Genomic DNA, 72,089 nt, shown 5'->3' with positions numbered 1-72,089 from the left:
ATAATTGTATCATATCTATAAAATACCATGTGCAAAACCATGGGTGGGTATGCACCATTGTGAGTGTATCCAACTAACCATGAGTGGGTATTCCCAAAAAAAAATTAAGGCTTTGCTCAGAACCGTGTGTAGAGGGGCGGTAGCCTTGCTATAACACCCTTGCTGCACCCAGCACAACGTAACAATGCATGGGGTTAGTCGTGCAAGGAATATAACACATATCGAACATAAGTATTCCTTTCCTCTTACTAACTCTTCTATAGAGTAATTTTCCCATAAAAATAGTAAAACATACTTCTCTCTATAAAAAATCACTTTCTTGCCTAGGTTGGAACTTATTAGTGAAATTGTTTACTTTCCTTTCTATTTGTTAATAGTGGATTTTTCATCTAGGATGACCCTGCACTGGTTAGTTGATTGCGTGAATATTTCATCTCACCACTCCACATACGTCTAGTTGAACTAAATCAAGTTCTACTTCATCATTGAAATCAACATTGGTAGAAAATCTAATTTTGCATTAATTTTATACCTTTAACTCTAAATCCTTATTTACCCATCCCAATGGATATGGGCTTGGATGATCACGAAGTTGCAATCCCAATTTCATGACCAACTCTATTGCAGTGAGATTTTCTTGCGATTCGAGTTAAACAGATCATCAATTTTTGTCTTCTCAACCTATATCTTTATGTGGAGGAGTTTGGTCATTTCTTTCTCTTTCTATCGTTGTAGGTTTACTCATAATCGCTTCCTTTTGCATGACCATCAATGTTGCATTGGTTATCGAGATATTTGCACCAGTGTGTTGCCTCCATATTTTGATTTCCCCCACTTTCCACTCCTTCCCCTCCTTATAAGCATCCTATTATTCCTTATGCTTTGATCCACTTTATTTCCCTTGCTTCAGGCATATGTTCTCTAGGTATTATGCATGTACACAATCCTTGTCCAATGACCTGGGCTAGAAAAACATTACTTGCTTCAATAGTTAGATTTGTAAACCTGCTAGATACTTTAGTAGTACATTTGGGTTATTTGGGGAGATATCCAACATTATGGCCATTTTTGTAAACTCTATGGTGTACTCCTATATAGTCTTCCCCTGCTCCCCCCTTAAGTAGTTCCACTAGATTCATTATTCCTCTACATATCTGATACGGTAAAATTGCAACCTTACAAGTCTTTTCAAGTCTTCCAACTTAGTCATTAGAGGATCTCCCTCCAACCACAAGGTCTCCATGTGAATTTCCCAATAGGTTAAGGCATGGCTCTCTAATTCCAGACGCACAAATAAAATCTTGTGTTCGTCGTCTACACGATGTTCAACACTGAAATAAACTTCTAATTGCGTCACCCAGTGATTTAGCTTCAAAACATCAATCTCACCTTGGTACAACTTGATATCAACCTTCGCTTCCATTTTAAATGATATACAATTTGTCTGGGTATGTATATCATTTTAAATTAAAGATTTAGGCTTGCACCACTTCAACTTGTAGACCCACTTACACCCCAAAGTCTTTCTCTGTTTAGGAAGTTCTACTAGGCTCCAAGTTTTGTTTTTCTTGAAGGCGTCCACTTCTTTCATGGTCATCTTTCATTTGTTGTATATAGTGTTTTCATTGATGACAACCAATGTCATTGATGTGAAAGGGGAATTATAAAGGAGAAACAATGTCATTCATGAATCAAAGGAAGCAATATGATAGCTCGTTCTCCTGCATGTATTTTTTTTTTTAGTTGTTTTTTTTTTTTTTTCGGTAAAAGACAATCTAGACTATTATATTATATTTACATGTAAACTTTACAATCAGTGAGACAGGCTTTCCAGGGCCAGCAGTTGCACCTTGGATAGCTTAGCTTTGAAACAAAAAGCTCCCACGCAGGGGCAGCACCTACAGAACTTCCAAAATCACCTACAAGACTAACAGAGTCCCTCCAAAATCTAATCGCTGCTGGAGGCCCAAAAGACATGAGTAACATTGTGCTAGGGGGCCACATTGCGCTAAACAGACACATGACTGCCCACGCAGGGGCTTTCAACTGACACTGACTGTGTGCCATGGACTGGCAAGAACCAAACAGTGTTGAAAATTGACAATAAACCAGACAAACATAAACAAGACAGACATAAGTATAAACTGCCAGCCAACAGACATAGTGATATACGGAACCGAAATACCCGCATAAGCTTTAATCCTGGATTCGGGCTGAGAGAGGAGGGCGTGTGTTGAGTCGTGCTTCAGAGGCTTGGTCCTCGCAAAGACTTTTGTCTTCCACAATGTAGCACCACCCCTGCCCCTCAGGGATTCCTTCCCACACCGCCTTCCATTTATCCTTAGCAATGCCCTGAGGTTCCGGCCCCATTGGATTTGAGGGGGCTTGCATAATCTCCTTCCCCGAGGTGCCTGCCTCAATCGTGTGCAGCACAGCATGGCTATCCTCACCAGAGCCTCCTGGAGGCTTCTCCAACGTGCCCAGAGGATTTTCAGCTTCATTTCCTTCAGGGATTTTGGTGAAAAGCACTGAAATGTGGGCGTTGACTCCTGCATTGTCTGCTGAGCTGCCCAGAGTGAACACCACGGAGCCGAATGCCGGAAGCACTGGCTCTCCCTCGCTATACCGACCTCCAAGAATTGCCCGGCTGGGAGTTGTGTGGCCCTTGCCCTCCTATGACAGTAGCAGCAACAACAATGGTGGTGTTCATCTGCTGCAGGGGGTCTAGAGGAAGATCCTCTCCATGGTCCCCGTCTGCTGGGCTGCCGCTCCCGTATTTTAGCCATGGCTTCCTCGCTACCACCCTCGAATACCTGAGAGAATAGGTGAAAATAGGCACAGTGCAGATTTCGCCCCAATCCACACACTGGTAAGACAAATTCTAAGCGACTTCCTCCTACGAGAGAGTTAACACTTCTCGCTTCCAGTTGTTCCTGAAATCTCTCGAATTGCCCCCCCTTCCTACAGCAGCAGCTTGTATTGCAGCAGCAAAAGGTCTCAACTGTGCTTTGAGGTGGTGAGACATCCACCGACCCGAAATTTCTCTGCTCTCGCACCCTCCGAACCTTGACATGCCAATGAACCTGCGTCGTCGCACCGGTCCATTGATATTGTGCTCCATTCCTTCGTTGCAGGCGCGCATTAACTGCCTTCTGCGCCACCATCGAAATCCCCTGTCTAACATTGAATGCCCATCGCCTCGATGCTGATCCATTAAACAATGACGACGTTCTACCAAGGAGTCATGAGGTTAACACGGGGCGGCACATGCTGGGCATGTGGCTCGCCCCCCTTGACGTACCATCACCCGCATCCGGGGATTTTTTTTAGTTGTTGTTGTTGTTTTTTTTTAAATTATTTGTTCTCCTTTCTTGGTTTCATTGGTTTATTCTTTGGTGGTTTGTAAACTTTATGATACCCAAATGAATTTATAGATAATATGGTTAGATAACCCTCTTTGAGACCTTTCCAATGATATATCACACTTGGAAAAAATCCTCTTGGATGAGAAGGTATGATTGTTTTAAGTTGGTAGCTGAAATCAGGATCATAAACACCAAATTTACTTGTAAAAAAAAAATTAAGATTAGTAGTATTTACATAAAAATAAAGTAAAAAACAATATTTTTATTAAGGAAATTTAAATATTTATAAATTGAAAATTAAATGGTTAAATTGTAAGTGCATAAGTAATACTATAATATTCATTCATTGGTTAACTTGGAACAGGGAATCCTCTCATAGAGGTTTTAGTGGTATAGCTTGTTATATAAAAAATAATATTTCTTCTCACATTTAGCTTTAGAAGATCGCACCCTGCACCCTCACAATCACCACATGGATCAAAATTTTTGGCTCTAACACCAATAGGATTTTTTTCGCAGTTTTTTATTTTATTTTGGCCTTATCAACTCTACCTCCTATAAGAAATACAACCTGGATAAGAATTTCCCCTTCAATACTTAAGAACATGATATCCATAGACTAAGGAATGAAGGTAATATCCTTTTGCTTGGGGACTTCAATGCTAGAACTGTTATTAACTAGACTACTCTCCTAATTAAGAACTCTAACCCTAACCCCCTTTGGCTCGATGAGGATTGTGATTTAGCTAATAAATTGAAAAGAAAATTTGAAGATACAATCGAGAACCTATTTAGTATTGAGCTTATCAAGCTTTGTAGTTCCCAAGACCTGATAATTTGTAATGGAATTAGTAAGTGGCCAACGTCTGGCCATATGACTTATATTCATTGGCTGGATAGTAGTGATGTGGATTATGCAATATCTGACATCTATGTTTTCAACAATATTGTAAATTTTGATCTCCTAAATGACCCTGAGCTTGATTCTGACCATAGACCTTTATCCTTAACCTTAAATCTTCACATACGCACCAACCACACGCAAAATCATTGTGAGAGTCAAAGCCACATTCATTTTCACAAAATTCAAATGGATCTCTTTCTATAGTTTTTAAAGAGGGATTTAGGTTTATTAATGTATAATGATAACATTAATCACATCTGCTAAAATTTTACTACAACCCTTTCCACTACCATTAAAAAATTCTCTATTGAGGTGTCGTATAAAAAGAATAATAGAACTTTCAACTTTTGGTGTCATAAAAATTATATGAAAGTGATTAGAGATACTCTTAATGAAACTATAAAGCTTGAAAATATAAGTGTGTACAAAGCTCTTATCAAAAAGAAGAAAATGTTCTATATTAATAAGAGGCAAGGGTGTATTCTTCACCTTTCTAATGCTGATCCTGGATAGTTTTGGAGGAATATACTTTTTCATAAAACAAAATAAAATAATTCGCCCCCCTTAAAGAACTGAATAAGAGGCAAGGGTGCATTCTTCACCTTTCTAACGTTGAGCCTAGAAAGTTTTGGTGGAATATATTTTTTTTATAAAACAAAATAGAATAAAATAATTCGACCCCCTTAAAGAACTGAGATATTTATCTTAAGAATCTTTATGACTACTCAAATACCGTGGGAAACATCTTAAACACTCCTATAGAGGAGGATATCTTTTCTTTGGAAGACGTGGAGTTTGAGATTAAGAAACTCACTAATGGGAAAGGTAGGGATATTGAAGGCTACCAAGATGCACATTTCAAAAAGGGAAGGTCTATCATCATCCCTCATATTCACAAACTTCTCAATTTGTTAGTAAACACGACTTACCTAAGCTTTTGACACAAAGCCTTATTATGCCTATTTTTAAAGGTGGGGATAAAAACTCTACCTTTAACTATAGGAATATTGTGATTAACAACATTTTAGCTAAGTTGTATGGACTCATTTTAGAAAAGAAGATTAGCCTATGGCTTGAGAACCATGGTAAAAGATTTGAAGGGCAAGTTGGATTTAGGAGACATAATTCAACTATTGACCATTTTATCATTCTTAGGATCACTTCCTAGGAATGTTGCAATATTAAAATTGATTTCCTTGTTCTTTTGGTGACTTTAGAAAAGCTTTTGATGTAATTCCTTAGGATAAGCTATGGCAAAGACTTGACGAGATAATGATTCCTCTTGAGTTGAGGGTTGTTGTATTTCAGTTATATGAGAGTGTTGTCATCAAGCTTAAGACCACTAATGGATGGTCTAAAGAAATTAAATGCGATCTTGGTGTTAAGAAAGGGTGTCCCTTTTCCCCTACCCTTTTTGGCTTTTACATCGAAAAGTTAGAAGTGTATTTGAAAGTTGCAAGATGTGATGGCCCCATGCTCACTAGTATGGTCATCACTCTTCTCTTTTATGTTGACAATATTGTTCTTCTAGCCATAAGCCATGTGATCTCGACATGCAGCTTAAAATTCTCCATGATTTTTACTATAATATAGGTATGATTGTTAATACCAAAATGACTAAAGTCATGATAATTAAATCCAAAAAAATCAACCATGATAATTTGATCAATGATAACAATTACTTGGAGAAGCTTTCTTCTTACAAATATTTAGGTATTGGCATTCATATTTAGTTTCTAAAAGTAATTTATAACCTAGAACCTTAAGATTAAAGGGAATGCTCCCTATCTTATCCTCGTGATTGAAGCTAACATCTTTCCCATTGACAACATGGCTATGTTTAGGTACTTGATGTATAAAAAGAAGCTTTACAATATGGAAGCCAAGAGGTTCCCAAAAATTGCTTCTAACTCTAGCCAAAACCCCTACTTCTGGCTGAAGCGGGGATGACATTATGATGCTCAATCTTGGCTAGACCATTGGGGGATAAAAAATGAAATCATCTTGGAGAAGGATAATATTAAAATACTATTACTTCCAAATTTAAGGATAAGTTGTGGGATGATAAGAAGCTAGAGGGGAAAATGATGATAACATATTATAAGGAGGTGATCAACCCCACTCTTGCTAACCATAATTATCTCTTTCTTGACTAGTACTAAGAAGAAAATGAACATTGCGAATCGAAGAACTCGTACACATGCACTTCGAAGTGAAATCATATATTGGTTTATTCCCAAAACAGTGAAACACCTTGGGATGAAAGAATTTGTCACCTTTGCAATATTAAGAGGGTAAAAACAGTTTTTGTTGGATTGCCTCGCTCTTAATCGCATTAATTCAAATTTCCAAAACATTTACGAAACTACCAACCTTTTTGACTTGTTAAGTTAGCAAAACTATAATAATCTAGGAACATTTCTTTCTTTTTTAAGATAGAAATAAAATATCAAAGAGTTTCAATTAATCTTTTATTTGCTTAAAGTTCATAAACCACACTAGTATTAATAGAAATTAATCATCATCATAATTAAAATATAAATTAATAAATAAAATGAAAACAATATTATTATTAAAAAATATTTTGATTCAAATATTATTAATAAAAAAATATTTATTTATATTATAATTTATTTTTTAAAATTAAAATAATAAAATTTTATGAAAATGTAATTTTTCTTAAATATTTTCGTATCATCCACTACGTCATGACAATATATTTTGCCCTATGTTTTTCCATCCACCATTAAAACGATCCTGCTCTTGAACGGTGGCAAGAGAGAACGTGGCTAGCTGCATAATGAAAAGTGGATTTTGTTAACTTTATGAATCTTGTTGGCTTTATGAGCCGCAGCTCCTGTTGTATAAATATTTGTACAAACGTCCGTACTATCTGCTACTCCCATCGTAGTACAACAGTTACCTGCTATAGACTCCCCACGAGTCACGACTACCTACCCTTTCGATTCGCGTGCGGCTCTTCACCCCCTGCCGCCAACAACCAACCACACGTCTATTCACACCACCATGCGTGATCTTCAAAGGATTTCTTCACCTCACTCGAGATATTTTGAAATGATAAATTTTGCAGTGATATTTTCAGCTTGGGATGTAGTTGGAAGCATCAAAGAGGATTTACAAATGCACCGCTTAATTCTTCATAAGTATAATAAGCGTGTTGCTACTTATTTTACAGGAGTTGATTAGTTTATAACGATATCCCAAGGGAGGAATAAAAAAATCAAACTCGTGATTAGCAACCTTCACAACTATATCATAAAAGTTTAAATATATAGGTAGGTTGATAAGAATTTCACTTAAATTGCAATGTCATTATTGAGCGGATTCGATAGTGCGGTATGGCCTAAGGGATAGGGATTTTTTTTATTTTTATTTTTTAAATTACATGTGAAGAAATTTGTTGACTTTAGAAGCTTATTCTACAACACAACATAATGTATAATGATGCCTGTTTTATAATACAAGATTATATTTTGTGTAATGATGTCTGTATTTATCAAAATTGAAATTTTTAAAAAAATTTAAAAAAATTAGATATATAAAACATTTAAATAATATTGAGTCATAAAAAAAATTTACGCATAAAAAATTAAATCCCTCCCAATTTATGTTTAATCTTATTTCAAATAAATCTAAACTCATTTAAATTTTAGTAAGTTACGAATCTCTAAAAGTGGTGTCTCCGAAATCTATCGAACACTCTGGAGTATGAGTATGAGTTACGGGGCATTCTTTCCAACGTACAGGTGTCAGATGTAAGGTCCGGCTGAGATGTCAGCAGATCCGGGCTCATCACTTCTAAGGTTTTATAGAAATATTTTTGGAAAAATCGCATCAGAAAAATTTTGTCTACGATTTCGAACCAACGAGTGTGTAAGACGTTGGTCCGAACAACGTCAGTAGCCTCTGACATAATTTTCTTGTAAACATTCTGAGTTTGGCAGGAGTTAACTTTTTCTAAATGCCTCGCTTCCTGTTTCTGTGCAGAACTACTCGGGGTTTCTGTGTAGCTCCTCAAATTCTGAGGTATAGAAGTACCGTTTTTTTTCTGCACTCATATGTCATTTAATAGCTTCAGTTTCTTAAAAACCCTAGCTAATAGTTCGGTAATTCCCTCGGTTGCAAGTAAGGTTGCTATTTCTTGGTCACGACCGTGTTGGTTAACGGTTTTTCGATTGCTATTATTCCAGGTGCCTCGATTAATGTATATATTTTTTTCGCCTCTGTTTTCTTTCAGAATCTTCGCTGGCAACCCTGTTTGAATAATAGGTTCTTTTTTGAGATAGAATGTAGGGTTTCTGAGCATTGTATATCAGTTATAAAAGTTTCAAGGGATCTTTGCTCATAACCTACCGACCCTGTTTTTATTTTTTATTATTTTAATCTGAATTCTGTAAATTTAAGACATCTGCTCCAAAAATTATAATGACGTTACAGTTTCCTTGATTGCCCGCTCGAGATGACTTAGTTCGGCCTTCAATGTGCTTATCACTCTTATGTGACATGGGAAACCTGTCTTATTTTCAAGGGCTAGTTCGGCCCCCCTCTTCCGGGCTGAACGTACTCATATCTCCATTCTGAGTATTTTTTTTAATTTGATTTTCTTTTAATATAATAAATATATTAAAGTTTACAGAGTCAAATGTCTATTTAATATACCGTTGTGTGCTCTGGGCCAATTACTTTTTAAGTACAGTTCTTTTTGGTCTGTAGTGTGACATGGTTATGCATTTAATTTTTAAATACAGTTCTTCTTGGTCTGTAGTGTGACATGTTTATGCATGATAACATCTGGCAGTTCATTCCCATGCTAGTTCGATGCTTGCTTTGACTTTTCTTACAGAGTTAAAAGAGCATTTTCTTTCAGGTTGACCATAGGCTACCTGTCTGCTTACTTTTGTGATAGTGTTGCATCTCTCATTGTATCTGTACCTGTGTTCCGCTTATAAATCGGAACAATCACGCCCATCACAAACTAACTGTCTGCCTTTGTTTTTTAAAATCCGTTACACAGGGAAGTAACGCCTAGAAAGGCTGAAAATTAATCTCAGAAATCTGGGGTGAAGAATGATACCACACAAAAAATGACAATCCTTCTTTGGAAGAAGAAGACGAGATAACCATAATGCAGGCACTTCTGGAATATCGAAAAAAAGATATCTTCTTTCTGCATTATAGTTATCTCATCTTTTTTCTTTCAAACGGATCTCTACGACCGACAATACCCAACGAATTTCAGGAATTGCAAGAACACAATACAAAAAACCTGTGATAAGTCTAGATTGACAGGGTTTGCTTCATCTCTACAACGTATGTCAAAAGAATTATGGGTATAGATTTACTGACCATGCTGCATACCCACAAGCAAGGACAACAAAAAAATAGAGCAGAGTTGTTCAATCTCTGCTAGTTTATAGTATTTGGATACTTATATCTATTGAAAGTTTAGAGATCCTTGAAACATCATTGAAATGCATTTTTAATGAACACGAATTGTCATTTGCAATGTCAAGGTTTTTTGGTAGCCTTAAAATTGAAATACATTTTTAATGAACACGAATTATCATCTTCAATGTCGGGTTTTTTTGGTAGCCTTGTCACGAATGTCAGTTGTTTTTGTGGTTCACATTAACAGAGTAGTGTGTTATGGCATGTATTCATATATTTGGTCAATTATCAATTATGTTGACTCGATATATATTCAAAATATTGTATTTTGGAATATATATATAAAATGATCTGATGAATCTGAAGAGAATGGATTTTTGTTTATGAATATTTTTTTGAGGTGCATTTGGTATTCAATTAGAAAAAATGGGAGATTGTTTATTGAAATTGAAATATAATATTAATTTATATTGTTTTTATATAAAATTAACATTGATAAATTTAATTTAAAAGTTCTTATATATTATATTAATGATGGACAATTTTGTTTGTTTTTTCAATCTTAGTGATTATAATTACAAGTATTAGAGAATGGATGGTAAAATTGGGAGATTGTTTATAAAAAGTTTGGTATGGTTTTATATTATTTTATTTTTATCTAATATTAATAATTTCTATTTATCTAATATTAATAATTTCTATTGGTTTACATTAACCTTATTTCCATAATGTAATGATTATTTTAATCATTTTTTATTAATGATAAATAGATTTTATTTATTATATATTTAATAATAATGTTTTTAATTAGTAAATATATATAATTAAGTGAACAATTATTTATATTGATACACTATTTTTATTAATAAATGGTTTTTATAATGGTTTTTGATTTTCCAAAATTAATAAAATAACATGTTTATTTAAAAAACATGTAATTTTGAATGAAAGTTGAATGAAAGTTGATTTGGGATTTAGAATATGTTTATTTAAAAAACATGTAATTTTGAATGAAAGTTGATTTGGGTTTAGATGTAATAGAAATATCTAAAGAATTAGATGGCAGTTCATAAATTATTTATGAGAAATTAAGTTTATAATTTACTTTCATGAGTGGGGAGATTAATCATCTCTATTGAAATATGGTTTCAGGTTATAAAAATGAGAAATTAAGTTAATAATTTACTTCTCAAATTTATGAGAAATTAAGTTTATAATTTACTTTCATGAGTGGGGGAGATAGATGTCAGTTCATAAATTATTTATGAGAAATTAAGTTTATAATTTACTTTCATGAGTGGGGAGATTAATCATCTCTATTGAAATATGGTTTCAGGTTATAAAAATGAGAAATTAAGTTTATAATTTACTTTCATGAGTGGGGGAGATTAATCATCTCTATTGAAATATGGTTTCAGGTTATAAAAATGAGAAATTAAGTTAATAATTTACTTCTCAAATTTATGAGAAATTAAGTTTATAATTTACTTTCATGAGTGGGGGAGATTAATCATCTCTATTGAAATATGGTTTCAGGTTATAAAAATGAGAAATTAAGTTAATAATTTACTTCTCGGAGTGTGGGAGGTTAATCATCTCTATTGAAATATGATTTCAGATTATAAAAAAATGAGAAATTAAGTTCATAATTTACTTCTCGGAGTGTGGGAGATTAATCATCTACTGAAATATGGTTTCAGTGCATAAAAATATTTAATTGAAAAGTAACAATTTTATTTGTTTTTATTTCTTGACATGATTGGTGTGCTTTTTCGTAACATTGTTGTGATTATGCTTGGATTCAATAGTGATTTCTTTGCACATTATTATGTCTTCGCATAAAAATATTTAATTGAAAAATTGAAAAGTAACAATTTTATTTGTTTTTATTTCTTGACATGATTGGTGTGCTTTTACTTAACATTGTTGTGATTATGCTTGGATTTAATAGTGATTTCCTTGCACATGATTATGTCTTCGCATAAAAATATTTAATTGAAAAATTGAAAAGTAACAATTTTATTTGTTTTTATTTCTTGACATGATTGGTGTGCTTTTCTTAACATTGTTGTGATTATGCTTGGATTTAATAGTGATTTCCTTGCACATGATTATGTCTTCACTTGATTCTTTGCACATGATTATGTCTTCACTTGATTCTTTTTGTTGTTAGTCCCCTTGCTTATTATTCACTTGATTCTTTTTATTCTTTTTGTTGTTAGTCCACTTGCTTATTATTCACTTGATTCTTTTTATTCTTAGTCCCCTTGCTTAAGAAGAGGTGTTAGCCCCCTTGTTTATTTTTTCTTCACTTTTTTTTGTTGTTAATTATGTTGTCACTTTTTTTTTTGTTGTTAGCCCCCTTGCTTATTATGTATGTACTTTCTTTTTTTTTTTTTGTTAGCCCCTTTGCTTATTATGTATGTACTTTCTTTTTGTTGTTAGCCCTTTTGCTTATGAAGAGGTGTATTGTGCTCTTTTCCTTATTATGTATATACTTTCTTCTCTTCATTAGCCCTCTTGCTTATGAAGAGGTGTATTGTGCTCTTTTCCTTGTAATACAACTTTGTTAGTCTTCTATTGATATTCCTATTGGTGTCCTATTTGGATGTACAACAATACACTAAATGTTTTCTACCAACATGACCTCCATTTTGATCTTTTACAACTCAACTATATCTGTTGAATTTCTCTATTTCTATTTTTCCATTGGTTGTCATCTAATTTCACCACAAGAATTGATCTCGAAGATGTACCACTGTAACAAGGTATACCACAAGCCTGAGAAAAACCACTTAGCTATAAAGGCGTTCTATTGAAGCCAAAATGTCCCTTGTACCAATGTTAGGTTTTAACCCTATATGGAAATTAGTTACAAACTAATTAAAAAAATAGAAAATATACAATGTCAAGAACAAAAAATATTTTTTCCTAAAACCAAAAACTTGGAAAGCCAAATTGACTTTTATTATCTTCCTTTCAATGTTACAATACATTATATACATTTTGAAGCATTCATAAACCCCTAATCTTGAGAAAACCAAATTGACCTTTATTATCTTCCTTTCAATGTTACAATACATTATATACATTTTGAAGCATTCATAAACCCTTGATCTTGTAACCATGGATTAGAACATCACTATATCATATTTATAAAATATCATGTGCAAAACCATCATCCATAAATCCTTGTGCAAACCCACGGTTGGGTATGCATCACCATGAGTGTATCCAAACAACCACAAGTGTGTATTCCCAAAAAGGCTTTGACTAGAACCCTGTGTAGAGGGGCGGTAGCCTTGCTATAACACCCTTGTTGCACCCAGCACAACGTAACAACTTGTGGGGCTAGTCATGCAACGAATATAACGCATGTCGGACATAAGTATTCCTTTCCTCTTACTAACTCTTCTATAGACTAATTTTCCTATAAAAATAGTAAAACATACTTCCTTCTACGTGTGGGGTTAGTCGTGCAAGGAATATAACACATATCGAACATAAGTTTTCCTTTTGTCTTACTAGCTCTTCTATAGACTAATTTTCCCATAAAATAGTAAAACATACTTCCTTCTATGTATGGGGCTAGTCATGCTAGGAATACAAAACATACAGAACATAAGTATTCGTTTCTTCTTACCAACTCTTCTATAGTCTAATTTTCCCATAAAAATAGTAAAACATACTCTGTTATATAAAAAATCACTTTTTTCTTATCATTGAAATTGTTTATTTTCCTTTCTATTTGTTAATAATGGATATTTCATCCTTGATGACCTTGTACTGGTTAGCTCTTTGCGTGAATATTTCATCTCGCATTCGCATATACAAGTAGGAACTTTTAAACACCACTCGACATACGTCTAGGGGAACTACATCAAGTTCTACTGCGTCACTGAAATCAACATTGGTAGCAAATCTAATTTTGCATTAATTTTATAACTTTAACTATAAATATTTATATACCCATCCCAATGTATATGGGCTTGGATGATTACGAAGTTGAAATCACAATTTCATGACCAACTCTATTGCAGTGAGATTTTCTTGCGGTCTTGAGTTAAATATAGCATCAATCTTTGTCTTCTCAACCTACATCTTTATGTGAAGGAGTTTGGTCTTTCTCTCTTTAGGAAGTTCTACTAGGTCCCAAGTTTTGTTTTTCTTGAAGGTGTCCACCTCTTTTTTCATTGTCATCTTTCACTACTTGTATATAATGTTTTCGTTGATGACAACTAGTGTTATTGATGTGAAAAGGGAATTATAAAGGAGAAACAATGTCATTCATGAATCAAAGGAAGTAATATGATAGCTCGTTCCCCATCACGTTGGTAAAATTTATGATACCCAAATGAATTTATAGATAATATGGTTGGATAAACCTCTTTGAGAACTTTCCAACGATGTATCACAGTTGGAAAAAATCCTTTGGATGAGAAGGTATGATTGTTTTAAGTTAGTAGCTGAAATTAGAACCAAAAACACCTAATTTACTTGTAAAAAAAAACCATTAAGATTAGTAGTATTTACATTAAAAAGTAAATTCATATTTTTATTAAGAAAATTTAGATGATTATAAATTCAAAATTAAATGGTTAAACTATAAGTGCATAAGTAATACTATAATATTCATTCTTTGTTCAACTTGGAATAGGAAATCCTCTCATAGAGGTTTCAGCGGTATAGCTTGTTATTTAAAAAATAATATTTCTTCCCACATTTAGCTTCATAAGATATAGCTTGTTATGTAAACAATAATATTTCTTCTCACATTTAACTTCATAAGATATAGCTTGTTATGTAAAAAATAATATTTCTTCTCACATTTAGCTTCATAAGATCGCACCCTGCCCCCCACAATCGGTACGTGGATCAAAATTTCTGGCTCTAAAACCAATAGGATTTTTTTCATTTATTTTATTTTATTTTGTTTTGCCCCTATCAACTCTACCTCCTATAATAAAAGCAGTCTGGATAAGAATTTCCCCTTCAATACTTGAGAACATGATATCAATAGACTAAAGAATGAAGGTAATTTCTTTTTTCTTGGGTATTTCAATGCTAGAACCGCTACTAACCAGGGTACTCTCCTAATTAAGAACTCTAACCCTAACCTCCTTCGACTCGATGAGGATTGTGACTTAGCTAATAAATTGAAAAGAAATTCTGAAGATACAATTGAAAACCTTTCTAGTATCGAGCTTAGCAAGCCTTTTAGTGCCCAAGACTTTATAATTTGTAATGGAATTAGTAAGTGGACAACTTTTGCCCACATGACTTGTATCCATGGGCTGGGCAGTAGTGATGTGGATTATGCAATATTTGACATCTATGTTCTCAACGATATAATTTTTTATCTCCGAAATGACCCCGAGCTTGATTCTGACCATAAACCTTTATCCTTAACCTTAAATCTTGACATACACACCAACCACATGCAAAATAATTGTGAGAGTCAAAGCCACATTCATTTTCACAAAAGTCAAATGAATCTCTTTTTATAGGATTTAAATAGGGATTTAGGTTTATTAATGTATAATCATAAGATTAATCATATTTGCTAAAATTTTACTACAACCCTTTACACTACCATTAAGAAATTCTCTACTAAAGTGTCGTATAAAAAGAATAATATAACTTTCAAATTTTGGTGTTGTAAAAATTATATGAAAGCGATTGTGCAAAGCTCTTTTCGAAAGGAATAAAATGTTTTATATTAATAAGAGGCAAGAGTGTCTTCTTCACCTTTCTAGAGCCGATCCTAGAAAGTTTTGGAAGAATATATTTTTTCATAAAACAAAATAAAATAATTTGACCCCCTCAAAGAACTGAGATATTTATCTCAAGAATCTTTATGACTACTCGAACACCATGGGAAACATCTTAAACACTCTTATAGAGGAGGATAGATGTTCTTTGGAAGAGGTGGAGTTCGAGATTAAGAAACTCATTAATGGGAAAGCTAGGGATATTGAAGGCTACCAACATCCACATTTCAAAAAGGGGAGGTCTATCCTCATCCCTCGCATTCACAAACTTCTCAATTTGATGGTAAAACACGACTTACCTAAGCCTTTGACACAAAGCCTTACTGTGCTTATTTTTAAAGGTGGGGATAAAAGCTCTCACACTAAGTATAGGAATATTATGACTAACAACATTTTAGCCGAGTTATATGGGCTCATTTTGGAAAAGAAGATTAGCCTATGGCTTGAAAACCATGGTAAAAGATCTGAAAGGCAAGTTGGGTTTAGGAGTCATCACTCAACTATTGACCATCTTGTCATTCTTAGGATCATTTCCTAGGAATGTCACAATAGTAAAATTTATTTCTTTTGTTTCTTTGGTGACTTTAGAAAAGTTGTTGATGCAATCCTTGGGATAAGATAGGACAAAGACTTGACGAGATGATGATTACTCTTGAGTTGTTGTATTTCAACTATACAAGGGCATTGTTTTGAATCTTAAGACTGCTAAGGGATGGTCTGAAGAAATTAAATGCGATCTCGGAGTTAAGAAAAGGTGTCCCCTTTCCCTTACCCTTTTGGCTTTTACATCAAAAAGTTAGAAGTGTATTTGGAAGTTGCAAGATGTGGTCCCATGCTTGCTAGTATGGTGATCACTCTTCTTCTTTATGTTGACAATATTGTTCTTCTAACCATAGGCCATGTGATCTCGACATGCAGCTTAAAATCCTACATGATTTTTGCTATAATATGGGTATGACTGTTAATATAAAAAAGACTAAAGTCATGATAATTAAATCCAAAAAGAGTAACCATGATAATTTGATCTATGATAAGCTTCTCACAAATATTTAGGTATTGACATTCATCATCAACTCAACTGGAATTTTATTATTGAAAAAATGATTATTCGAGGTTGGAAAGTTTATTATGAGCTAGAAACAACTGTAAGTTGACTAATCATTGGGGTTGGAGTAAAAAAATGTTCCTCTTGTCATCTTTATTATTTTATTTGGTTGTAAGGTTTGGGGTTGCAGTATATATAGAGAATTGTGGAGGAAGATCAAACTGATCTAAAAGCAATTTATAATCTACATCCTCAAGATTAAAAGGAATACCCCCTATCATATCATCTTGATAGAAGCTAGCATCTCTCCCATTGATAAAATGATTATGTTTAGGTACTTCATGTATAAGAAGAAGCTTTACACCATGGAAGCCAAGAGGTTCCCAAAAATTGATTCTAATTGTAGTGAAAACTCTTACCTCTGGTTCAAGCAGCGACGACATAAGGATGCCCAATCTTGGCTAGACCATTGGGGGATATAAAATGAGATCATCTTGGAGGAAAAGGATAATATTAAAATACTATTACTTCCAAATTTAAGGATAAGTTGTGGGATGATAAGGAATTTGTTGGCTTGTTGGGGCCTGACCTGGGTTCAAAGGTGATTTCGTCAAACAAATCTTGGTACTACTAGCCCTTTCAGCAACAGCGCATGAAGCGCATACTGAGGTTTCACCCGAAGTAGTATGGGAGGGTGTTAGAATCAAGTTTCCGCACCTTTGGGATGTCTGATGGGTTTAAGTGGTCCGCGGTTTGAATTTACGTGCACGTCGCTACAAGCACTTACCCGTACCTTGCAGCCTGTAATGTTGTCTTCGTGCAACCCTACTTGGAGGTCGAACAATGCTATTACTCAAGTCCTTACTAGTAATTCTATCTTAGTTACTTAGTTTATTTGTAAGCTTTTAGTTATACTTAACAAGATTCACAATTCATACAAGTGCGCGCAGTAAATAAATAGTATGATTGTAATTCATATTCAACACATAATAACCCAAGATAGATACATGTAATTCAAATAAAACTTATTTTTATTATTCTATTTCTTTGGTTATAGACTCTATTCGGCCTTGCACACTCAGTGGCAAGGGTCTGTGCACTCTGCTGCAGACTTTATTAGGCCTTTGTGCACTCAGTTGCAGAGTCTCTTCCTACTACTACGACCCAAGACACACTTAGGCACTGCTCTGTGCTTTTATTTCATACTTCGCTCTTACTTCCTTTCTCCCTTTTACACGTGGAGCTATGCTCTATTTATACAATCCCATGGTCTGTAGAGCATGGGTAGGGCGACATTACATTCAAAACTTAAGGCGGACAACCCTATGAATCTAACATGCATTTCACGCCAGCAATTTGCGGAGCTTTACAACAATGTTAACTCAAAACTTGGGCTTTGAGCTTGAAAACATGTTGTGGAGCGATTCCATGCCCAACAGGCCCCCAACACAAACATTGTGACTTGCCTTCGAGTCACTCTGTTGGCGCGGAGTCCCTCCAATTGGTCTTGAATGGTACTGATGTCTGTAGCGCACTGAGTTGTTGCTCGCTGAACCTGCTGCATGCGTTCGTCTGAGACCTTTGTGTTTAGCATGTTGTCCTGTATCTGTGCATGCATCCCTTGAATGTGTGCAAGCTTCCCTTTAATATTCGTCGTGATTATGAAGGCCTCGTCAACCCATGGCTAAACGCGCGCTTTGAGAACTACTTCCGTATGGCGCATTGCATCCACTTGTTCCTTTAATGCCTTGGCTTGCTGCATCCTTGCAAGCTGCTAAGTGAGGACTACCATTTGCGTAGTCCCTTTGACGTTGTCATATTGCTGCTGGAGTTCACGCACCTTTGTCTCTAGGCGTTGGATGTTGGGGTCCTCCTGCAAAGTTGTGAGGACCTCAAGTGTTTGTTCCAACATGTTGGTACAGTCGCGCATTGCATCTCCCATTTCTTCCAACCTTGCTATGATAGAGCTAGTGCACTGTTCTCGGACTTCCGGGGGAGTGGAATTTTGCGTCTTTAGCCATAGCTCGACGATCTGAAGATTCAGCGCCAGAGAAACCTTTGTTGTCTCTTCTCTGGCCTCGCGAACTCCAGTTACCAAACTGTGGATCCACACTTCTACCAGTAGATCGACTGCGTTGGCCAGCTCCGAGACTCATCGGCAAGCGTCATCTATTTTATGCACCAATTGAGTGACACAGAGCTTAGCATCATCTTTTTTTTTTGTGTTTTCTCCTTCTCCAGTTCTGCCAGGTCTAGGATGCGTTATTCGAGAGGCCATGTCTTCAAGACAGTAAAAATCGCGTCGTCAATGGCTACAAACAGTTGTTTCGTCCACTGTTTTGTCGAATCCTTTCGCGCCCTGATATAGATGTTGCACATATTAACTTTGAAGTCTACAAAACTCTGCAGGCTATTGTGTACTGTAGGTGATAGACGCGGCTTGTGATTGATCCACATCCAGATGCTCGCCTCCATGAGGACCCAAAAAATTTTGGTGTTGTGAATTCGTTTTGCGTCTTTGGTGGCCCATAGCGAAGCATATTTCGCAGCCTCTGGTAACTCTCTGTCAATGTTGGGGAATAGACTGTCTTCCGATAGTTCTCTTGATACTAGCAATATGGATAATAGCAACCATGCATAGTGGAAGGTTTTACCCTACTCTTGGGCTTCGCGACAATTTGTCAAAAACTCATCGTGGAGGAATTCAGACTAGTTGAACTAGACCCCTTCAGTGAATTCCTCAGCCAACGCGACCATCGGCGCTGGTACCTCATCGTGGCGACACTTTTTCATAAGTTTGCTGGCCAGGAGTTGGGTCTCTACGTGCATCCCTTTGTCTTTGATGCTGGAGATGGTGTAGCCCCTCTTCTTCTTCTCCAACGTATATTTTGCCTTCATGGCTTCTGCAAGAGCCAAATCGCTACCTTTTCCGGCTAGAGTCGCGAGGTCTTTTTTTGTACAGGGGAGCTAAGAAATACGATGAATGAGGTATGCTATGATGGGAATAGGCTCCTCCAGCCATAGATATTCATCATGCACCAGACAGAGCAGCTCCCTGATGACGAAAATGGTGATGGGTGCGTGGTGGAAATGTGGTATCCATAGTAAGTGCAGCAACCCGGCCTTTTCCACACAGCGCAACCATTTTATTCCTCTAACGTTATCACTTACCCCTTGGTGTTCTATTTCATTAAGTTCTCGGTCTTTAGGTGTGGGAACTTCTCGCTGTCAGCGAGGTTCCAGTCTTCAAATTTCATGGTTGGTACGCAACCTAGGTGCGTGCTCTCAAATACAATGTCGTTGGGGAGGAGAGGGGTCTGGAGTGAGCTTTTCGTTTCGTCCAGGTTCTACGGCGCTTTGGTTATCTCTTTCCACGGAGGGACATATGTTGGCAATTTTGTTGTAGAGTGCAACAATTAGATATCCTCCTCCACTTCTTCTTATTTCGCTGTGGCGATTAGGGCTTGAAAGTCCTCTTCTTTCTCATCTGTTTCTATTGTGACTACTTTCCCCTTCTCTTCCATGGATAGTTTGCTATGCCGTGGATTCCTCGAGGACATGAGTACTGGACCCATTACCTGTTTATCCTTCTTGGGCCTCTGTGTTTGCGATGATTTGGGTTTTTTTGTTACTACCTCGGCGCCTTCTGGAACATCCTCCATCATTTGGGTCTGTGTGGCCTCGCTGGCAGTTACCTCTTCAATTCCCAACCCATCTTTAGTGGTCGTTATCATCTTTAGATTGTATTTTATCTCTTGCGAACTTGGGGGTTGAATGATCACTTGGCTCTCAATTCTCTGTGCTTTTCTCAAGCGCTCAATTCTCAAATAACTAAGTGTTGTTAACTGGTCAGCCCTTTGAGTTTTATAACACCTTTTGAATTCAAATTTGACCATGCCCCCCAATTTTGGGCCATTAATGCTTTCTTGGCGGCAGATTTCCCCAAATTTTGTCCATATCTCACGTCTTAAATGCTCATTGCTTGCTCCATTTGGCCTTAAATCAAACATCCCATCATGAATAGTGACACCAACAGTCACTTCCCAGTGAACCCGTGTGGCAGCGCAACCCTCCATGCGCGGTCATGAACTCTGTGACGTTTTGATTCTGTGGGCATTTCCACTATCGCACAGCTCTCAAGCAGAATATTTTATAGTCTTGTGCTCCTTTTCTCCTGCTTAGAATGCTAAGACTGTTCTTGCTACGGTTAGTCAGGTGGTCGCACCACCCGTTCGGGGCACCATCCCGTCCTTTATCATAGTTTGCAGAGAATTCACTTCTTTCATTGTGTTGATCGGCATCACGCACTCTGCTATTTGTAATGCGCAGCGCTGGTCACTATGTTTAATGATATGCAGTCTAAGCCAAGGCAACAAACTAACCAATTCATGACGATAATTTTCCAATTTGTCAGTATGATTGTACACACCTTGCCTTACCATTCTTGGTTTTTCAATAGGAAATGCTTCCTTTATTTCGTCTTCCAGTTTTTTGACCTCTGCGTCCATTAAAGCGCTTTTCTCCCTTAGTCGTACCCAGTCTTTTTCAAGTTTGCGAAGTCTAAAGTTTCCCCATCAGATTTCTTTTTTAAGTGCTATATGTTTTTTCTCGTAGTTGTGTGATTTTTTCGTTCTGGTCTGTGCGGACTGTCATATCTACAGGTGTTGTTATGCATAGTCTTGGCTTCGCATGATCCATAGGGACTTCAGCGCCCGCTTCATACTTCAGCGTTGGAAGTGTTTGCACGGTCAGAGTTTTGCACATGGTCCTATAAGCCCATCCAACTGCTAGTACGCGCAGGTTCCAGTTGGTGCATCTCACATGGTGGACCCTGTTTAATACTTTGCACACCTTGTCAAAGGCTTCCTCGTGTATGATTTTTGGCTTGTTAGGTCTTTATCATATTTCATTGTTTGTGCATTTGTTTTCTTGCTTTTGCTTGTTCCCGTTTCCTATCGTGAGACAGGTGTGTGTTCGTACATGTTGCGTACCATACGCCTATACCCGTCTGGAAAGGTGAGAGTGCAGGCTGTTTCGTTCATCATTCCTGGCTTCCCCCTGCATTTGAGGCTTCCCAAATCATAAGCGCATCCTCTTTATGCATTCGTGCCAGTCCTCGAAACTCTGCTGGTGCGTACCCCACCACCTTGCGGGCGTAGCGCGTAATGCCCATTTCAGAGCATTGAATTGTTGCTGTTATGGCACTTCGCTTTCAAATTCATTCAAGAATTCATTTACCGTTGTCAACCCCTCCTACGTTGGCAAATCCCTTGCCTCTGTTGTCCCGTAGCGCAGTAATCTTATCATTATGTTGCAGTTGAGCGTGGTTACTTTGTGTTACTGGTTTTGCCATTGTTTTGTTTCCTCATCCGAATTTGATGTGTAGGAGATTTCGCGCTCCTACGAAATCTTGCAATCTGCTATAGGATTCACCCAATTTTGTTCCTGAGTGGTTATCTTGTAGATACAGTCTAGCTCGTCATCGCTTTCGTCGTTGCACACCGGCGCTGTGTAGTACGATCTTTCTGCAGGGTCTAAAGGTCCTACTACGTGCAATGACTTTTTCTCAAAAATCATTTTGCGCTTTTTTATATTTATCACTCTGTTCATATCAGTGGCTCAATTTATTCCCAATAGCGCAGGATAGGGATTGCTATCATCGACAATCTCTATCACTTCGAAATTTGCAAGTGCGTCCGCACCTTCAATGTCTACTATTATTCCATACAATCTTCCCAGCGGTAGGATCTTCTGCTAGTTTGCCACTTGTAATTGAATAGGTGACCATTGCAATTCGGGCCTACCCATGCACTCCCATGTTTGCTTTGGCAATGCATTTGCATCCGATCCTAGATCCAGAATTACTTGATCCATTTCATATTCCTTGATTTGTGTAATCAATCTCATTTCCCTTCTTGTTCGCGATGTGTGCTTTCCGAGCTTCTGAATTACGAGCGGTTCTCCCGACCTAGCGCACCTAGAATAAGCTTCTGCAGTCCCTTCACAACCTTGTTGTTGTGCAACAACTTCATACATCTCTCAAGAAAAGTAGTGATCATTGGAGGATCTATTTCCGGCTCTAGTTGATCCTTACTACTCAAAGTGGGGGCCTCCATGAAGCTCTTCTTAGCTTCCATGAATGTTTCGTTCGCGCGACCCAAATCAAATTCAGGTTCCTTTGTAGGAGCTTTGCGAACACCCACACTTTATTTAGGTGGTTTTCTTTTGTCATTTTCTATCGTGATACCGCTTCGAAGCACGATGTTTACATTCGAGTCCTCTTCGCATGGTTCAGACCTCATCATTTGTAAATTCTGAGACGGGGGAGGTTGGAATATCCCTTTATCGCGTAGCTTCGCTATCAGTGTAGGGCAGTCATCCGTCTCATGATCAAACTGAGTACAATATAAATATGATACTCTCGTTGGATTTTTACAATTGTGGACATAATGCCCTCGCCCTTTGCAATTGTAACAAATCGGTGGTCCGCGACCCATTCTTGGTCCCATTTCACCTCGACCCTCCTCTGCGCCCCTGAAATCCAGCGCGCGCCATCCCTACATTTGGATTGAGGGCTCGCGTTTCGGTTTGCACTTTGTAGGTAGGAGTTTGATCAATCATCAGTTCATAACTTCTACAGGTATGCTCGTCATGGCCTACTGACGTGCAGAAATTACATAACAATTGCTAGGACGTCTGCATATACTTCTGTAATAGGAGATAGTTATTTGTAGTGTGCTTTCCTTCTATCTGAAAAATCGCGCACCATATTGCAGGTGCCGCGTTCGGTCCTTCTTGTGCCTACGCTCTTAATGGCATCGGTCCTCTTACCGCTAAGTATTTCACTTAGACTGGACAATGGTCTTTGTCATGCCCTTGGCCTTTGCATTTTATGCACCATACCTTCTCGCATGCCTCTAGTCGAGTTATCCTGTCTTATTTCAAACTCCGCATTTCTAAACACAAATTTTGCAGTTGCGTGTGGATTTGTTGGACTCCCAAGCTAGGATCTTGTATTGGGGTCTCGTGTAGTCTCATTGCAATCTTCAAAGCTTCGGTCTAGGTGGATAGCTTTTGTTGCAATAGCGCCATCCTTAAATGCGGTGTTAGTGACGCTGCAAACAATGCGGTGTTGTCCATCTGTCAAGGTCATGTTGGTTTCGCGAATCATACTCTTCAGTCTCTGATCCAGATCCCATGGGGTCTCACGTAGAAGCATTGCGACTTCCTTAAACCTGATAATCGATTGTGTCTCCGACTTTGGCCTGCTAAATTTCCTGTTGAGCACAGCCTGCATATTTGCGATCCCTGCATGTGAATGGTCATTAGAATGCTTAATGTACCATGTTAGTGCATGATTCTGTAACATGCTTACTAGTGTTTCATTCTTTATAGTCATTCGCGACTCCCTGTGTTTTTCATACGGCTTTTACCACGAATCAAAATTGGTCTAAATCTCCGTTCCCTACCCGTTTGAATACTGACAATTTTATCATGCTTGCCATATTGAACTGTGGTGGTGGTGGAGGTGGTGTGGGTGGAGATGGGGGTGATGATGGTGAAATAGGTGGCAGTGTAGGTGGGGGTCTTATGCGCGGAATTCACTGCCTTTTCAAACTAATCGCGATCATTGGAGAGACTTTCGTGAGTTCTTTTTCACTTTTCTGCTGAGGTGAAATCAAGGGGCTAGTCTCTCTGTGCTGCCTTCGTTTCTATAGATCCTTCCACTTCGCGTAGTCCAAAACATCAATTTATTCACATAACCTGCTTTTCACGTAATAAAATTTTAATCAAAGTGTTTAATGATTTAACGTCCCTACCTCGCGGTCCTTTGAGGAAGCATCGTTCTGCCTTGTTGTAACTGATTGTCATGTCTACCACGAACTCTGTGACAAATCCTCTTATAATTTGATTGAGCCAGTGGTCCACAGTGCGTGCGAGTTTATCTTCCGACGCTTCTAATCTGTGCACTAATTCTAGAGTCCACACAATTGGTTTGTTGAGCCTACACCTTCTTTGACCGTCTGCTAACTTCGCAATCCACTCATACAATTCAGAGGGGAAAGATGCAAAGAAAATTTCGTGGATTTCCGTATATAAGTAGTGCTCTAACCACTGTTCTTTTGATAATCGTGGATCCCTGTTTTCCTGCGCCACGGACTCGTGAATCTCTCTGTCCAACCACTTTTCAATTTCTTTTTTCGTCAGATTCTAGTGACACGACATTAGACATCACTTACGCAGATCCTGGTCTCGACAACAGAACCATTTGTTGACTTGTTGGGCCTAACCCAGGTTCATAGTTGATTTAGCCAAAAAATTCGGGTATTATTGGTCCTTTCGACAACAGTCTGTGGAGTGCAGATTGAGGTCTCACATGAAGTAGTGTGGGAGAGTGGTAGAACCAGGTTTTCGCACCCTAGGGATGTCTGATGGGTTCAAATGGTTCGCAGTTCGACTTTGCGCGCACGTTGCTACGTACACTTACCCGTACCTCGCAGCTTGTAATGTTGTATTCGCGCAGTCCTACTCGCGGGCTGAACAATGCCATTACTTACTTACCTTATTTGTATGCTTTTAGTTATACTTAACAAGATTCACAATTCATACAAGTGCGTGCAGTAAATAAACAGTATGATTGTAATTCATATTCAACAGATAATAACTCAAGATAGATACACGTAATTCAAATAAAATTTCTCTTTATTATTCTCTTCCTTTGGATATAGACTATTCCGCCCTACACACCTAGTTGTAGGGGTCTAAGCACTCAGCTGCAGACTCTACTAGGCCTTTGCGCACTCAGCTGCAGACTCTACTAGGCCTTTGTGCACTCAGCTGCAGAGCTTCATCAAAGTGTTTAATGATTTAATGTCTCTACCTCGCGGTCCTTTGAGGAAGCATCGTTCTGCCTTGTTGTAACTTATTGTCATGTCTACCGCAAACTCTGTGACAAATCCTTTTATAATTTGATTGAGCCAGTGGTCCACAGTGTGTGCAAGTTTATCTTCCGATGCTTATAATCTGTGCACTAATTCTAGAGTCCACACAATTGGTTTGTCGAGCCTACACCTTCCTTGACTGTCTGCTAACTTCGCAATCCACTCATACAATTCAGAGGGGAAAGACGCAAAAAAATTTCGTGGATTTCCGTATATAAGTAGTGCTCTAACCACTGTTCTTTTGATACTCGCAGATTCCTGTTTTCCTGCGCCACGAACTCGTGAATCTCTCTGTCCAACCACTTTTCAATTTCTTTTTTCGTCAGATTCTAGTGACACAACATTAGACATCACTTACGCAGATCTTGGTCTCGACAACGGAACCATTTGTTGACTTGTTGGGCCTGACCCAGGTTCATAGGTGATTTAGCCAAAAAATTCGGCTATTATTGGTCCTTTCGGCAACAGTCTGTGGAGTGCAGATTGAGGTTTCACATGAAGTAGTGTGGGAGAATGCTAGAACCAAGTTTCCACACCCTAGGGTGGTCTGATGGGTTCAAGTGGTTCGCAGTTCGACTTTACGCGCACGTTGCTACGTACACTTACTTGTACCTCGCAGCTTGTAATGTTGTATTCGCGCAGTCCTACTCGCGGGCTGAACAATGCCATTAATTACTTACCTTATTTGTATGCTTTTAGTTATACTTAACAAGATTCACAATTCATACAAGTGCGCACAATAAATAAACAGTGTGATTGTAATTCATATTCAACAGATAATAACTCAAGACAGATACACGTAATTCAAATAAAACTTCTCTTTAGTATTCTCTTCCTTTGGATATAGACTATTCCGCCCTACGCACCTAGTTGCAGGGGTCTAAGAACTCAGTGGCAGAGTCTACTAGGCCTTTGCGCACTCAGCTGCAGAGCTTCTTACTGCCACTACGACTCAAGATACTTGCGCATTGCTCTGTGCTTCTATTTCATACTTCGCTCTTACTTCCTTTATCCTTTTTACACTTGGAGCTATGATCTATTTATACAATCTCATGGTCTGCGGACTATGGGTAGGTCGACATTACATTCAAAACTTAGGTCGACATTATATTCAAAACTTAAGGCGGATAGCCTTATCACTCTAACATACATTTTGCGTCCGTAATTCGCGGAACTTTACAACAATATTAACTCAAAACTTGGTCTTTGAACCCAAAAACATGCTGTGGGGGGATTTCATGGGTAGGTTGATATTACATTCAAAACTTAAGGCGGACAATTCTATCATTCTAACATACATTTCCCCTCACATTTTGCGGAACTTTACAACAATATTAACTCAAAATTTGGGCTTTGAATTCCAAAACATGCTGTGGGGGGATTCTATGCCCAATAGAGTTAGAGGGAAAAATGATGATAACATATTATAAGGAGATGATCAACCCCAATCTTACTAACCATAATTATCTCTTTCTTGACTTGTACTAAGAAGAAAATGAACATTGCAAAGAAAAAAACTTATTCACATGCACTTTGAAGTGAAATTAGACATTGGTCTATTCCCAAAATAGTGAAACACCTTGGGATGAAAGAATTTGTCACCTTTGCAATATTAAAAGGGTTGAAGATGAAAAACAATTTCTCTTGGATTGCCTCACTCTTATTCACATTATTTCAAATTTCCAAAACATCTACCAAACTACCGACTTTCTTGACTTGTTAAGTTAGCAAAACCATACTGATTTAGGAACATTTCTTTCTCTTCTTTTTAGCATAGAAATAAAATATTAAAGAGTGTCAATTAATCTTTACTTGCTTAAATTCCATAAACCACATTAGTATTAATAGAAATTAATCATCATCATAATTAAAAAAATAAATTAAAATCAATATTATTATTACACAATATTTTGTTTAAAATATTATTAATAAAACATATTTTTTTATATTATAATTTGTTTTTTAAAATTATAATAATAAAATTTTATGAAAATGTAATTTCACTTAAATATTTTCATATCATCCACTGCATCTTGACAATATATGTATATTTTGACCATGTTTTTCAGTTCATCGTTAAAACTATCCTGCTATTCAACGGTCGGAATTTTGTTAACTTTATGAATGTTGTTGGCTTTACGAGCCGCAACGCCTTTTGTATATATATTTGTACAAACGTCTACTCCCATCCTACTACAACAATTATTACTGACTACCTACCCTTTCCATTGGCATGCATCTCTTCCCTGCCTCCCACCGAACAACCAACCACACGTCTATTCACACGTTAATGCGTTTTAATATTATATTATTTTGATGACTCTTGGAGTTTTAAAAGGATTTCCTCACCTCACTCGAGGTATTTTGAAATGATAAATCTTGCAGTGATATTTTCAGCTTGGGATGTAGATCGAAGCAACAAAGAGGATTTACAAATGCACCTCTTAATTATTTACAAGTATAATAAGCGTGTTGCTACTTATTTTACGGGAGTCATATGTACATGAATTAGAATGAAACTATTTAGAGTATTTTTCTTTGTAAATTTAGTGGATGCTAAATCAAGATAAATCGCTGGCTCTGATAATTCCTTATATCAAGGGAATAAAAAAAATCAAACTCATGGTTAGCTACGGTGTAACTATATTATAAAATTTTAAATATATAGGTTGGTTAATAAGATATACAGTTACGAATCTCTAAAGTTTTGTGTCAGCGAAATCTATAGAACACTCTCGAAGTATGAGTTTTCGGGCACTCTTTCAACGTAGAGGTGTCAGATGTAAGGACCAGCTGAGATGTCAGCAGATCCAGGTTCATCACTCCCTAGGGTTTTCAATCAACGGTTCACATGTAAGGAGTTCCTTTTACCCTCGTTCTTGCTGCGTTGTGCCGAGTCCATTTGCGTCGCTGCTCCTCCTGGAAAGAAGCTCTGCAACCTCGCCCCTCGTCTCTGATTCAATTGCCATTACGACTGCAATCTTTACGCTCCAGGAAAAGCCAGCGCATGGAGGCATGAGGCCCATCTGGAGAAGTTAGGGATTAACAATTGCAACTCACCTTTGATTGCCTTTAAATTCCCTTTATTTTTTTCGGTACGGGTGATTACAAACGGTAAGTTCCATTGTGGGTTTGCTCTACACGGTATTATTTCCTCATCATTTCTATATTGGTGGTCCAAATAACTTCGAAGGCTCACGTAATATAATAGCCTCTGACAGAATTTTTTGTAAAAATTCCGAGTTTGGCAGGAGTTAACCTTTTCTAAATGCGTCGCTTCCTATTTCTGTTCAGAACTCCAAGGGGTGTCTGTGTAGCGCCTCGAATTTTCAGGAATGGAAGTACCGTTTTTTTTTTCTGCTCTCGTATCTCATTTAATAGATACAGTTTCTTAAAAAGCCTAGGTAATAGTTTGGTAATTCCTTAGATTGCAGGTAAGATTGCTATTCCGTCGTCACGACCGTGTTGGTTAACAGTTTTTCGACTGCTATTATTCCAGGTGCTTCGATTATTAATTTTTTTCTTTCCGCCTATGTTGTCTTTCAGAGTCTTCGCTTGAAACCCTGCTTGAATAATAAGTTCGTTCCTAGATAGAATCTAGGGTTTCAGATCATTGGATATCCGCTATAAATATTTCAAGGGATCTTTGCTCACAACTTACCTACCCTAAGTCCTGAGGATTTGGTTCAATGTTTCTGTGGGGACCCACAGGTCTTGTTCAAACTGTTCAGTTATAATTTCTTCAGTTGAAAAAACCCCACCGAACCTGATTAATTTTTTTAATCTCTGAATTTTGTAAATTTAAGACTTGTGCTCCAAAAATGGTAATGGCGTTACAGTTTCCTTGATTGCCCGCTCGATATGTTTATGTATAACTTACTCGAAATATGGTATGAATCGACAGATATTTCCAGTGTTTTCTAGTTTCGATCTTCGGCCTTCATTGTCCTTATCACTGTTAAGTGACATGGGGAACCTGGCCTACACTGTTATGTGACATGGGAAACCTCTCTTATTGGCAAAGGTTAGTTCGGCCCTCTTCCGGCCTGAACGTACTTTACATCTTCATTCTGGGTATTTCATTTTTTATTTTTATTTATTATTTGATTTTATCTTTTATTTATTGTCTTTCCTTTTTGTTAATTTATATGTTAAATTTACAGAGTGAAATGTGTATTTAATATACAGTTCTTGGTCTGTAGTGTGACATGGTTGTGCATAGTAAGATCTGGCCGTTCCTTCTTCTAAAAATATATTAGTTCGATGCTTGCTTTGACTGTTCTTACAGAGTTAAAAGAGTATTTAATATAATACTATAAAGAGTATTTAATATAATAGTGTGTCTGTAGTCTATTTAATATACGGTTCTTGGTCTGTAGTGTGACATGGTTATGCATAGTAAGGTCTGGCCGTTCCGTCTTCTAAAGATATATGCTTTGACTGTTCTTACAGAGTTAAAGAGCATTTTCTTTTGAACTATCGGTTAACGGTTTTTTGTTTTGTTTTGTTTTAAAATTATTCTATGTAAATTATTCTGTTATTAATTTTGAAGGTTCAGGATGGCTTGTCCCAGGGCATGATTTGAAAAGGGACACTAGCAATTAGGCCCTCTACACAGGGAACCCTACCCTTAAAGGTCAGTGTAGCGACCAAACTGTCCATAGGCTACCTGCCTGCTTACTTTACCTTTACCTTTGTGATATTGTTGCATCTCTCACTGTATCTGTTCCTACCTTTGTGATATTGTTACATCTCTCACGAAAGTAATGTCTAGAAAGGTTGTGCTTCCGACACTCCCAACACAAACCAGACAGATAAGAAATCTCAGAAATCCGGGGCGAAGAACGATACCGCACAAAAGAAAGACAATCCTTGTTTGGAATAGGAAGATGAAATAACCATAATGCAGGCTCTTCTGGACTGTATAAAAGAATGCTATCTTCTTGTCTGAATTATTGTGATTTCATCTTTTTTATTCCAAACGGGATGTCTACGACCGACAATACACAACCAATTGCAGGATGCAAGAACACAATACAAAGAAGCTGAGAGAGTTCTAGATTGACACGGTTTGCTACATCTCTACAACTAATTTCAAAAAGATTATGGGTAATAGATTTACAGAGCATGCTGCAAACCCATAAGCAAAGAATAAAAAAATAGAGCAGAGATGCTCAGTCTCGTCATTTTCATTTCTGTTTAATTTGTTTTGTTTTGTCTTTATTTTATGTTTACCGACTTGTTAAATGTTTGAATTATATTTATCAATCAATGAGTAACATTTTGAAAAGACATTGATTCCATCTTTTGTACAGCGTGTTCTGGGGGCATTTGCAAAGGTTGTGACAAGGCAATCTCTCCTCCAGGATCATTTTTAAGCCTTTGCTGCTTGTTTGTTGGGAGAGGGTGTTCTTGGTGCATATTAAGAATGGAGCTGCAAAGGTTGTTACAGCGCAATCTCTCCTCCAGGATCATTTAAGCCTTTGCTGTTTGTTTGTTGGGAGAGGGTATTCTTGGTGCATATTAACAATGAAGCTGCAACACGAAGCTAATTTATTTTCATAAATCAAAGAGTATGGACTGATGATTTTGTTCATTATAGTTGTATTAAAATTTGGCTAATACATTGTTAGTACTTATATTTTAGCTTATAGTTGTATTACAATTGGCTAATACATTGTTAGCACATATATTTTGGCTTGATTGTTGTGGAAGGTGCCCCACCATAATGTAAGGTCACTCTTTCTTTAGGAATATAAGCACATCGATGAATCAATGTTGTGCCGTATTTTCAAAATGGGGGTTACTCTTTCTAATCAGAATAGTGGATCTGTGTGCATTTACACTATTATGATTATGAAGAAAATAGAATCAAATTTTGCGCTTAAAGAAAGAAATAAAATTAGCACATATGCTTCTATTGGGAAAGCATTTATGCCTTGGAGCTGTAGATTACTTATGTCAAATTACACATTTGTAATTTACCTCGCAATATGCTCGGCAAGCGTTGTATATCTCTCCAGTTTGCAACATTGTAGATTACATATGTCGAATATGATTTGAGAAATGCATGGAGCTTCGTTAGTGTAAATAAAACCCGAGCTTAGACAGGTTTCAGTACATTATACGTGATTACTTGGCCTGAATCAAACCTGAGCTTAGACCCATTTCAATACTTCATACGTGGTTAGACAGGTTTCAATAATTCAAACATGGGCTTATGAGCGAATTTGACATATGCAATTATAAATCTTGGTTATTCCAGGAGATGGATACATGAGTTATTCCATAAGGAAAATCTTACTTGCTAATTGTCTGTGTCACAATAAACTTAGTGAATCATATCTAACATTGGAGAATTCGATATTTGAACACAATTTAATGGAATCTGTCATTACTGAACATGCGCTACAACAAAGCCAAAGTGCATATCCATAAGAACGACTGCAAATAAATAAAACTTCACATGTTTAAAATTTCTTTCTATTTCGTGTGGCCTTTGGATTCATTTTCTCAATTCTAGCAAATTTGTCATCATTGGACATGCACCTACAACAAAGCCAAAGTGCATATCTATAATAACTACTGCAAATAAATAACACTTCCGAGTGTTTAAAATTTCTTCCCGTTTCGTGTGGCCTTTGATTTCAAAATATTTCGGCACCCGTCTGAATATAAAACTCAAGCTTATTCAAATTTTCAACTTTTGAATCACTGATTTTCCGTCATTACAATCACCGACCAACTTTTATCTTTTGTGCTTTCGCTATTTCATCTTCAATATTTGATGGAGTGTCAGCTTTTATTGAAGATGTTACACATGGATTGTAATAGAGAGGAAATTACATCATTTACAATGCAAATATTTAAGTCATAGACTGAATGCAATTATGAATTAATCCTTCAAAACTTAATTAGCAACTTCTACAAGTATAATATTACGTTACCAACTTTTATTACAATCATATTTGAATAACAGATAGCAGAAAACATAAAATAGATTGTGCGTCAACAATTCCTAACATATTTTAGAAAGTTAGTCACTTTAGTTAGATAATCACTTTACTCTTCATACATAGAACTACCAAACCACGAGACAAAATGATATTCAATTTCTTTGGGACTGGAGATATATATAATATTCGGTACAAGAAGCAAGGCCTGTGGGGATATATATAATATTCGGTACAGGAAGCAAGGCCTGTTGGGATATATATAATATTCGGTACAAGAAGCAAGGCCTGTTGGGGTCCGTTGTAGGTAACCTAACAATAGAAACTGCAACGTCACTATCTCCCCAGTTTACCTACAAGTTTGACTTGTTATGCTTTATACAATCCTTAAACGAAGCCCATTCGGTTGCATGATACGACTACAGGTTAAGGGGGAAAAGCACACACTCTTTTCTACCACAAAAATGGTTAGAAGTCGGAAATGACTGAAGGCTTGTAGCCCTGCCCAGTGTCAGTCTTCTATCTACCAATTATCTAACCCATTATTGTTGCATATTTTTATTGTTACATCTATTTATCATAGAACAATGAACATTGCACCTAAACTTGTAAATGACCTTAAGGCCTATAGCCCTGCCTAGTGTCTATCTTCTAGATACCGATTATTGTAACCCATTATTGTTGCATATTTTTATTGTTACATCTATTTATCATAGAACAATGAACATTGCACCTAAACTTGTAAATGACCTTAAGGCCTATAGTCCTGCCTAGTGTCTATCTTCTAGATACCGATTATTGTTGTTGCATTTTTTCATTGTTACATCTATTTATCATAAAACAATGAAAATTGTACTTAAACTTGTAACAATAAGCGATTTATGATAAAAATTAAAGCTATCCCTCTAGCCATTGACAACTTGATAATAATTTTTTTGAGACTCCAACCCCTCAAATTTTAATTTATTGGCACATTTGTAAGACTATCAACTCCACAAAAACACACTTTGGAGAAAAAACAATAGAACTATGGCAGGAATTATAAAAAAGAATTAAAAAGAGTGAAGCCTTTGTATACCTTTTCTGTGGCAGTGACGCGACTCTCGTAAGTTTTTTTTTGCAAGATTACAACCTCCGTTTAGCGTTTCTTTTCTTTGGCATCTTGTGATCAACTTTTCAATTATTTCTTTGTATACGCTGTCGAGTCAGCTATTGCATGTTACAAGCTATTGTCTCTTCTGTTGCAGTGTGGTGCTAGGAAAAATACCTGTTGCAATGTGCTATAGGAAAAATAGTTGCAGCGAGCGAGGGGGTGAAGTGAGGGTGTTTTATCAATATTTTACTCACTTCACATTTCCAATTTCGTATTTTGATTTGTGCACGCAATTATTGTAAAGTAAATAAGTATATGTAAGCGACTGTTTCCAATTTCGTATTTTGATTTGTGCACGCTACTATTGTAAAGTAAATAAGCATATGTAAGCGAATATCCAAATAACTAATATGATCAATTTTAATCAATGCATCTTTATTTGATCAATTTTAATCAATGCATCTTTATTTTATTATTTACATCTTTATTTTATTATTTATCAATTAAATACTAACCATGAACAATTAAATAATTAAATAGTAACAATGAACAGTAAGAAGTAGGAATATCGTTAGTCACACAAGAATCCTACGAACACAAATGAACAAGAAGATTTTTAGGTGGAAACAAAATGTGGGTGAAAACCACTGTTAATGTCATTTCTGTTCTCTTCTTTTATTAAAAGATTTTTTTTACAATCTTGTACTAGTATAGACAGTGTGCAAACACCCACTTGTAGAAGGTATAACCTTTTCACGTTTTCCAACACCTATCAAGGTAGCTCCAACCTAATTACTTTGTTTACCAACTACTATCGAAAAGGTCGACCACTTTTAATAATATTTCATTCTGGATTCACTTTTATTTATAAGGCCAAACCAAATAATTTTGACACAATCAAATCACCCAATCACTGAATAAGGCCAAACCAAGTAATTTTGACACAATTAAATCACCCAATCACTGAACTCGCTGAATCATCAAATCAATCACTAAAACTTAATCAATCAATGCAAACTAGATCAAACCAATCCATATTAGATCAAATCAGTGCAAAACCATTCATAAGTATACCTTACCATGTTACTGTTTTGAATTATACTCGCTTATATACACGCTTTATCTTAAGAATACCTATGTACAAATTTCAAATTACTAATCCCTGAATCTGGGTTACTTCAACACTGAATCTTATACTCAATCCATCATAGATTACCGTATAGTAGTATCATCAACCATCAAGAATTCATTCCATAACCAAATCAATCTAACTAGTGTTGTGAAACAAAGATTATTATGATTGAGACATCATAGACAGACAAAAACAAACATAACAAAACTGATCAAATGTCATCAACAGGCTATACTGCAAAATCTTAGCATGTGTATGCGAATTTTACAAAGCACATCCACTTATGTACATGCTTACTATTCTTAACATGCGTGAAGATTTTGAATTTTCGCAAAATATATACGTCACTACTTAGAAGCATATACACATGTACGCGAATTCTCAAAGGAAAATCAACATGCAGACCTAAAATCACTGAGTCGTATCTTCTCTGCAACCACAATATTTGTCAAACCCAAATCTCGACTTACACACAATTACAGTCACACATCATTATACCATCATCATAGATCTATCAAATTAGAAATAAATTAACCAATATGTATTTATTTTAGATCTATCATATCTGATCCATCTCCAAGTTCCCTGGTGCACATTTGTTTAAGACCAAAATCATTCATAAACAATTTAGAACTTGCACATCTTAGCACTTTGATCTCCATTTCTTTAGACAATACCTTGGTTAGATCTCCATCCCTTTATATAGTATTTTCTTTAGCCAATACCTTGGTTATGTTGTAAGCGTTTTTTGACTAACATTATAATGTTATTTTCCGACTCGAAAATTCATGAACAGAAAAATATCTTTTTAGCAAATTTAACTATTTATCTACGGCATCTGCGTCTATTTGACCCTCGAATATGGGGATTTCAAAATTAACTTGTACCTTAAAAGGTGCGACGTTTCGAGAGTCATCGCTAGAAGTCGATGCATCACCTTTTGGTAGCCACTGAAGGCTCTGTGCAAAGCTATCCATCTTCGCGTTCTTTTGTCGCTTGAGGCTTCTTTGAGCAAGATTTTGATAGGGCCTTCTTCCCCTTCGTCTTTTTTCTCATTTACCATGGGAGGCCGTCGGGATTTGTGACGCTGGTCTTGCAAAAGTTCTACTAGTTCAAGCCCTAACTCCTTATATCCTGACCTCATTGGGGATATGCAAAGAAAAACAGAGAAAAAACAGACTGTTCTGATACCACTGATCCGGATTTAAATAGAAACATAACAAATTACAGAGATAACCATAAACACAGATATGCAGCGGAAATAATACTTCATTTCATTAAATGTAAAACACTGAAATATGCTTGCAAACAGTGACGGAAAAAAATAAGCTAGGGCAATGGTAGCTTATCTCTGAGAAGAAATGTGGCGACTACATGTCTCTAAACTGTGTTACAATGAGGCTCAAAGCCCTATTTATTGTTGAGAAACAATGTAAAAACCTTCACATCTCGAAATCTAATCCTAGAAGATGAAACACCAAATTGTGGGAATCGTTTGGGTAAATTGGTACATCAATTTCCTGGGGTCGTAACTTTGGCATACGATCTCCATTTGACGCGTATAATAGCTTGTTAGAAAGATATCCTAAAAAAACGTCGTTTAGGGCCTCAAAACGGCGCCGGAAGTTTAGAACCCAAAAAACAGCTAAAAATAGTAAACTGTGCTACATTTTAGGAAACTAAAAAAAACTAAAAGAGACAGTTGTGCGGGTCCAAATGAAATAGGTGGGTGGCCACAAACATCCACTTGGATCAATCATTGAGAAAATGATTATTGTGGGTTGGAAAGTGTATTATGATCTAAAAAACAATTATAAGTTGATTGATCATTGGGTTTGGAATAAAAAATGTTCCTCTTTGAGATTCTTGTCACCCCTATTATTTTATATGGTTGAGGTTTGAGGTTGCAGTATATATAAAGAATTGTAGAGGAAGACTAAAAGTAATTTATAACCTAGAACTTTAAAATTAAAGGGAATAACCCCTATCTTATCCTTGTGTTTGAAGCTAACATCTCTCCCATTGACAACATGGCTATGTTTAGGTACTTGATGTATAAAATTAAGCTTTACAATATGGGAGTCAAGAGGTTCTCAAAAATTGCTTTTAACTTTAGCTAAAAATCCTTACTTCTCGCTCAAGTGGGAACGACATAAGGATGCCCAATTTTGGTTAGACCATTGGGGGATAAAAACGAGATCATCTTGGAGGAGAAAGATAATATTAAAATACTATTGCTTTCAAATTTAAAGATAAGTTGTGGGATGATAAGGAGCTAGAGGGGAAAATGATGATAACATATTATAAGGAGGTGATCAACCACAATCTTGCTAACTGTAATTATCCTTTTCTTGCCCAGTACTAAGAAGAAAATGAACATTGCGAATATAAGAACTCATGCACATGCACTCCCAAAACAGTGAAACCCCTTGGGATGAAAGAATTTGTCACCTTTACAATATTAAGAGGGTAGAAACACTTTTTGTTGGATTGCTTTCAAATTTCGAAAACATTTACCAAACTACCAACCTTCTTGACTTGTTAAGTTAGGAAAACTATAATAATCCGGGGACATTTTTTTGACATAGAAATAAAATATCAAAAAGTTTCAATTAATCTCTACTTACTTAAAGTCCATAAACCACACTAGTATCAATAAAAATTAATCATCATCAGAATTAAAATAAAATAAAATAAATATTACTAAAAAATATTTTGATTGAAATATTATTAATAAAAAAATATTTATTTATATTATAATTTATTTTTTAAAATTATAATAATAAAATTTTATGAAAATGTAATTTAACTTAAATATTTTCATATCATCCACTACGTCATGACAATATATGTATATTTTGCCCTAGGTTTTTCCATTCATCATTAAAACCATCTTGCTCTTCTGGCTAGCTGCATAATGAAAAGTGAATTTTGTTAACTTTATGAATCTTGTTGGCTTTATGTGCCGGAGGTCATTTTGTATAAATATTTGTATAAACGTCCGTACTACCTGCTACTTACCTGCTACTTCCATTCTAGTACAACAATTACTTGCGACTAGGGGTTAAATTTGACGCCCGCGTGTTTGTATTTAGCTTTTTTATCTGTAAAATATGTTTTAATTTCAAATCTCCACGTCATGTGTAACTTGCCATTAATTTTTAAAAACGTCATATTGACGGGCATGTTTAAAAATTAAAAGTTTTACATTTTTTTATTATTATAAATTATATATATATATATATATATATATATATATATTTAACATTACAAGTTACGTTATATTATTTTTATACCGTATAATCTTCGGCAACTTGCAAGTTTAGCATTTACGGACAAAGGACAGTGACCGCGGCACAGGGCTGGGCATAAGAAGTTTCAAAGAGGACCCACTTCGGCCTCACTGTAAATGCTAGGCATTTTCTTTGCAGTTGCCTTGGCATTTGCAGTCATGCTATGGACATTCGTACAACTATATTTAAGGAGAGCAAGGCTTTATTTACCCCTTTCAGAATATAATTCGAGGCAGAGAGACCCACAAAGCAATTCATCAAAATGATAGGCGCGCTGGCTTCAATAGGCGTAAACATTGCCAGTGATCTGATAGGAAGGTTGTTGATGCAAATAAAAGACACAAGCATTGCAGCGCACAAGGTGTTGTTTGCAAAGAGGAGTTTCAGACAGTTTTCAAGCCATTTAAACAAAATAGAGCCCATTCTATTAGAGCTGTGGCAGAGAAACATTCATGGGTCTTCAAACTCTCTAAGAGTTCTACTGGAAAACCTGCAAACACAGCTGAACAATGCCTCCAAGCTCATAAACACATATACTTCAGGGAGCTGGATGTATTTTGTTTCTGAAGTGCAGGGTTCTACGAGATGAAATGAAGGAAATCACTCAAGGAATAGAACGGTCTTTGAATGCTCTCAGGATTGTTACTCTGGACGTTTCACTGGAGATCAAGGAGAAAACAGTTGCTTTGTGTGAGACCATGAGGAACGCGGAGTTCCAAGGGGAGGTTGGAAGCGAGTCCCTTGCAAGTGAGATTGAGAGAGAAATGAAAGAGATGCACAGTGACAACCAACAAGTGTTGCAGTTAATTGTACAGGTGGCCAACGCCATGGGTGTGCCCACAGATCAGTGCTTTCTACAGTCTGAGATTGAAGTTGTAAGAAATAAGAAGGAAGACCTCGAGAATGAGAAACAGAGGGCCGAGGCTTACATGCTTGATCAAATACAGGAATTTCTAGGTAGGTCTGGTATTGTTTCTGCTCCATTCTCTTCTCTTGATTATCAGTTTGTTGCGCCTTCGCATTTCTGTTGCCCATTGGAGGACACAATAATGGAGGATCCAGTGAATTTGGAGCCGGGGATTACTTATAAAAGATATGCCATCGAAAAGTGGTTTGAGAGTGGCAACACTACATGCCCTATCAAGAAATGCGAGCTCACGACTAAGAATTTGACTCTTAACCGCAGTCTGAGGGAGCTCATACAGGAGTGGAAGGAGAACAATGCCAAATTCAGATTAGAAAATGTAGCAGAGACATTGGTCTCGCCTAGAGGAGGCGGTGACGAAAAGATAGAGGCAACCCTCGTAGAGCTCTGTAATTTATACCAGGAAAGGAGCTCCTTCAGTTAGATAATTGAAGAGAAAAATTTGATCCCCAGAGTATTAGCATTAACATCGTTTCAATTGGAGTCAATTCAACTCAAAGCAATGGAATGCTTATGTTATCTTGCAAGACAGGACAACAACAAGGTAAGAACTTTTCTTGTCCGTGCTAAAATTTCAGAACATTGTTAAGGCTGGTCCTGGGATTTAGCAGTGGGTTACGGTTTTCTATTGAAGTAAATCAGGTATACATAGGAGCAAGGCCCAATAAAAAACAGGAAACCCGGGCCATCAAGCTTGTCTTGGTTACTTATTCCCCATTGCCCATGATTTTTTATTTTGTGTCATCTCTAAATTGCTTATTTTATTTATAAAATCATTGGAATCAAAGCTTTTTCAACATATCGAAGACCATGCCATTTGGCCTTTCAACATTTTCTTTTCTTTGGGAAAAGAAATACCAAATTCTGTACCCCCATTTTCAAAAGATTCAATTTATAAAACATTAATGTCCAATGTGGCTTTTCCCACCACGACCAAATCTTCAACGGAATTGAAAATTTCATTTTCTTTGCTTTGGGAAAAGAAATACCAAATTCTCTCCCCCCATTTTCAAAAGATTCGATTTATAAAACAGTGATTTTCAATGTGGCTTTTCCCACCATGACCAAATCTTCAATGGAATTGAAAATTTCCGGCTTCTCTGGAGCACCTTTGAATTCAAAGGGTGGATTCAGACCAGTGCGACTCGTAATTAAGGAAAACAGAGGTCGATTTGGTCATCCTGAGATTTTGAAACTGATAGCCCCTGAGTCGCCCCCCACGAGGGACGCGTCCCATTCTTTATTCATATATTTCAGTTGGCATCCACCAGGCTTTTTTACTGAAGTAAAAATAATAATAATTCTATGACATTCTCTTGGGCTGCCCAGTGCCCGCCAAGTTACGAGACCTTACATGAACACAAATTATTGTATGGTGAAAAGTTTATTCCAGTGAGAGTTTGTAATGTGAAAAGTTTATTCCATTGAGAACCAACTGCCCCTTAATCAACAATGCACACCATTATATTTATTTATTTTTATAAATAAATGCACATCATTATATTGATTTATTTTTATAAATGTGACCAAACGTTTTATTAATATTCAAGATATGTTTTTGGTTTGAAAATTATTTCACAACTATTGTTCTTTTAATGGGATTAACATGGTAGTGACTCAAATGGAAAACATGGTATGTGTGAATGAATTATTTTTGTCAAATTTGTTGCAACAATATTAACATTCATTATTTTCATGTGAAAGTAATTAGAAATATATATTTTTTCACTTCATAATATTATTTTTTGTTGTTTCTATATATATTTCCCGTCTATTTTATCACTATTTTCATTTTAAACAAAAAAAACTCAGAACATTTGAACAATCTGGAAAATTTGCAGAAAAATTTGATTTGTGGGTCTCAAAACAAAGTGTAGCAATGAGACTTGAGCCGAATGGTACAACAAAGAATGGAAAATTTGAACAATTATGAGTACAATTTGAAATTAGATAAAACTTGTACAAATAAATTTTAAAAGTCATATGATAGGCAGTGTAAAAATAAAAACGTCATAAAAAATATTCCTTAATTTAACCCATGCCTGCGACAGACTCCCCACGAGTCACGACTACCTACCCTTTCCATTCGCATGTGTGTCTTTACCGCCCGCCGCCAACAACCAACCACACGTCTATTCACACCTTCATGCGTTTTAATATTATAATTTGATGACTCTTGGAGTCTTCAAAGGTTTTCTTCACGTCACTCGAGATATTTTGAAATGATAAATCTTGCAGTGATATTTTCAGGTGGGGATGTAGTTTGAAGCAACGAAGAGGATTTACAAATGCACCGCGTAATTATTGATAAGTATAATAAGCGTGTTGCTACTTATTTTACAGGAGTTAATTATTTTATAACGATATCCGAAGGGAATAAGAAAATCAAACTCGTGATTCGCAACCTTCACAACTATATTATAAAACTTTAAATATATAGGTAGGTTGATAAGAGTTTTACTTAAATTGCAATGTCATTATTGAGCGGATTCGATAGTGCGGTACATCATAAGATAAGGATGTGTTGTTTGTTGTATTTTTTGTTAAGCTTCATTAAGTTTTTCCTAACTGCTGCTTACAATTATGGAAGTGAATTGCAGTCATTTTTTTAATTTCTGGAAACCAACTACTGTGATTTCCTTAACTTACGGAAATCAACTGCGGTTAATTAATTTCTTGTTGGGATCTTCTGAAGTGGTTCATTACTTTATCTAGACATGATCTGTGGAACACCTGACACATAGCCAACAGAAGCTTGATGGAAGTTTGGCTATATATATTTTTGTTTGGTTCCAAACTTGCGTCTCAATCCCCTTCAATTTTACACTATCAAATTGAGAGAGCAGGGCTTGGAAGTGCCTTCAAATTTTCTGTAGTGATTTTTCTTGTCTCCATTACGTTTCACAGCTTGATGAACGAGAACGCTCTCTGCTTGGGCATTTATCTCTTCTCATAACAGTTCTGCGATTGTCCACACAGATGAGAGTTTTTTCTTGGTGAATTTTTTTGAGTGTTGGAGCACTGGAAAATTCATATCTGCACATCGTATGTTAAGAGTTGAGAAGTAGGAATCCAATCGGGGCCTAGCTGAGCAGATCCTTTATCTGTTGGGCGCAAGTACTTATTTATTGTTGTGGCCGAAAATCAAATAATACAGCCATAACTTGCTTTAGAGGTGTAGTAATAGTCTGGCTATTCAAAAGGTATTTGATGCTTATCAGGCTCAAAATTCTTTGCAAAATTCTGGGATTTGTGTCTAATTGTTTTTCATAGTGGACAACGTGAGAACGCGTTTCTTTTTTTGATTCGAGGTCGAATTGGGTTCCCTCGCTCCTAATATGAGACTTTGTCATTGCTTTTGGTCCAACCTTTAATTGTATATTTGTTTAAAAAAAAAGTTGTGAGCACAATTTGAAGGGCCAAGGGTTTCAATGTGTGCTGAACAATAATTTTTGTACAGTGTCTATACTTTTCAATAATTGGTCCTATTCAAAAGAAGTTCTGCAGATCTAAGGTTTTAATAAGCAAAGGTTGAAGGTGTGCCAGTGCTAAAAGGGGAGGGAGAAACAGAGACAAATTGTGAGCAAGCATCAATGGTTGGAGGTATTTTTCTTGGGCATTTAAGTTTTTGATTCTATGTTTCTTCCGCCTTATAAAATTGTTGTTTATGCTAACTTTTTTTTTTTTTATATGTGAATAAATATGTGAAGAAATTTGTTGATTCTAGAAGTTTATGTTACAACATAGTATAATATATAATAATGTTTGTTTTATAGCACAAAATCATATTTTGTGTAATAATGTTGTCATCATCAAAATTGAAATTTAAAAAAAAAAAAAACTAAAAAAATTAAATAAAATTAAATATATAAAACATTTAAATAATATTGAAACATAAAAAATTTACACATGAAAATTTAAATCCCTCTCAACTTATGTTTAATCCTTTTTCAAATAAATCTAAACTCATATTAAATCTATATTTAATATAGATTTATACTCGTATTAAATGTATATTTAAGATAGATTTATATTAGTAAGTTACGAATCTTTAAAAGTGGTGTCAACGAAATCTATCGAACACTCTGGACGTATGAGTTTTCGGGCATTCTTTTCAACGTACAGGTGTCAGATGTAAGGACCGGCTGAGATGTCAGCAGATCCGAGCTCATCACTTCCTAGGGTTTTCAATCAACGGTTCACATGTAAGACGTTGGTCCGAACAACGTCGAAGGCGCAGCTAATATAATCTCTGACATAATTTTCTTGTAAACACTCTGAGTTTGGCAGGAGTTAACCTTTTCTAAATGCCTCGCTTCCTATTTCTGTGCAGAACTGCTCGGGTTTTATGTACAAGAAAAGACAATACGAGATAACCATAATGCAGGCACTTGTGGAATATCTAAAAAATTATATCTTCTTTCTGCATTATAGTTATCTCATCCTTTTTTCTTTCAAACGGATCTCTACGACCCCAACGAATTTCAGGAATTGCAAGAACACAATACAAAAAGCCTGTGAAAGGTCTAGATTGACAGGTTTGCTTCATCTCTACAACGTATCTCAAAAGAATTATGGGTATAGATTTACAGACCATGCTGCATACCCACAAGCAAGGACAATAAAAAAAATAGAGCAGAGTTGCTCAATCTCTGCTAGTTCATAGTATTTAGATACTTATAGCTGTTGAAAATTTAAAGATCCTTGAAACATCATTGAAATACATTTGTAATGAACACGAATTGTCATTTGCAATGTCAAGGTTTTTTGGTAGCCTTAAAATTGAAATACATTTTTAATGAACACTAATTATCATCTGCAATGTCGGGGTTTTTTTAGCCTTATCACGAATGTCCGTTGTTTTTTTGGTTCACATTAACACGAGTAGTTTGTTATAATATTAATTTATATTGTTTTTATTTAAAATTAATAATTTTTAAATTGATAAATTTAATTTAAAAGTTTTTATATATTATATTAATGATGGACAATTTTGTTTGTTTTTTCAATCTTAGTGATTATATGATTACAAGTATTAGAGAATGGATGGTAAAATTGTAAAATTACGGAATTGTTTATAAAAAATTTAAATATGGTTTTATATTATTTTATTTTTATCTAATATTAATAATCTCTATTAGTTTAGATAAACATTATTTTCATAATGTAATGTTTTTAATCATTTTTTTATTAATGATAAATAGATTTTATTTATTATATATTTAATAATAATGTTTTTAATTAATAGATATATATAATTAAGTGAATAGTTATTTATATTGATACACTATTTTTATTAATAATGTAATGTTTTTAATCATTTCTATTTATTAATGACAAATAGATTTTATTTATTATATATTTAATAATACTGTTTTTAATTAATAGATATATATAATTAAGTGAATAGTTATTTATATTGATACACTATTTTTATTAATAAATGGTTTTTATTATGGTTTTTTATTTTCCAAAATTAATAAAAGAATGTTTATTTAGAATACATGTAATTTTAAATGAAAGTTGATTTGGGATGTAGATGTAATAGAAATATCTAAAGAATTAGATGTCAATTCATAAATTATTTATGAGAAATTAAGTTTATAATTTACTTTTAGGAGTGGGGGAGATTAATCATCTATTGAAATATGGTTTCAGATTATAAAAAATGAGAAATTAAGTTCATAATTTACTTCTATGAATGTGGGGGATTAATCATCTATTGAAATATGGTTTTTAGTAACAATTTTATTTGTTTTTACTTCTTCACATGCTTGGTGTGCTTTTTCTTAACATTGTTGTGATTATGCTTGGTTTTAATAGTGATTTCCTTGCACATGATTACATCTTGACTTGATTCTTTTTGTTGTTAGTCCCCTTGCTTATTATGTCTTCACTTGATTCTTTTTGTTTTTAGTCCCCTTGCTTATTATTCACTTGATTCTTTTTATTCTTAGCTCCTTTGCTTAAGAAGAGGTGTTAGCCTCCTTGTTTATTATGTCTTCACTTTTTTTTTTTTGTTAGCCCCCTTGCTTATTATGTATATATTTTCTTTTTGTTGTTAGCCCTCTTGCTTATGAAGAGGTGTATTGTGCTCTTTTCCTTCTAATACAACTTTGTCTAGTCTTCTATTGATATTCCTATTGGTGTCCTATTTGGATATACAACAATACACTAATCGTTTTCCACCAACATAACCTCCATTTTGATCTTTTACAACTCAACTATATCTGTTGAATTTCTCTATTTCTATTTTTCCACTGGTTGTCATCTAATTTCACCACAAGAATCGATCTCGAAGATATACTACTGTAATAAGGTATACCACAAGCCTGAGAAAAACCAGTTAGCTATAAAGGCGTTCCATTGAAGCCAAAACTTCCCTTGTACCAATGTTAGGTTTTAACCCTATATGGAAATTAGTTACGAACTAATTGAAAAAATAGAAAATATACAATGGCAAGAACAAAAAATATTTTCCTAAAACCCAAAATTGGGAAAACCAAATTGACTTTTATTATCTTCCTTTCAATGTTACAATACATTATATACATTTTGAAGCATTCATAAACCCCCAATCTTGTAACTGTGGATTAGGACATCATTGTATCATATCTATAAAATACCATGTGCAAAACCATCATCCATAAATCCTTGTGCAAACCCATGGTTGGGTATGCACCACCATCAGTGTATCCAAATAACCACGAGTGTGTATTCCCAAAAAGGCTTTGACTAGAACCCTATGTAAAGGGGCGGTAGACCTGCTATAACACCCCTGTTGCACCCAGCACAACGTAACAATGTGTGGGGCTAGTTGTGCAACGAATATAACACATATCGAACATAAGTATTCCTTTCCTCTTACTAACTCTTCTATAGACTATTTTTCCCATAAAAATAGTAAAACATACTTCCTTCTACGTTTGGGGTTAGTCGTGCAAGGAATATAACACATACTGAACATAAGTATTCCTTTCCTCTTACTAACTCTTCTATAGACTAATTTTCCCATAAAAATAGTAAAACATACTTCCTTCTACGTGTGGGGCTAGTCGTGCAAGGAATATAACACATACAGAACATAAGTATTCCTTTCTTCTTACCAACTCTTCTATAGTCTAATTTTCCCATAAAAATAGTAAAACATACTCCGTTCTATAAAAAATCACTTTTTGCTTATGAGTGAAATTGTTTACTTTCCTTTCTCTTTGTCAATAATGGATTTTTCATCCTTGATGACCCTGTACTGGTTAGCTCTTTGCATGAATATTTCATCTCGCATATACATGTAGGGACTTTTAAACACCATTCCACATACATCTAGGGGAACTACATCGAGTTCTACTTCATCACTGAAATCAACATTGGTAGCAAATCTAATTTTGCATTAATTTTATACCTTTAATTGTAAATATTTATATACCCATCCCAATGTACATGGGCTTGGATGATTACGAAGTTGTAATCACAATTTCATGACCAACTCTATTGCAGTGACATTTTCTTGCAATGTTGAGTTAAATATAACATCAATCTTTGTCTTCTCAATCTATCTCTTTATGTGGAGGAGTTTGGTCTCTCTCTTTAGGAAGTTCTACTAGGTCCCAAGTTTTGTTTTTCTTGAAGGCGTCCGCCTCTTTTTTCATTGTCATCTTTCATTTGTTGTATATAATGTTTTCATTGATGACAACCAGTGTCATTGATGTGAAAGGGGAATTATAAAGGAGAAACAATGTCATTCATGAATCAAAGGAAGTAATATGATAGCTCGTTCCCCATCATGTCCTTGTCAAATGAAGTCAAAGTGGTCTTAATTTTTTATTTATTATTATTATTATTTAATGATTAAATTTGTTTGGCTTGTTGGTAAACTTTATGATACCCAAATGAATTTATAGATAATATGGTTGGATAAACCTCTTTGAGACCTTTCCAACGATATATCACAGTTGGAAAAAATCCTTTTGGATGAGAAGGTATGATTGTTTTAAGTTGGTAGCTGAAATTAGAACCAAAAACACCAAATTTACTTGTAAAAAAAACCATTAAGATTAGTAGTATTTACATTAAAAAGTAAAATTCATATTTTTATTAAGAAAATTTAGATAATTATAAATTTAAAATTAAATGGTTAAACTATAAGTGCATAAGTAATACTATAATATTCATTCTTTGTTCAACTTGGAACAGGAAATCCTCTCATAGAGGTTTCAACGGTATAGCTTGTTATATAAAAAATAATATTTCTTCTCACATTTAGCTTCATAAGATCACACCCCGCCCCCCCACAATCGGTACGTAGATCAAAATTTCTGGCTCTAACACCAATAGGATTTTTTTTCATTTATTTTATTTTATTTTATTTTGCCCCTATCAACTCTACCTCCTATAAGAAAAGCAATTTGGATAAGAATATCCCCTTCAATACTTAAGAACATGATATCAATAGACTAAAGAATGAAGGTAATATCTTTTTGCTAGGGAACTTCAATGCTAGAACCGCTACTAACCAGGGTACTCTCCTAATTAAGAACTCTTTCCCTAACCTCTTTCGGCGCGATGAGGATTGTGACTTAGCTAATAAATTGAAAAGAAATTCTAAAGATACAACTGAAAACCTTTCTAGTATCGAGCTTATCAAGCTTTGTAGTTCCCAAGACCTGATAATTTGTAATGGAAATAGTAACTGGACAACTTCTGCCCATATGACTTGTAACCATGGGTTGGGGAGTAGTGATGTGGATTATGCAATATTTGACATCCATGTTCTAAACGATATTGTAAATTTTGATCTCCTAAATGACCCCGAGCTTGATTCTGACCATAGACCTTTATCCTTAACCTTAAATCTTGACATACACACCAACCACATGCAAAATAATTGTGAGAGTCAAAGCCACATTCATTTTCACAAAAGTCAAATGAATCTCTTTTTATAGGATTTAAATAGGGATTTAGGTTTATTAATGTATAATGATAAGATTAATCATATTTGCTAAAATTTTACTACAACCCTTTCCACTACCATCAAAAAATTATCTACTAAAGTGTTGTATAAAAAGAATAATAGAACTTTCAACTTTTGGCGTTGTAAAAATTATATGAAAGCGATTGTACAAAGCTCTTTTCAAAAGGAATAAAATGTTTTATATTAATAAGATGCAAGAGTGTCTTCTTCACCTTTCTAAAGCTGATCCTAGAAAGTTTTGGAAGAATATATTTTTTCACAAAACAAAATAAAATAATTTGATCCCCTCAAAGAACTGAGATATTTATCTTAAGAATCTTTATGACTACTCGAACACCATGGGAAACATCTTAAACACTCTTATAGAGGAGGACATATTTTCTTTGGAAGAGGTGGAGTTCGAGATTAAGAAACTCACTAATGGGAAAGCTAGGGATATTGAAGGCTACCAACATGCACATTTCAAAAAGGGGAGGTCTATCCTCATCCCTCGCATTTACAAACTTCTCAATTTGGTAGTAAAACACAACTTACCTAGGCCTTTGACACAAAGCCTTATTGTGCTTATTTTTAAAGGTGGGGATAAAAACTCTCCCACTAAGTATAGGAATATTATGATTAACAACATTTTAGGCGAGTTGTATGGGCTCATTTTGGAAAAGAAGATTAGCCTATGGCTTGAAAACCATGGTAAAAGATCTGAAGGGCAAGTTGGGTTTAGGAGACATCACTCAACTATTGACCATCTTGTCATTCTTAGGATCATTTCCTAGGAATGTCGCAATAGTAAAATTTATTTCTTTTGTTGTTTTGGTGACTTTAGAAAAGTTGTTGATGCAATTCCTTGGGATAAGCTAGGACAAAGACTCGACAAGATAATGATTCTTCTATTGTTGAGGGTTGTTGTATTTCGACTATACAAGGTCGTTTTCGTGAAGCTTAAGACCGCTAAGGGATGGTGTAAAGAAATTAAATGCGATCTCGGAGTTAAGAAAAGGTGTCCCCTTTCCCCTACCCTTTTAGCTTTTACATCGAAAAGTTAGAAGTGTATTTGGAAGTTGCAAGATGTGATGGCCCCATGCTTGCTAGTATGGTGATCACTCTTCTTCATGTTGACAATATTGTTCTTCTAACCATAGGCCATGTGATCTCGAAACGCAGCTTAAAATCCTGCATGATTTTTGCTATAATATGGGTATTGACTGTTAATATAAAAAAGACTAAAGTCATGATAATTAAATCCAAAAAGAGTAACCATGATAATTTGATCTATGATAACAATTACTTGGAGAAGGTTTCTTCTTACAAATATTTAGCTATTGACATTCATCATCAACTCAACTGGAATTTTATTATTGAAAAAATGATTATTGGAGGTTGGAAAGTTTATTATGAGCTAGAAACAATTGTAAGTTGACTAATCATTGGGGTTGGAGTAAAAAAATGTTCCTCTTGTCACCCCTATTATTTTATATGGTTGTGAGGTTTGGGGTTATAGTATATATAGAGAATTGTGGAGTAAGATCAAACCGATCTAAAAGAAATTTATAACCTACATCCTCAAGATTAAAGGGAATACCCCCTATCATATCATCTTGATAGAAGCTAGCATCTCTCCCATTAATAAAATGACTATGTTTAGGTACTTCATGTATAAGAAGAAGCTTTACACCATGGAAGCCAAGAGGTTCCCAAAAATTGATTCTAACTCTAGCCAAAACTCCTACCTCTGGCTCAAGCGAGGACGACATAAGAATGCCCAATCTTGGCTAGACTATTGGGGGATAAAAAATGAGATCATCTTGGAGGAGAAGGATAATATTAAAATACTATTACTTCCAAATTTAAGGATAAGTTGTGGGATGATAAGGAGTTTGTTGGCTTGTTGGGCCCTGACCTAGGTTCAGAGGTGATTTAGCCAAACAAATCCCGGTACTACTAGCTCTTTCAGCAACAGCCTGTGAAGTGCGTACTGAGGTTTCACCCAAAGTAGTATGGGAGGGTGTTAGAACCAGGTTTCCGCACCCTAGGGATGTCTGATGGGTTTTAAGTGGTCCGCAGTTCGACCTTACGCGCATGTCGCTACACGCACTTACCGTACCTTGCAGCCTGTAATGTTGTCTTCGCGCAACCCTACTCGAGGGCCGAACAATGCTATTACTCAAGTCCTTACTAGTAATCCTATCTTAGTTACTTAGCTTATTTGAATGCTTTTAGTTATACTTAACAATATTCATAATTCATACAAGTGCGCGCAGTAAATAAACAATATGATTGTAATTCATATTCAACAAATAATAACCTAAGACAAATACACGTAATTCAAATAAAACTGCTCTTTATTATTCTCTTTCTTTGGTTATAGACTCTATTCCGCCTTGCGCACTCAGCGGCAAGGGTTCGCGCACTCAGTTGCTGACTCTACTAGCCCTCTGTGCACTCAGTTGCAGAGACTTTTCCTACTACTACGACCTAAGACACACTTAGACACTGCTCTGTGCTTTTATTTCATACTTCGCTCTTACTTCCTTTCTCCCTTTTACACTTGGAGCTACGCTCTATTTATACAATCCCATGGTCCGCGGACCATGGGTAGGTTGACGTTACATTCAAAACTTAGGGCGGACAACCCTATGACTCTAACATACATATCGCGCCCGCAATTTGCGGAGCTTTACAACAATATTAACTCAAAAATTGGGCTTTGAGCTCCAAAACATGCTGTGGGGCGATTCCATGCCCAACAGGCCCCTAACAAAAACATCGTGACTCGCCCTCGAGTCACTCTGTCGGCTCTGTGATCTTGGCGTGGAGTCCCTCCAACTAGTCTCGAATGGTACTGATGTCGTTAGCGCATTGAGCTATTGCTTGCTGAATCTGTTGCATGTGTTCTTCTGAGACCTTTGTGTTTGGCGTGTTGCCTTGTATTTGCGCATGCATCCCGTGAATGTGTGCAAGCTTCCCTTCAATATTCGTCGTGATTATGAAGGCCTCGTCAACCCATGGCTGAACGCGCGCTTTGAGAACTGCTTCCTTATGGTGCGTTGCATCCACTTGCTCCTTTAATGCCTTGGCTTGCTGCATCCTTGTAAGCTACTGAGTGAGGACTATCGTCTGCGCAGTCCCTCTGACGTTGTTGTATTACTGTTGGAGTTCGCGCACCTTTGTCTCCAGGCATTGGATGTTGGGGTCCTCCTGCAAAGTTGTGAGGACCTCAAGTGTCTGTTCCAACATGTTGGTACAGTCGCGCATTGCATCTCCCATTTCTTCCAACCTTGCTATGATAGCGCTAGCGCACTGTTCTCGGACTTCTGGGGGAGTGGAAGGTTGCGCCTTCAGCCGCAACTCGGCGATTTGAAGATTCAAATCCAGCTGAACCTTTGTCGTCTCTTCTCTGGCCTTGCGGACTCAGTTACCAAACTGTGGATCCACACTTCTACCGGTAGATCTGCTACGTTGGCCAGCACTGAGACGCATCGGCAAGCTTCATCTACCGTATGCACCAACTATTGATTCTGTGACACCAATTCGTCTCGTTGCAAGCTGAGCTGTTCTATGTTTATTTTTTGCTCGCTAAAAACCTAAATCGCGCGGCTCTCCCTGGCCCACAGAGTTGTTGTTATCCCATCTTGTAACTGATACAACGTTTCTAGGGGAAGGGCAGCTAGATTAAGGCCAAGGCCTTTTATCATGTTAATCGACAACCGATCCATCGCATTGGACGACACTAAAGCTCCTTTTGGAAACACTATTGTATTTTCCATCCTTGCGCACAACATATGTTTTGCTGTTGAAGTTCTTGTTGCAATGTGTGTTGACAGGGTACCTCCTTGAGGGGGCCGCAATGTAATTCTTATAGCTGTGCCCTAAGGGCCCCTAACACAGTCTGATGCTCCTGCATAAAATCCTGAAGTGTTTCATTCGTGACATCGTGGACCGTCTTGTCGATGTCATGGAGATCACCTTTAGTTAAGGTGATCAGGTCCATGGCCAACTTCGAGGCCTTGACCTTATTCCTTGGGCCTGATCTTTTTGCGATGCGCGGACGCTTTAACTGTGTGGACATGGCCCTTGGGTCCGCGCTCCCTTCTGTTGTTTCTGTTTCCTCTGCCTCTTGCCTTGAGGACATTGCTTGGATTTCATCTGCCTGTGCTATTGCTGCTGCTTCTGCGAACTTCTTCTGCTCCGTGGATTTCTGTGCCACTTCTCGCAGTGCCCTTACCTCGGATGTTGCTTTTCCATTTCGTCTTTTCTCCGCCAAGTGAGTGACAGGTAGCTTAGCATCGTCCTTTTTTTTTGCGCTGTCACCTTCTCCAGTTCTGCCAGGTTTAGGATGTGCCATTTGAGAGGCCATGTCTTCAAGATAGTAAAAATCGCGTCGTCAGTGGCTACAAACAGTAGCTTCGTCCACTACTTCGTCAGATCTTTTCACGCACTGATATAGATGTTGCACATATCAACTTTGAAGTCTACAAACCACTACAGACTATTGTGCACCGTACGTGATAGGCGCAGCTTCCGATTGATCCACATCCAAATGCTCACCTCATGAGGACCCAGAAAATTTTGGTGTTGCGAATTCGTTTCACGTCCTTGCTGGCCCAGAGCGAAGCATACTTCGTGGCCTCTGGTAACTCTTTGTCAATGTTGGGGAATCGACTGTCCTCCGACAGTTCTCCCGCTACTGGAAATATGGATAATAGCAACCACACGTAGTGGAAGGTTTTACCCTAATCTTGGGCTTCGCGCAATTTGTCAAAAACGCCTCGCAGAGGAATTCAAACCAGTTGAACTAAACCCCTTCCGTGCATTGCTCACCCAAAGCGACCACCAGCGCTAGTACCTCATTGGCGCGACACTTTCTCATAATTTGGCTGGCCAGGAGTTGGGTCGCTACGTGCATCCCTTTGTCTTTGATGTTGGAGATGGTGTAGCCCCTCTTCTTCTTCTCCAACTTATATTTTACCTTCATGGCTTCTACAAGAGCCAAATCGCTACCTTTTCCCACTATAGTCGCGAGGTCCTTTTTCTTACAGGGGAGCCAAGAAATACGATGAATGAGGTATGCCGTGATGGGAATAGGCTCCTCTAGCCATAGATATCCATCATGCACCAGGCAGAGTAGCTGCCTGATGACGAAGATGGTGATGGGCGAATGGTGGAAATGTGGTATCCATAGTAAGTGTAACAACCCAGCCTTTTCCACATAGCGCAACCATTTTTGCGGCTCTAACGTTATGACCGCCCCCTTGGTGTTCTATTTCATTAAGTTCCCAGTCTCTAGGTGCGGGAACTTCTCGCTGTCAACAAGGTCCTGGTCTTCAAATTTTATGGTTGGTACGCAGCGTAGGTGCGTGCCCTCAAATACAATGCTGTTGGGGAGGAGAGGGGTCTGAAGTGAGATTTTCGTTTCGTCCAGGTTCTACGCCGCTTTGATTGTCTCTTTCCGCGGAGGGACATATGCTGGAAATTTTGTTGCAGGGCGCGACGGTTGGATATCCTCCACTTCTTCTTCTTCCGCTGTGGCGATTATGGCTTGAAAGTCCTCTTCTTTCTCATCTGTTTCTATTGTGACTACTTTCCCCTTCTCTTCCATGGATAGTTTGTTGTGCCGCGGATTCCTCGGGGACATGGGTAATGGACCCATTTCCTGTTTATCCTTCTTGGGCCTTGATGTTCGCGGTGATTTGGGGATTTTTGCTACTATCCCAGCGCCTTCTGGAACATCCTCCATCATTTGGGTTTGTGTGGCCTCGCCGGCGGTTACCTCTTCAATTCCCAACCCATTTTTAGTGGCCGTCATCGTCTCTAGATTGTATTCTCTCGTGAACTTAGGGGCTCAATGATCACTTGGCTCTCAATTATCTGTGCTTTTCTCAAACGCTCAATTCTCAAATAACCAAGTGTTGTTCACTGGCTAGCCCTTTGAGTTTTATAGCACCTTTCGAATTCGAATTTGACCGTTCCCCAATTTTGGGCCATTAATGCTTTCTTAGCGGCAGATTTCCCAAAATCTTGCCCATAAATCGCATCTTAAATGCCCGCCGCCTGCTCCATTTGGCCTTAAATCGAACATCCCATCATGAATAGTGACACCAACGGTCACTTCCCAGCGAACCCGTGTGGTAGCGCAACCATCCATGCGCGGTTGCGAACTCTGTGACGTTCTGATTCTATGCGCATTTCCACTATCGCGTAGCTCCTAGGCAGAATATTTTATAGTCTTGTGCTCCCTTTCAACTGCTTGGAGCACTAAGACTGTTCTCGCTACAGTTAGTCAGGTGGTCGCACCACCCGTGCGGGGCTCCATCCCGTCCTTTATCATAGTTCGCGGAGAATCCCCATCTTTCATTGTGGTGATCGACATCGTGCACTCTACTATTTGCAATGCGCTACCCTAGTCACTACGTTTAGCAATATGTAGTCCAAGCCAAGGCAACAGACTAACCAATTCACAACGATAATTTTCCAATTTGTCAGTATTACTGTACACACCTTGCCTTACCATTCCTGGTTTTTCGATGAGAAATGTTTCATTTATTTCGTCTTCCAGCTTTTTAACCTCTACATCCATTAAAATGCTTTTCTCCCTTAGCCATACCCGGTGTTTTTCAAGTTCGCGAAGTCTAAAGTTTCCTCGTCGGATTTCTTTTTTAAGTATTATATGTTTTGTTTTTCGTAGCTGTGTGATTTATTCGTTCTGGCCTGTGCGGACCGCCATATCTACGGGTGTTGTTATGCACAGACTTGGCTTCACATGCTCCACAGGGATTTCAGCGCCTGCTTCATACTTCAGCTTCGAAAGTGCTTGCACGGTCAGAGTTTTGCACATGGTCCTATAAGTCCATCCAACCGCTAGTACGGGCAGGTTCCAGTCAGTGCGTCTCACGTGGTGGACCCTGTTTAATACTTTGCACACCTTGTCAAAGGCTTCCTCGTGTATGATTTTTGGCGTGCTAGGTCTTCTCATACTTCGTCATTCGCACATTTGTCTTGCCTGATTTTGCTTGTTCCTGTTTCCTATCGTGAGAGAGGTGTGCGTTTGTGCAGGTTGCGTACCATATGCCTGTACCCATCTGGAAAGGTGAGATTGCAGGCTATTTCATTCATCATTCCTGGCTTCCACCCGCATCTGAGGCTTCCCAAATCGTAAGTGCATCCTCTTTATGCATTCGCGCCAGTCCTCGAAACTTCGCTGGTGCGTACCCCACGACCTTGCGAGCGTAGCGCGCAATGCCTGTTTTAGAGCATTGAATCGCTGTTGTTCTGGCACTTCGCTTTCAAATTCATTCAGGAATTCATCTACCGCTGTCAACCCATCATACATTGGCAAATCCCTTACCTCTGTTGTCACGCAGTGCAGTGATCTTATCATCTTGTTGCAGTTGAGCGTGGTTACTTCGTGTAACTGATTCTGCCATCGTTCTGTTTTCTCATCCGAATCTAATGTGTAGGAGCTTTTGCGCTCCCACGAAATCTTGCCATTCGCTATATGATTCACCCAATCTTGTTCTCGAGCGGTTATCTTGTAGATACAGTCTAGCTCGTCATCGCTTTCATCGTCGCGCACCGCCTCTATGTAGTGCGATCTTTCCGTAAGGTCTAAAGGTACTACTACGCGCAGTGAATTTTTTTCAAAAATCATTTTGCGCTTTTTTAGATTTATCACTCCATTCATATCAGTGGCTCAATCTATTCCCAGTAGCGCTGGATAGGGATTGCTGTCATTGACAATCTCTATCACTTCGAAATCTGCAAGTGCGGGCTTGCACCTTCGATGTCTACTGTTATTCCCTACAATCTTCCCATCGGTAGGATCTTCCGCTGGTTCGCCACTCGCAATTGAATAGGTGACCATTGCAACGCGCGCCTACCCATGCACTCCCATGTCTGCTTTGACAATACATTTGCATCCGATCCTAGATCCAGAATTACTTGATCCATTTCATACTCCTTGATTTGCGCAGTCAATCTCATTTCCCCCCTTGTTCGCGATGTGTGCTTTCTGAGCTTCAGGATTACGCGTTGTTCTCCCGACCCAGTGCACCTAGCGATAAGCTTCTGCAGTCCCTTGACAACCTTGCTGTCGTGCAACAACTTCATACATGTCTCAAGAAAAGTAGTGATCATTGGAGGATCCATTTCCGGCTTTAGTTGATCCTTACTACTTGAAGTGGGGGCCTCCGTGAAGCTCTTCTTAGCTTTCAGAATGTCTCGTTCGCGTGATTCAAATCAAATTCAGGTTCCTTTGTAGGAGCTTTGTGAACCCCCACACTTTATTTAGGTTGTTTTCCTTTGTCATTTCCTATCGTGATACCGATTCGGAGCACGATGTTGACATTCGAGTCCTCTTCGCGCGGTTTAGACCTCATCATTTGTAAATTTTGAGTCGGGGGAGGCTGGAGTATCCCTTTATCACGCAGCTTCGTTATCAGTGTAGGGCAGTCATCCGTCTCATGATCAAATTGAGTACAATATAAACATGATTCTCTCGTTGGATTTGTACAATCGTGGGCATAATGCCCTGGCCCTCCGCAATTGTAACAAATCAGCGGTCTGCGACCCATTCTTGGTCCCATTCCACCTCGACCTCCTCTACGCCCCTGAAATCCAGCGCGCGCCATCCCTACATTTGTATCGAGGGCTTGCGTTTCAGTCTGCACTCTGTAGGCAGGAGTCTGATCCATCATCAGTTCATAACTTCTACAGGTACACTCGTCATGGCCTATTGATGTGCAGAAATTATAGAACAATTGTTGGGACGTCTGCATATACTTTTGTAATATGAGACAGTTATTTGTAGCGCGATTTCCTTCTATCTGAAAAATCACGCACCATAATGCAGGCACCGCGCTTGGTCCTGCTTGTGCCTCTGGTCTTAATGGCATCGGTCCTCTTACTGCTAAGTACTTCGCCTAGACTGGACAATGGTCCTTGTCATGCCCCTGGCCTTTGCATTTTATGCACCATACCTTCTCGCACGCCTCTGGTCGAGTTGTACTGTCCTGTTTCAAACTCTGCATTTCTAGACACAAATTTTGCAGTTGCGTGTGGATTTGTTGGACTCCTAGGCCAGGATCTTGTATTGGGGTCTTGTGTAGTCTTATTGCAATCTCCAAAGCTTCGGTCTAGGTGGATAGCTTCTGCTGTGATAGCGCCGTCTTTAAATGCGGCGTTAATGACGCTACAAACAATGTGCGGTGTTGTCCATCTGTCAAGGTCATGTTGGCTTCGCGAATCATGCTCTTCAATCTCTAATCCAGATCCCATGGGGCCTCGCCTAGAAGCATCACAATTTTTTTAAACCCGATAATTGATTGTGTCTCCGACTTTGGCCTGCTAAATTCCCTGTTCAGCGCAGCCTACACATCTACAATCCCCGCATTTGGATGGTCATTAGAATGCTTAATGTACCATGTTAGTGCGCGATTCTGTAATGCGCTTACTAGTGTTGCCTTCTTTATATTGTCATTCACAACTCCTTGTGCTTCCCATATGGCGTTTACCACGAACCAAAATTGGTCCGAATCTCTATTCCCTACTCCTCTGAATACCGACAATTTTATCGTGCTTGCCATATTGAACTGTGGTGCTGGCAGAGGTGGTGTGGGTGGAGATGGGGGTGACGATGGTGAAACAGGTGGCAGTGTAGGTGGGGGTGGTATGCGCGGAATTCACTGCCTTTTCAAACTGATCATGCTCCTCGGAGAAACTTTCGTGAGTTCTTTCTCACTTTTCCACTGAGGTGAAATCAAGGGGCTATTTTCTCTGTGCTACCTTCGTTTCTATAGATCCTTCCACTTCGCATAGCCCCAAACATCAATTTATTCGCATAACCCACTTTTCAAACAATAACATTTTAATCAAAATGTTCAATGATTTAATGTACCTACCTCGCGGTCCTTTGAGGAAGCATCATTCCGCCTCGCTGTAGCTGACTGTCGTGTTTACCGTGAACTCTGTGACAAATCCTCCTATAATTCAATTGAGCCAGTGGTCCACAGTGCATGTGATCTTATCTTCCGACGCTTCTAGTATGCGCACTAATTCTAGAGTCCACACAATTGGTTTGTCGAGCCTACACCTTCTCTGACCATCTGGTAACTTCGCGATCCACTCATAAAACTCAGAGGGGAAGGATGCAAAGAAAATTTCGTGGATTTCCGTATATAAGTAGTGCTCTAACCACTATTTTTTTGATGTTCGCGGATTCCTGTTTTCCTGCACTGCGAACTCGTGAATCTCTCTGTCCAACCACTCTTCAATTTCTGTGTTCTTCAGATTCCAGTGACACAACATTAGACATCCCTTATGCAGATCCTGGTCCCGACAATGGAACCATTTGTTGGCTTGTTGGGTCTGACCTAGGTTCAGAGGTGATTTAGCTAAACAAATCCTAGTACTACTGGTCCTTTCGGCAACAGTCCGCGGAGCACGGATTGAGGTCTCACCCGAAGTAGTATGGGAGAGTGCTAGAACCAGGTTTCCGCACCCTAGGGATGTCTGATGGGTTCAAGTGGTCCGCAGTTCGATCTTGTGTGCACGTTACTACGTGCACTTACCCGTACCTCGCAGCTTGTAATGTTGTCTTCGTGCAGTCCTGCGCGGGGGCCGAACAATGCCATTACTTACTTACCTTATTTGTATGCTTTCAGTTATACTTAACAAGATTCACAATTCATACAAGTGCGCACAGTAAATAAACAGTATGATTGTAATTCATATTCAACAGATAATAGTCCAAGACAGATACATGTAATTCAAATAAAACTTCTCGTTATTATTCTCTTCCTTCTGTTACAGACTCTATTCCGCCTTGCGCACTCAGCTGTAGGGGTCCACACACTCAGTTGCAGACTCTACTAGGCCTTTGCGCACTCAGCTACAAAGCTTCTTTCTACTACTATGACTCAAGATACTTGGACATTGCTCTGTGCTTCTATTTCATACTTCGCTCTTACTTCCTTTCTCCCTTTTACACTTGGAGCTACGCTCTATTTATACAATCCCATAATCCGCGGAACATGGATAGGTCGACATTACATTCAAAACTTAGGGCGGACAGCCCTATCACTCTAACATACATTTCGCGCCCGCAATTCGCGAAACTTTACAACAATATTAACTCAAAACTTGGGCTTTGAACCCCAAAACATGCTGTGGGGGGGATTCCGTGGGTATGTTGACATTACATTCAAAACTTAGGGCGGACAACTCTATCATTCTAACATACATTTCGCGCCTGCAATTTGCGGAACTTTACAACAATATTAATTCAAAACTTGGGCTTTGAACCCCAAAACATGTTGGGGGGGATTCCATGCCCAACAGAGTTAGAGAGAAAAATGATGATAACATATTATAAGGAGGTGATCAACCCCAATCTTGCTAACCATAATTATCTCTTTCTTGACTTGTACTAAGAAGAAAATAAACATTGCAAAGAGAAGAACTCATTCACATGCACTTTGAAGTGAAATTAGACATTAGTCTATTCCCAAAATAGTGAAACACCTTGGGATGAAAGCATTTGTCACCTTTGCAATATTAAGAGGGTTGAAGATAAAAAAACAATTTCTCTTGGATTGCCTCATTCTTACTCACATTATTTCAAATTTCCAAAACTACCAACTTTCTTGACTTGTTAAGTTAGCAAAACCACACTGATTTAAGAACATTTATTTCTCTTCTTTTTAGCATAGAAATAAAATATTAAAGAGTGTCAATTAATCTTTTACTTACTTAAATTCCATAAACCACATTAGTATTAATAGAAATTAATCATCATCATAATTAAAAAATAAATTAATAAATAAAATAAAATCAATATTATTATTAAAAAATATTTTGATTAAAAGATTATTAATAAAAAATATTTATTTATATTATAATTTGTTTTTTAAAATTATAATAATAAAATTTTATGAAAATGTAATTTAGCTTAAATATTTTCATATCATCCACTACATCTTGACGATATATGTATATTTTGACCATGTTTTTCCATTCATCGTTAAAACCATCCTGCTCTTCAACGGTCGGAATTTTGTTAACTTTATGAATGTTGTTGGCTTTACGAGCTGCAACGCCTTTTGCATAAATATTTGTACAAACGTCCGTACTTCCTGCTACTCCCATCTTAGAACAACAATTACCAACTACAGACTCCCCACGACTACCTACCCTTTCCATTCGCATGCATCTCTTCCCTGCCTCCCACCTAACAACCAACCACACGTCTATTCACACATTAATGCGTTTTAATATTATATTATTTTGATGACTCTTGGAGTCTTAAAACGATTTCCTCACCTTACTCGAGGTATTTTGAAATGATAAATCTTGCAGTGATATTTTGAGCTTGGGATGTAGATCGAAGCAACAAAGAGGATTTACAAATGCACCTCTTGATTATTTACAAGTATAATAAGCGTGTTGCTACTTATTTTACGGGAGTCATATGTACATGAATTAGAATGAAACTATTTAGAGTATTTTTCTTTGTAAATTTAGTGGATGCTAAATCAAGATAAATCGCTGGCTCTGATAATTCCTTATATCAAGGGAATAAAAAAAATCAAACTCATGTTAGCTACGGTGTAACTATATTATAAAATTTTAAATATATAGGTTGGTTAATAAGATATACAGTTACGAATCTCTAAAGTTTTGTGTCAGCGAAATCTATAGAACACTCTCGAAGTATGAGTTTTCGGTCACTCTTTCAACGTACAGGTGTCAGATGTAAGGACCAGCTGAGATGTCAGCAGATCCAGGCTCATCACTTCCTAGGGTTTTCAATCAACGGTTCACATGTAAGGAGTTCCTTTTACCCTCGTTCTTGCTGCGTTGTGACGACTCCATTTGCGTCGCTGCTCCTCCCGGAAAGGAGCTCTGCAACCTCGCCCCTCATCTCTGATTCAATTGCCATTACAACTGCAATCTTTACGCTCCATGAAAAGCCAGCGCATGGAGGCATGAGGCCCATGTGGAGAAGTTAGGGATTAACAATTGCAACTCACCTTTGATTGCGTTTAAATTTCCCTTCTTTTTTTTCGGTACGGGTGATTACAAACGGTAAGTTCCATTGTGGGTGTGCTCTAAACGGTATTATTTCCTCATCATTTCTATTAATATAATAGCCTCTGACAGAATTTTCTTGTAAAAATTCCGAGTTCGGCAGGAGTTAACCTTTTCTAAATGCCTCGCTTCCTATTTCTGTTCAGAACTCCACGGGGTTTCTGTGTAGCTTCTCAAATTTTCAGGAAGTTTTTTTTTTTTTTTTTTTTTCCTGCTCTCGTATCTCATTTAATAGCTTCAGTTTCTTAAAAACCCTAGGTAATAGTTTGGTAATTCCTTAGATTGCAGATAAGATTGCTATTCCGTCGTCACGACCGTCTTGGTTAACAGTTTTTCGACTGCTATTATTCCAGGTGCTTCGATTATTAATTTTTTTTTTTTTCGCCTATGTTGTCTTTCAGAGTCTTCGCTTGAAACCCTGCTTGAATAATAGGTTCGTTCCTAGATAGAATCTAGGGTTTCAGAGCATTGGATATCCGCTATAAATGTTTCAAGGGATCTTTGCTCACAACTTACCGACCCTAAGTCTTGAGGATTTGGTTCAATGGTTCTGTGGGGACCTACAAGTCCCCACAAGTCTTGTGGGGACCTACAAGTCCTGTGGTCCAATCTGGGCATGGCATGTCTGAAAACTGTTCAGTTATAATTTCTTCAGTTGAAAAAACCCCACCGAACCTGATTAATTTTTTTAATCTCTAAATTCTGTAAATTTAAGACTTGTGCTCCAAAAATGGTAATGGCGTTACAGTTTCCTTGATTGCCCGCTCGATATGTTTATGTATAACTTACTCGAAATATGGTATGAATCAGTGTTTTCTAGTTTCGATCTTCGGCCTTCATTGTCCTTATCACTGTTAAGTGACATGGGAAACCTGGCCTACACTGTTATGTGACATGGGAAACCTCTTCGGCCTTCATTGTCCTTATCACTGTTAAGTGACATGGGAAACCTGGCCTACACTGTTATGTGACATGGGAAACCTCTCTTATTGGCAAAGGTTAGTTTGGCCCTCTTCCGGCCTGAACGTACTTATATCTTCATTCTGGGTATTTCGTTTTTTATTTTTATTTTTTATTTGATTTTATCTTTTATTTATTGTCTTTCCTTTTTGTTAATTTATATGTTAAATTTACAGAGCGAAATGTGTATTTAATATACAGTTCTTGGTCTGTAGTGTGACATGGTTGTTCCTTCTTCTAAAAATATATTAGTTCGATGCTTGCTTTGACTGTTCTTACAGAGTTAAAAGAGTATTTAATATAATACTATAAAGAGTATTTAATATAATAGTGTGTCTGTAGTCTATTTAATATACGGTTCTTGGTCTGTAGTGTGACATGGTTATGCATAGTAAGATCTGGCCGTTCCGTCTTCTAAAGATATATGCTTTGACTGTTCTTACAGAGTTAAAGAGCATTTTCTTTTGAACTATCGGTTAACGGTTTTTTGTTTTGTTTTGTTTTAAAATTAGTCTATGTAAATTAATCTGTTATTAATTTTGAAGGTTCAGGATGGCTTGTAAGTTCAGGATGGCTTGTCCCAGGGCATGATTTGAAAAGGGACACTAGCTATTAGGCCCTCTACACAGGGAACCCTTAGAGGGTCAGTGGGGTCACTGTAGCGATAATACTGTCCATAGGCTACCTGCCTGCTTACTTTACCTTTGTGATATTGTTGCATCTCTCACTGTATCTGTTTCTCACTGTATCTGTTCCTACCTTTGTGATATTGTTACATCTCTCACGGTATCTATGCTCCTCTTATGAATCGGAGCAATCACACCCATCACAAACTAACTGTCTTCCTTTGTTTTTTCAGATCCTTTACACGGAAGTAATGTCTAGAAAGGTTGTGCTTCCGACACTCCCAACACAAACCAGACAGATAAGAAATCTCAGAAATCCGGGGCGAAGAACAATACCGCACAAAAGAAAGACAATCCTTGTTTGGAATAGGAAGATGAAATAACCGTAATGCAGGCTCTTCTGGACGGTATAAAAGAATGCTATCTTCTTGTCTGCATTATTGTTATTTCATCTTTTTTATTCCAAACGGGATGTCTACGACCGACAATACACAACCAATTGCAGGATGCAAGAACACAATACAAAGAAGCTGAGAGAGTTCTAGATTGACACGGTTTGCTACATCTCTACAACTAATTTCAAAAAGATTATGGGTAATAGATTTACAGAGCATGCTGCATACCCATAAGCAAAGAATAAAAAAATAGAGCAGAGATGCTCAGTCTCGTCATTTTCATTTCTGTTTAATTTGTTTTGCATTTTCTTTATTTTATGTTTACCGACTTGTTAAATGTTTGAATTATATTTATCAATCAATGAGTAACATTTTGAAAAGACATTGATTCCATCTTTTGTACAGCGTGTTCTGGGGGCATTTGCAAAGGTTGTGACAAGGCAATCTCTCCTCCAGGATCATTTTTAAGCCTTTGCTGCTTGTTTGTTGGGAGAGGGTGTTCTTGGTGCATATTAAGAATGGAGCTGCAAAGGTTGTTACAGCGCAATCTCTCCTCCAGGATCATTTAAGCCTTTGCTGTTTGTTTGTTGGGAGAGGGTATTGTTGGTGCATATTAACAATGAAGCTGCAACACGAAGCTAATTTATTTTTCATAAATCAAAGAGTATGGACTGATAATTTTGTTCATTATAGTTGTATTAAAATTTGGCTAATACATTGTTAGTACTTATATTTTAGCTTTGGCTAATACATTGTTAGCACCTATATTTTGGCTTGATTGTTGTGGAAGGTGCCCCACCATAATGTAAGGTCACTCTTTCTTTAGGAATATAAGCACATCGATGAATCAATGTTGTGCCGTATTTTCAAAATGGGGGTTACTCTTTCTAATCAGAATAGTGGATCTGTGTGCATTTACACTATTATGATTATGAAGAAAATAGAATCAAATTTTGCGCTTAAAGAAAGAAATAAAATTAGCACATATGCTTCTATTGGGAAAGCATTTATGCCTTGGAGCTGTAGATTACTTATGTCAAATTACACATTTGTAATTTACGTCGCAATATGCTCGGCAAGCGTTGTATATCTCTCCAGTTTGCAACATTGTAGATTACATATGTCGAATATGATTTGAGAAATGCATGGAGCTTCGTTAGTGTAAATAAAACCCGAGCTTAGACAGGTTTCAGTACATTATACGTGATTACTTGGCCTGAATCAAACCTGAGCTTAGACCCATTTCAATACTTAATACGTGGTTAGACAGGTTTCAATAATTCATGCATGGGCTTATGAGCGGATTTGACATATGCAATTATAAATCTTGGTTATTCCAGGAGATGGATACATGAGTTATTCCTTAAGGAAAATCTTACTTGCTAATTGTCTGTGTCACAATAAACTTAGTGAATCATATCTAACATTGGAGAATTCGATATTTGAACACAATTTAATGGATTCATTTTCTCAATTCTAGCCAATCTGTCATTACTGAACATGCACTACAACAAAGCCAAAGTGCATATCCATAATAACGACTGCAAATAAATAAAACTTAAAATGCTTAAAATATCTTACTATTTCGTGTGGCCTTTGGATTCATTTTCTCAATTCTAGCAAATCTTTCATCACTGAACATGCACCTGCAACAAAGCCAAAGTACATATCTATAATAACTACTGCAAATAAATAACACTTCGAGTGTTTAAAATTTCTTACCGTTTCGTGTGGCCTTTGATTTCAAAATATTTCGGCACCCGTCTGAATATAAAACTCAAGCTTATTCAAATTTTCAACTTTTGAATCATTGATTTTCCGTCATTACAATCACCAACCAACTTTTATCTTCTGTTCTTTCACTATTTCATCTTCAATCTTTGATGGAGTGTTAGCTTTTATTGAAGATGTTACACATGGATTGTAATTAGAGAGGAAATTACATCATTTACAATGCAAATATTTAAGTGATAGACTGATTGCAATTATGAATTAATCGTTCAAAACCTAATTAGCAACCTCTACAAGTATCTTTGGATAATATTACGTTACCAACTTTTATTACAATCATATTTGAATAACAGATAGCAGAAAACATAAAATAGTTTGTGCGTCAACAATTCCTAACATATTTTAGAAAGTTAGTCACTTTAGTTAGATAATCACTTGACTACCAAACCACGAGACAAAATGATATTTAATTTCTTTGGGACTGGGGATATATATAATATTCGGTACAAGAAGCAAGGCCTGTTGGGGTCCCTTGTAGGTAACCTAACAATAGAAACTGCAACGTCACTATCTCCCCAGTTTACCTACAAGTTTGACTTGTTATGCTCTATACAATCCTTAAACGAAGCCCATTCGGTTGCTTGATACGACTACAGACAGGTTAAGGGGGAAAAGCACACACTCTTTTCTACCACAAAAATGGTTAGAAGTAGGAAATGACTGAAGCCCTGTAGCCCTGCCCAGTGTCAGTCTTCTATCTACCAATTATTGTTGCATATATTTATTGTTACATCTATTTATCATAGAACAATGAAAATTGCACCTAAACTTGTAAATGACCTTAAGGCCTATAGCCCTGCCCAGTGTCTATCTTCTAGATACCGATTATTGTTGTTGCATTTTTTCATTGTTACATCTATTTATCATAAAACAATGAAAATTTTACTTAAACTTGTAAGAATAAGCGATTTATGATAAAAATTAAAGCTATACCTCTACCCATTGACAACTTGATAATAAATTTTTTGAGACTCCAACCCCTCAAATTTTAATTTATTGGCACATTTGTAAGACTGTCAACTCAACAAAAAAACACTTTGGAGAAAAAAACAATAGAACTATGGCAGGAATTAAAAAAAAAAAGTGAAGCCTTTATGTACCTTTTCTGTGGCAGCGACGCGCGACTCTCGTCAGTTTTTTTTCTGCAAGATTACAACCTCCGTTTAGCGTTTCTTTTCTTTGGCATCTTCTGATCAACTATTCAATTATATCTTTGTATACGCTGTCGAGTCAGCGATTGCATATTACAAGCTATTGTCTCTTCTGTTGCAGTGTGGTGTTAGGAAAAATACCTGTTGCAGTGTGCTATAGGAAAAATAGTTGCAGCGAGGGGGTGAAGTGAGGGTGTTTTTATCAATATTTTACCCACTTCAAATTTCCAATTTCGTATTTTGATTTGTGCACGCTACTATTGTAAAGTAAATAAGCATATGTAAGCGATTGTTATTAAGGCAACCAATTTATATCCAAATAACTAATATGATCAATTTTAATCAATGTATCTTTATTTTATTATTTATCAATTAAATAGTAACCATGAACAATTAAATGAACAATAAGTACGAATATCGTTAGTCACACAAGAATCATACGAACACAAATGAACAAGAAGATTTTTAGGTGGAAACAGAATGTGGGCGAAAACAACTGCTACTGTCATTTTTGTTCTCTTCTTTTATTAAAAGATTTTTTTTACAATCTTGTACAAGTATAGACTCTAATCAGTGTGCAAACACCCACTTGTAGAAGGTACAACCTTTTCACGTTTTCCAACACCTATCAAGGTAACTCCAACCTATTTACTTTGTTTACCAACTACTATCGAAAATGTTGACCACTTTTCATAATATTTCATACTTGATTCACTTTTATTTATAAGGCCAAACCAAGTAATTTTGACACAATCAAATCAATCACTGAAACTTAATCAATCAATGCAAATTAGATCAAACCAATCCATATTAGATCAAATCAATGCAAAACCATTCATAAGTATACTTTACCATGTTACTGTTTTGAATCATGCTCGCTTATATGCATGCTTTATCTTAAGAAGACCTATGTACGAATTTCAAATTACTAATACTTGAATCTGGGTCATGTCAACACTGAATCTTATACTCAATCCATCATAGATTACCGTATAGTAGTATCATCACCCATCAACAATTCATTCCATAACCAAATCAATTTAACCAGTGTTGTCAAACACAGATTATTATGATTGAGACATCATCGACAGACAAAAACAAACATAATAACATTGATCAATGTCATCAATAGGCTATATTGCAAAATTTTAGCATGTGTATGTGAATTTTAGCTTATATACATGCTTATTATTCTTAACACGTGTGAATATTTTGAATTTTCGCAAAATATACATGTGACTACTTAGAAGCATATACACATGTACCGGAATTCTCAAAGGAAAATAAACATGTAGATTTGAAATCACTGAGTCGTATTTTCTCTGCAACCACAACATTTGTCAAACCCAAATCTAGACTTACACACAATTACAGTGACACATCATTATACCGTCATCATAGATCTATCACATTATAAATAAATTAACCAATATGTATTTATTTGAGATTTATCATATCTGAACCATTTCCAAGTTCTCTAGTGCACACTCGTTTCAGATCAAAATTATTCATAAACAATTCAGAACTTGCACATCTTAGCACCTTGATCTCCATTTATTTATGTAGTATTTTCTTTAGCCAATACTTCGGTTATGTTGTAAGCATTCTTTCACTAACATTATAATGTTATTTGGGGGTGTTAACCTTTGGTTTGATTCCTAACATGTTCGGTATGTGTGATATTATTTCCATGAGTAATACGTGTGGGGGACTGACAAGGGGGCAATCCCCCCCTTTTCGTTGAACCGGGCGTAGCCGGGGGGCGGCAGACCATTTGCATAGGGTCAGGGACAACGCCGCAATTTTTTTTTGGACTTTATAATAGGTGGGTAGACTTATTTATGGTTTTGTGCATGTGTTTTGCACATGGTTTTGGGCATGATTTTCTGCGCATGGTATTTTGTAAATCTGGTCAAGGGAACCACAGTTATGTTCTAATCTAGGGCTAATGGATTGGGGTTTATAAATGCGTTGACATGTATATATATGCATTATATCATTGAAATGAATATAATGAGAAATTAATTTCGTAGTTTCAGTGTAGGGGTCCAGAGGAAAATCTCTGTGTATTTATTTTATGTTCTCGCCATCGCATATTTTCTATTTTAAGAATTCATTTGCAAGGTTAACGTCTACATTTGGTATTAGATTTGTTTCGGCTTAAAGGGGACACCTTTTCTACTGAGGGGTTTTGCTTGGGCCTGTGGTAGACCCTGTGTAGTGGGCGATCTGCGGGATCAATTCTTGTGGTGAAAGAAAACTGTGAGTAGTGGAAAGATAGAGATCGAGAAATTTAAGGGTTAGTTTTGAGTTGTGGAGGCTCAAGATGGAAGATCTGTTGGTGGATAAAGATCAATTGATTGTGGTAGATTCCAGTATCAAACCAATGGAAATGTCAGTAGAAGACCGGGAGAAGTAGGATCAGAAGGCAAAGAACATAATATGATTGTGTATCTTAGATTTATTGTTGTTGAATGTATCAGGGGAAGCTACAAAAAAGGATTTGTGGGTCAAATTAGGGATTTTTTACCAATCTAAATCTCTAGTGAACAAATTGTTTCTATGGAAAAATATGTATAACATGATGATGAAGGATGGAGAGTTGGTGACAGAGCATCTAAACGCTTTTAATACTGTGGTAAGCCAATTTTTATCTGTTGATATAAAAACTCCAGAGAAAGATAAGTGCATCGGTTTTCTATGTTCTCTATTATATTCGTGGGAAATTCTGGTTGTTGCAATAGGTAGCAATACAACTTCCTTAAATTTTGATGAAATATTCTCATCCTTGCGGTCGGAGGAGATGAAACAGAGTGATATAGAGAGCCAAAATGGAGAGGCCCTATCTCTATGAGGACGGTCTTAGAACATAAATAAAAATAAGTCTTCGAGTGGGAGATTTAAATTTTAGAGGTAGATATAAATTTTTAGGAAAACCTATAAAGGTACACTGGAAATGCGGAAATTAATGGCACTACAAAAAACACTGTAGATCTAAAGCTCTTGAGGAAGGAAAATGATCTGATGATGTTCTTTCTGCAGAGACGAAAATCATTTCAAATGAAGGCAGGATGTGTACTTGGATTCTTCTTCAAGTATACATGTAGATCATGAGACATGGTTGATTGATTCAAGTGCATTCTTTCACTTCACTCCTTATAGAGAGTGATTTTGCGAGTATAATAAATATGGTAGTGGTGATGTCTTTCTAGGGGAATGATAAGGAAGCCCAGAATCATCAAATGTGGAAAAGTCAATATGAATTTGCAAGGTGGAAGGATTATAACACTTCTTGATGTTCTACGTATTCTTGCATTGCCCAACAATCTGAGTTATGTAATCAAGATGGATGATGCAGGTGTAAAAACATTGTTTGAGAAAGATCCCTGCAAGATGGTTTGGGAAACACTAATATTGATGCGGGGAGTTCGAATTGGAACTCTTTACAGGGTTCTGGGTAGCATTGTTATTGATGGGTCCAACAGTTCTGTGGTTCTTGAAAGTGGAGCAGAAAATTTAGTGGTCTCTGGAGAAAATAACATGCTATGGCATCAAAGAATTGGACATATTGGCGAAAAGGGCCTTTGAACATTGCATGGTAATGGTATGGTCGAGGTATGTGTAATTTATCTCTGTGTTTTGATTTCTATGAAAATTGTGTATATAGGAAACATAATCGAGTGAGTTTCCCCTCTAGTGCTTAGAAGGCAAAATGGATTTTAAAGCTTATGCATAGTGATGTGTTTGGACTTGTGTCGGTTCCATCATTGGGTAACTACGTGTACTATGTTTCATTTATAGATGAATTCTCAAGCCACACATGGATATATTTCCTTAGGAAGAAATCTGAAGTATGACAAGTTCAAAGAATTTAATGCTTTCGTGGAAAATGAGACAGAGAAGAAAATCAAGATGTTGATGACAGATAATGGTGGAGAGTTTTGCAAGAAGGAATTTAAATACTTCTGTAAGAAGTGTGGTATAACACGACAAAAGACTACTCTTTACACACCTCAGCAAAATGGAGTTCCAAAAAGAATGAACATGATGTTAATGGAAAATGCAAGAAGCATGCTCAGTGGTGTCTGGTTAAGACAAAAATTCTGAGTAGAAGTAGTGTAGACTGCATGTTACCTGATCAACATATCACCTTCATCAACGTTGGAGGATAAGTTTTCACATGAAGTGTTGAAAATAGCAACAATAAATGCTAAAAATAGAACTGCTTAAAATAGCACTGCTATAAATAACAGTTTGGGTATCAGCGTTAGATTGAGCAATAGGGAATGAAAAATGGAAATGCTAAAAATAACATTGCTATTTTTAGTAGTTCGGGATGGATTTCAATTTTAGTCAGTGCCTGGACTAAAATAGGAAGTAAAATTCAAATTTGAACTTAACAACGGTTTGAAAATAAATTAATTAATTCACCATGAGTTAATTAGTTGTGAAAAATCAAACATGAATTCTATGTAAGGACATGCAACAGTGTCTCTATTAATTGAAGAATTTATCCATCAGTGAAAGAGATAAGGATGAGTTGTAATTAGGTGGCTCAGTTAGCTGAGTCAAGTTCAGTTAAATTGATTTAAACAGATTGTTTAAATTAATGTGAGTTCAATTAGTTAATGAATGCTTGCATATAACCACTGCACTTAAGATAACTGAATATTCTCTTATGAATAATTCATGCATGTCAGTGTCGACAGATATCCAATTGAGATCAGAGGAGGGACAATGTACTATCAGTTGGATGGATTTTTTCCTATAAAGGAAACTCATCCATGGAAAATGATTTATTTCCTTTAGGTTTGTGCAATTATTTCTGAGCCAAGTGAGAAGTGTGAGGTGGGAATTCACATAAGTGGAAGCGCTGGACCCCATGAAAAACTGCGCAAAGAAATAGGAGGCTTGGAGGGAAGAAGAGAAGGTTTGTGAGAGGCCTTTGACTGTCTATGAGCAGCAGAGGGATTACATTGAGCGTTGGTTGGCTTCCAAGCTAAGGCTTTGTGTAACTCTGTGACTATTTCCACTTGTATGATAATACAGAGATGGGGTTTTACACTGAGGCTTTCCTCGTGTTATTTCTTTTGTGTTATGTGTGTTTGCTTTTCGTTCTCAGTTATATGTGTTCTCATTGATGGTGTTCAAATTGATTAAGTTTCCGCAAAGTGTTGTAGAAGTAAATCTTGTATTGTGTTTTAGTATATTGCATAATATGTTGATCTACAGTGATAATTTATACATGGTATCAGAGCTAGGTTTTGTAGAAAAAGTTCTACATGGTATCAGAGCAAAGGAGATCAAGGAAGAACAATATACGAGAAGGGAGAAGTTTGAAGTTTGTGTTTCTTGAATATAGAAATCGAGTTCTTATCACATCTCTATTTCACCTATTGTGTTCAACGGTTTAAGACTCGAATATGCCCTTGATGACAGTTCGAATTATATAGCCTGGAAGGATCGCATAGAAGCAGTACTAGAGGATAACGGTCTAAATCACTTCCTTGATCAAGAAGTCCCGAAGCCGATTGGTGCAACTAAATTGGCGGAATGGAAGAAATGTGTGGCTAAAGCAAGGAGAATCCTTTTGGAGGGAGTTCGAGATCACATAGTCTCGAGTCTCCATGGGAAGGAGACACCGTTTTCAATGTGGAAACATTGAAAGATCTATATCAGAATCGCAGTGATCAGAGGACGCTGACACTGAAAGACAAGCTTCGGAAAATCAAATGTGAAAACGGCGACACGATCTCTATGTATCTAAACAAGCTCACCAAATGCAGGAATGAGCTTGAAAGTGTAGGGATCGCGACAACTGATGATGACATAGTAAGTCTTGCACTCCTCGGTCTTCCTAAGCGCTGGCATAGCTACCAGGACTCAGTTAATGGAAGAGAGATACTGCTAGATTGAGAACGACTTTGGTCGGATCTGATGTAGGAGGAGATAAGAAGAAGCATCAGAGATGGTTCTTCATTCATGAAGGATGAATAAAACTACGCCTTAGCGAGTAAGGTGAAGAAGGGGAAGGAGAAGGGTTTTCTTTCCCAATCCCCTTGGGAAGAAGTTTGACAAATCGAAAGTGTGATGCTTTCGTTGTCATGAGGTGGGCCATTTTGCTACAAATTTTCCACTGAGGAAATCCAAGAAGGGATCCATGGAAGGATCAGAAGGTGAAGCACTGGCCTCATAGTTCGAGTTGGATTTCACACTGTTCGCATGCATGGTTTCATCCATGGTGGGAAGTGGTTGGTTTCTTGATAGTGGAGCTTTTTTCCAC

General features: G+C 37.0%; 2 long non-coding RNA genes and 1 pseudogene across 3 annotated transcripts; all 3 read left to right on the top strand.

Annotated features, from left to right (window-relative positions):
* Positions 1 to 28,235: 28,235 nt before the first annotated feature.
* On the top strand, positions 28,236 to 63,667 carry LOC149212477 (uncharacterized). Of its 2 annotated transcripts, XR_016250772.1 has the most exons (5): positions 28,236 to 28,550; positions 28,688 to 28,935; positions 29,341 to 29,460; positions 29,989 to 30,072; positions 62,703 to 63,667. It is a non-coding gene; the product is annotated as an uncharacterized LOC149212477 (long non-coding RNA). The 2 variants fall into 2 exon arrangements; XR_016250771.1 differs by lacking the exons at positions 28,236 to 28,550; positions 28,688 to 28,935 and having other exon boundaries at positions 28,951 to 29,460; positions 62,703 to 63,655.
* Positions 30,199 to 31,087, top strand: LOC149212479 (uncharacterized). The gene is made up of 2 exons (XR_016250240.1): positions 30,199 to 30,505; positions 30,752 to 31,087. It is a non-coding gene; the product is annotated as an uncharacterized LOC149212479 (long non-coding RNA).
* On the top strand, positions 38,170 to 51,693 carry LOC149212478 (U-box domain-containing protein 13-like; annotated as a pseudogene).
* Positions 63,668 to 72,089: the final 8,422 nt, after the last annotated feature.

The sequence above is a fragment of the Pinus tabuliformis genome, chromosome 1_1 (assembly GCF_031772625.1).
Source record: "Pinus tabuliformis cultivar Carrire ecotype Pingquan chromosome 1_1, CPIR1, whole genome shotgun sequence".
Classification (NCBI taxonomy): Eukaryota; Viridiplantae; Streptophyta; class Pinopsida; order Pinales; family Pinaceae; genus Pinus; species Pinus tabuliformis.
The sequence above is the reverse complement of the archived record's forward strand: the minus strand, read 5'-3'. Positions and strand labels throughout refer to the sequence as shown.